The 72,089-nt window shown below is 44.5% G+C and overlaps 3 protein-coding genes across 3 annotated transcripts; 2 read left to right on the forward strand and 1 right to left on the reverse strand.

Annotated features, from left to right (window-relative positions):
- Positions 7,082 to 11,658, reverse strand: LOC110433531. Its single transcript, XM_021455864.1, has 2 exons — positions 11,180 to 11,658; positions 7,082 to 7,276 (listed from the first exon to the last, which is right to left on the reverse strand). The coding sequence occupies exons 1-2, from the start codon at positions 11,568 to 11,570 to the stop codon at positions 7,257 to 7,259; spliced, it is 411 nt and encodes a 136-aa protein (XP_021311539.1). The 5' UTR covers positions 11,571 to 11,658; the 3' UTR covers positions 7,082 to 7,256.
- On the forward strand, positions 16,680 to 17,580 carry LOC8059445 (glycine-rich cell wall structural protein 2). The gene has a single exon (XM_002464547.2). It carries the CDS (start codon positions 16,691 to 16,693, stop codon positions 17,393 to 17,395), a length of 705 nt encoding a protein of 234 aa, XP_002464592.1. The 5' UTR covers positions 16,680 to 16,690; the 3' UTR covers positions 17,396 to 17,580.
- Positions 38,146 to 39,056, forward strand: LOC8064888 (glycine-rich cell wall structural protein 2). The gene has a single exon (XM_002464549.2). The coding sequence runs from the start codon at positions 38,178 to 38,180 to the stop codon at positions 38,880 to 38,882; it is 705 nt and encodes a 234-aa protein (XP_002464594.1). The 5' UTR covers positions 38,146 to 38,177; the 3' UTR covers positions 38,883 to 39,056.

Consider the following 72,089-nt stretch of genomic DNA (forward strand, 5'->3'; position numbering starts at 1 on the left):
CAAAGAATTTTTCAACCCTGTGTCTCTTACTCCTTTTAGGAGCTACAACATTGTTATCTTCTTCAATACCAACTGGGTCTATAATTGGCTCTATTGAGGGTGTGGGCTCAGGAATAAATTCATTAGACGAACTCGGTAAAGAATAAGCAATATTCATTAGGAAAATATTCTCAAAGAAAGTAACATCCCGTGACTCCAAAAGTGTATCTACTAAAACATCAGGCGCTTCAGATTTTATCACTAAGAACTTATAAGCCGTGCTATGATACGCATAACCCAAAAAGATACAATCAATGGTCTTTGGTCCAAGCTTGCACTTCTTATTAACTGGTACGCTGACTATGGCCAAACAGCCCCACCTACACAAGTAATGGAGTGATGGTTTCCTCCCTTTCCATCCTTCATACGGAGTAACTTTACTATTCTTAGTTGGAATTCTATTTAGAACATGACATGCTATTAAAACAGCCTCCCCCACCATGCTTTAGCCATATCGGATGTTCCTAACATGGCATTCACCAAGTCCATTAACGCCGGGTTCTTTCTTTCGGCAACCCCATTAGATTTGGGTGAATATGGTGGTGCCCGTTCATGAATTATTTCATTCTCCACACAGAAAAGATCGATCTCATTGGAAAAATACTCTCCACCATGACCAGACCTAACACGCTTGATTTTCTTTTCTAATTGGTTCTCTACCTCAGCCTTATAAGTCTTAAAACATTCAAACGCCTCATCTTTAGTTTTTAGAAGAAACACATAGCAATATTTAGTTGCATCATCAATTAAAGTCATGAAGTATCTTTTTCCTCCGTTTGTCAACACACCATTTATTTCACAAATATCAGAATGTATGAGCTCTAGTAATGTCGTGCACCTCTCGTCTACAGCCTTGTGAGGCTTACGAGGTTGCTTCGCTTGCACACATGCTTGATATTTAGAGCCTTTGACAATACAAAAGTTCAGAATTAAACTCATACTAGATAAACGCGTCATACAACCAAAATTAATGTGACACAAACATGAATGTCATATATCTGCCACTGAATTGTTTGAATCACACACATGGTTCACAACTTTATTACAGAAATCGGAGAGTGAAAAGCGAAACAAGCCTCCGCTCTCGTAACCTTTGCCAATGAATTGGCCATACCTCAAGATGACTACTTTATTTGACTCAAACACCAGCTTGAACTCATCTCGACACAAGAGGGATCCACTAATGAGGTTCTTCTTTATTGAGGGCGCATGCTGCATGTTCTTGAGCCACACGATCTTTCCCGAAGTGAACTTCAGATCGACCGAACCAACACCAAGAACAGAAGCATGCGAGCCGTTCCCCATCATGACGGTTGAACCTCGTGCGATCTGGTAAGATGAAAACATAGAGATATCAGTACAAACATGAATATTGGCTCCTGTATCAATCCACCAATCATTAGATTGAAATATAGAAAATACACTAGGTAAATAATTACCGTACCCAGATCCGCTAGGATCGCCAATAGTCACATTGGTAGATTTTTGCCCTTGCTGATTCTTCTTGCCTTTGTGGTTCTTGCACTTCTTGGCAAAGTGTCAATTCTCACTGCAAATGAAGCATATAACCTCATCCATGTTCATCTTCTTCTTCTTGAACTGAGTAGTCTGAATAGCCTTCTGCTTGTTCTTGCTAGCATGCTGCATCACATTGGCACTGGAGTGTTCTAGGGCTTTTGGTGGAGCATCCTTTGCCCGAGCCTTCTCTTCAACATCAAGACCAGCCAACAGATCCTCAACTGAGATCTTCTGTCTTTTATATTTTAGAGCTGTGGCAAAGTTTCTCCATGACGGAGGCAACTTGGCAATCATATCACCAGCCACAAACTTGTCGGGCAAGACGCGTCCGAGTTGTTCAAGTTCTCTCAAAATAAGTTGGAACTCATGAGCCTGTTCCACGACTGAACGGTTTTCAACCATTTTGAAGTCAGGGTACTTCTCCATCACATACAACTCGTGCCCAGCGTCTGCAGCACCGAACTTATGTTCAAGTGCCTCCCACAGTTCAACAGCACTTTTGATGTTTATGTAAACATCACACAACTGGTCAGAGAGAATGCTAAGAACACATCATACGAAAATCGTCATAGCCGTAGTAAACTCCTACACCTCTTTCTCAGATTTGAGAGGTCAGTGCGGGAGGATTACCCACGACCCAAAACACGCCCATAGCCGTAAGCCACATCTGAGCCCTCGTTTGCCATCTCTTAAAATTCACACTAGTGAACTTCTCCAGTTTCATCGCATCAGTATATCCCTTAGTCATAGCTAAATGCCTATCAAGTTTTTGGATTGTTGGAAATAAAAGCAATTTAGCGATGCATAGATTAATTCCGACAATAAAAATAAGACTAACGACATGTATTATAGATATATGAATCAAAACTAGCACTCCGATTTGAATCAAGTTCACGGGATCTAGTGCTAGCAATAGAAATGATATAAAACTGAACAACAGAGAGAGGATAGACATTCTTATAGTGGGGTTGTCGGCGCGAAGAAAGAAGAGGAAGAAGACGAAGACCGTCGATGGAGATCGACGAACACCGGGCGTAGTGGGAAGAAGACGTCCAGCGAGCAGTCGTGACGACGCTTCCCAAAAACCTCATACGCCCCCTGCCCTATGCAGGGACGCGAGGAGACATAGGCTCCGGAGCCTGCTCTCCCAACACCGATGGCACGTAGACGACGGGATGGGGAAGACGGCGGCAACACAGTAATGTGGCGATGAAGAGATGAATCTCTCCGTACAAAGGACGACGTCTCGCCCCATATTTATACACACGTCGCACGCAACAAATAGGTAAGCAATCAATCACAGTATTATGGAAATATTATCTGCCGTTTACGCACTTGCCATAATACGAGAATAATTGCTTACCAAATAGGCCATCACAATCTCCTCCATGTATGCAAAGGTTCCAAGTAGCAAAAAGAAACTGCGCACCCGCAAGGGTCGAAGTGGGAAATCAGCGGACCATTCACGCGCATGTCGTGCATATGCGCCCACTGGCCCCGCCCTGCCTGGCAAGGCAAGCGAGCGAGTGCGCGCGTGTGGTTCTTCCTTTACCTCTCCCCAATTGCTTCAACAAGATGAAGATAGCTCAACTTTTTAAGTTGGTCTCACTCCACTTGAAGTAGCAAGGTGGTACTAAAGTCCTCCACCTTTCCATATATGTATGCATGTATGAGTGGGCCTTTGAGATTTATTTGGAATTGCTTGGCTCATGGCCCAAAACATCTAACAATTAATGACTGTCCACGACTAATTTCCGTACTATGACTACTTCCATTATATATCGACCACTTTGACATAGGCGATCCATGAAGTGAAGCTCTCAAGATATCAAGGCCATGCGAAGGGTCAAGTTGCCAAAAGTGAAATAGTCGAGGCTTCAGCGAAGAGCTACCAAAGATCAATTGAAAACAAAAGCATCCCTAATCGATCTTTGTATATACAAAGTCATTTGCATGTGCTTTTCTCCATACCCTTTTTCGCACAAGATTTTAACATAACCTCCATGCATATTTTTCATATGACACCACTATAATTAAACTTAAAATAGTTGTAAACCATATAAATAGACCGTATTCAGTTTCACGATTTAAGACAACAGAAATTTAAATCTTTGCAAACATAAAATTCATATAGGCATATAGAAGTTTTCTATCACACTGCATAGCAATAAATTATGATAAAACTACAATGGATCATAAAAACTAGTGCCATGAAACACACACAAATGATCCACAAGATCATCTTTGTGGGCATGAAAGTGATCAGCAATCCTTTTCCATTAAGCCTTTCTTGGCTCCTCATTGGTAGTGATAAAATATGTGCTAATGCTCTTCCATAAGATGTACGATAGAATATCCTCCATATAAGTGCAGTTTTCTGCCCTCTTGAATTTCTTTGCACTACAAGGTTCTGCATTAGGTTAGGTGCCAAAGGTTTCATAAAGATGTGGAGATGGAGGGCTATAGATGGCGATGTGGCGGGAGGGAGTGGGAGCAGGGGTGTGGGAAAAAAGAATGGTGTGGGAAGGGGTTGCCCATAAAAAAACTATAGAGTATTGAGCTTCGATACATCCCTAGGAATGGGGATGAAAGGGAGATTTGAGGGCCTCCATAAAGTACAGACTCGAGTTGAGACCCTGTTGGACTAAGTTTCTTTATTTAGCCCTAAAAATTAGATTAGGGGTCATGTTTAAAGTCCTTGTTGGAGATGCTCCAATACACAATTGCATGGGTTTGTGTGTCAGCAAATAAAAATAATCTCAACATACATGTGTCGGGCATCTGCACTTGACAAAGTTTAACCCTCGATGATTTATAGAGTATGATCAATTTGTCATATACGGGCGACCTTAATCAGCATGTGGGTGCTGGTAATAAGTATAAACACATGAATTTCTCTTCCTCATTTTCCTTTATTGTTTAGTAGTACCGCACTACCCATCGACCGTCGACACACCCAACCTCTGTTGCTGCCGACGGCCATGCCACACTACCAACCTTGCCACTCTAGATCACCCATCCTCTAAACCCACAAAGAGGAAAGCTCGGCCCATCATCCCTGCCACCGATTTCAGCATTATCTCCCGCCATCCATTCCACGTCACCCCACCGTCTTGCTCACTACCCCTTCAACCGCCACCATCACCGGACCGACTACAATTCGAGGCTTCATCGCCTTCTAAGATTGCAAGCCATTAGAAACTTCTTCAAAGACCCCACTCTAATCCCTAGTGGCATAGACAGGGGCGTAGGGGGCTAGGCATCCCTAACATTTCATGCTCCCCATTAATACATCCATTAATTAGCTACTTAATGTTCAAATTAGTTAGTTAATAATGTAATTTGTATTCAATTTTCTTCTCTAAAAACATCTTATATATTTAAAATTTGGCTTATTTATTATTTTTCCATCTCTTTTGTTCCTTTTATTTACTATTTTTTTTTCTAAAAAACATCTTAGTTCATCCTCACAGTAGACTCAATAATTAGTTTGTTAAATATAATTAATTCTTTTATTTTATAGATTTCTTTTGTATCGTAACACAATATTTGATTTTTATGTATACTCGGATGTGGCTAAACCACCGCTTAATGACCTCGGGCAGCCGTCTGGGCTCATCAGCGAAGCGCAAAGGGAATTTTTAAGCAAAGTGCAAAGGGATTTTTTATTTGTATAAAAGATAATACTATTAAAAAATATTTCTAACAACGCCTTTTTTATGGTCGGCTCAATCTAAAACCGCATCTACAAATGGTTCCCAAATGAGCCACTTTTAGAAATGCTTTCATAGGGGTGGTTGTATTTTTATCCGCCTCTACAAATGCCCTTATTTATAGGGGTGGTTCTAGATCCAACTGTCCTTACAAATTGATTTGTGAGCTGCCCCTACAAATGGGCGCCGAACAACAGAATTACATATTAAATTGAATTTTTTAAACAACCTCGGATGGAGGTATGACCAAAATAAAAGTTGTAGATCTCAAAAGTTATAGAACGTTGTGGTTGAGACAATTTTTCTTTTAAAATTATCTATCCAAGAAAAATTACATTTGAATTTCTCAAATTTGAAATTCAAAATTTTCAAATAACTTTAGATGGAGAAATGATCAAAACAAAAGTTATAGATATTAAAAAGTTATATAATTTTATAGTTGACAAATTTTGTATTTGAAATCATGTATTCAAGGAAATTGTGTTTGAATTTTCTCATATATGAAATTCGATTTTTTCAAACGACATCGTTTGGAGAAACGATCGAAACAAATGTAGATCTCAAAAAGTTAGAAACCTTTGTAGTAAAAAACTTTTTTTATTTAAAATCATCTATCTGTGAAAAATTAAGTTTAAATTTCTAAAATTTAAAATTCAAATTCTTCAAAGGAGATTGAATGGAGAAATGATCAAACCCAAAGTTGTAGATCTAAAAAATCTATAAAAAATTATATTTGTCAATTTTTTTTGAATTTGATTAAAGTCCCAAATACTTATTTTAAAATTGGATGAAGATAAAATGAGAGGAGCGGATATCCTATTATATATAATATATGGCGGCCTGTGGTGGCATGGGTTTGCAGTTGAGCTAGCGGGTCTCGATCTCTGAATTATTTTTTTTTCTATTTTCTGAGGCTAATTTATGATTTCTGAAAAATGATTTGTAGAGACGGTTCGTTTTTTAGCCGTCTCTAAAATATCCAGCCACCCCTAAATTTGTGATACATGGAACACTAACATGTAAAAATTTCTATCTCAACAGTTTTTGGTTGTGTATGTATCTCATCACATATGATCGTTTTTGGTTGTGGTTTAAACGGCGCCTCTATATGTCTAAATACTGGCTCCGCCCTTGTAACCCCTAATCCCCATTGTCCTTCCACCGGCAGCGTCGTCGCTGCTTCGCCATCTCCATCCCCTAACATGATCGGAGCAGATGAAGCCGAGGCACATGCGTGTGGAGAGGAGGAAGATAAGGTGTGCGCACGTATGGGGTTGCTCTGTCCAACTATTGTATGTCGACAGGGCGTACTATGCACACTGATTAGAAAACTGTGGTCAAATACACTGCCCTGTCTTAGCCAGCTCGATGAGCTCGGTGCTATCCCCAAGTTTGCGTTCACGTAGTTGTCCGTTAGCAGACAGGCAGACACGCCGGCCGATAATAGTCACTCATCCATATACCCTGAACAGAGCAGGAGCATATCACGGTCGCAGAGTGCCGAACAACAGCTAATGTGGATTACGCGTTCACGCACGGACAAACATGCATTCGTCGGCTCGTCGCAGAGTCCCCACGTACGACGCCGCTTTGGTCAGTCAGATACAAGCCGCGGCACAACGGAGTAAATTCTGCATATCTAACCTGGAGTATATATATATATGCAGCATGATTGTCGGCACAAATGACAAGCATCTCTCATTCTCCCTCTGTTCGCCATTATTTATTGCTTTTTTTTTTTAAAGGAGGCGAAGCCTCTGCTTTTAAGAAAGCATAGCATACAGAGTTTGAAGTTTGAACAACCGTCCAAAACCAACAGAACTACTGGGAACACCAGTTACTCAGCAACACAAAGAGGTAAGCAAAAGCTAAACCAGCCACTAGATTTCAACGACATCAGTAGAGCTGAACACCGTGGGCTTGAAATCTCCAATCCATAGCATGATGTCGTCTTTCACTTGCTTGACTCGAGCCCAATCATCTTCCTTAAGCAGAATACTCCATTTCTGCATAAATGTTACAGCAGAGTATATGATGTCAGAGGGATACTTTGGAAACTCATGCTGAATAGCCATCCTGTTTCTGTTGATCCAGATGGCCCAAGCGAAACCTGCAAAGACAAACAAAATGAACCTAGTAGGTAAAGGCCCCTTGCCTTGAGTCCAAGATTCAGAAAAATCTTTAAGAGAGGTCGGGTAATTATTCCACTTAAAGATTTCCTGGAGAAAACCCCAGACCATCCTGGCCACGCAGCACCCAAAGAAGATATGGTTCACAGATTCACTCCCATCCCCTAGACAGCAAGAATCACCCCCTCTCCAACCCCTTTTAACCAAGCTGACAGCACATTGTAATTTGTTATTGAAAATTTGCCACAAAAAGAATTTTATCTTCATCGGGACCCTACACTTCCAAATATATCCCGCCACCCTACTAGGCATACCTCCATCAGTTAAAAACCTATAAAGGGACTTGGTAGAAAAGCCGCCCTTGCCTTCCAGGGCCCATGTAACGATATCTGAATTGTCCTCCTCTAAGGTGATCTTATTAAGCTCTTCCTTGAGTTCAGACCACCTTTCAAAATCCTTAACAGATAAAGTTCTTTTAAAATCCACCCACCAATCATTATCTGCCCAGCAATCAGCAACTATTACTTCAGGATCCCTAGCCAGTATGAAAAGATCCTCATACGCAACTTTTAGAGGCACATCCAATAACCAGCAATCCTGCCAAAACCTACAATTTAGACCATTTCTTACTTTGAAAATTGCCCCCCACTTGAAAAGATTTTTAACTTTGTGAAGCCCCTGCCAAAATTGTGAACTTCCCTTCCTTGGGGCAGAGAAAAAATTACAACCATCAAGGTATTTGGCTTTAATGAGTTTAAACCATAGCTCATCAGGTTCCTGCAGGATTTTCCAAATCCATTTTACCAGTAAACAATCATTCATTATTCTAGTATTGATTATCCCTAGACCACCTTGGTCTTTAGGTCTGCTAATCATTTCCCACTTAGCCATGTGGTACTTAAATTTTCCATCCGCACCTTGCCAAAGGAAAGACGCTCTAATGCCATCCATCTTTTTGTGAGCTCCATCCACCAACCAGTAAAAACCCATGCAGTAAAGAGGAATACTACTAAGACAAGAGTTGGTGAGAATCTGTCTCCCTCCTGAAGTAAGATGTTTGCCTTTCCAAGGATCTAATCTCTTGAGCATCTTCTGGAAAACAGGTTCAAAGGCCCCCATGCCTAGGTGATGATCACTAATTGGGATACCAAGATATTTGAGAGGAAGGTCCCCTAAAGCGCAGTTTAACATATTCGCAATCCTTTCTTTTTCCAGTTGTGGATAACCAAAAACGAAAACTTCACTTTTGTGATAGTTTATCTTAAGACCAGTCAGCCATTCAAAGCAATATAGAATAAGCTTAAGGTTTGTAACAGACTGGTCTGACCCATCAATCATGATGACAGTATCATCAGCATATTGGATATGGGAAATCCCCCCTGGGATAAGATATTCTAGGACACCTTTAATATGGCCTTTACTCACAGCTTTATTAAGCATAACCCCCAGAACATCAGCTACCAGGTTGAAAAGAAGAGGGGAAAGGGGATCTCCTTGTCTTAACCCTCTATAGGTCCTAAAATAATTGCTTCTCTCACCATTCACATTGATGCACACTTTCCCACCTCGAACAGTATCCATAATCCAAGCAACCCACTTAGGATGGAAATTCCTTCCCACCATCACTTGCTCCAAAAAATCCCACCGCACACGGTCATAAGCTTTTTCAAAATCAATTTTGAGAATCACCCCTTGGGCCTTGGATTTCCTTAAATCGTGTAAAACTTCATGCAGAATTACTACCCCTTCAAGAATATTTCTACCTTTAACAAAGCCCGTTTGGTTGGGGTTAATAATATGTTTGGCAATAGGGACTAGTCTGTTAGTCAAAGCTTTGGTAATCCATTTATAATCCACATTAAGCAAGCAGATGGGTCTATACTGTTTTATAGTGTTGGCCTCCTTGACCTTAGGCACTAGAGTAATTACTCCATAGTTTAGTCTCTTAATGTCTAAGCGCCGCTTATGTAGATCATCAAATAAGGCACAGATTTCTTTTTTAAGAGATTCCCAGAAACTCCTAAAGAAAGAAACTCCAAAGCCATTAGGTCCAGGAGCCGAATTAATTCTCATCTCCATGATGACATCTTTAATCTCCTCTATTTCAAAATTCCTCACCATATAAGTGCTATCAACCTCAGATAGAACATAACGATGTGGCCAAAAGTTGGAGTTCAGCTTCATCTGACATGGCTGACTATTGCCAAACAGATTTTTATAATATTGTACTATATGATCTGTGATCTCCTTCTGTCCCCTGATCTCTCCTTGATCAGAGTCCAAAGAAACAATAGTATTTTTCCTTCTCCTACCATTAGCAAATTGATGAAAGAAGTTAGTATTAGCATCCCCTTCCAGAACCCATTTCTGGCCTGATCTTTGTTTCCAATAAATTTCCTCTAGTCTGATGAAACTATCCAGTTCATCTTCTAGCCTTATTCTTTCATTCCATTCCTCCATAGAAAGAAGTCTATCCTCAGCAACAATGTCCAGCTCTTGTATCCTCTTAGTAATACAATCTTTATTGGCCCTTTGAGCACCTTTCCATTTCAGGTTCCATCCTCTAAGAAATTGTCTAAGTTTAAGCAGGCACCCATGCCAAATATCCAAAGAATAGTCTGAATATAAATAAGCACCCCTGATCCACCTCCATCTATCTTGAACCATCTCACCAAAACCCTCTTGCAGCAGCCATTGCTCATTGAAGGAAAAATAGGACGCTCTAGTATTGCCAACTTCCCCAGAATCAAGAATCAAGGGACAATGGTCAGAGCCAACCCTGGCTTTTGACCAAGCCCGACAATTAGGAAACTTAAACTCCCAGCTATCAGAGACTAAAATACGATCTAATTTGATTAGAGTCGGATCCTTTTGTTTGTTAGACCACGTGAATTTAGAACCGGCCACAAAAATTTCTCTCAGGTGAAATCTCCCAATAAAATTGTTGAAAACATCCATCAATCTTTGGTCACCTTGACCTTTATTTCTCTCATTATTATTCCTAATGAGGTTAAAGTCCCCACCCAACACCACAGGTAGGTTCTCCCTATCACAATTATCAGATAATTCCAGAATAAAATCCTCAGAACGGTCGTGTTGAGCTGGACCATATATGTCTACCACCCAAAATCTAAAATTACTCAACCTGTTTCTAATAAGAATCCACAAGCTGTATTGTAGATATTTAGTATCTTCAATTTCACAAATGTCAGAATTAACACCTACAGCCAAACCTCCAGAGTGGCCTTTGGCAGGAATCCAATGCCACACCATGGCTTTGTTCCCTGCCATTTCCTTCAACTCCCCATCAGCAAAATCCTGTTTAATAGTTTCCTGGAGAGCTACAACATCTAGGTCCTCCTGTGTAATATGGTTAGCAACTAGTTTCCTCCTATGAGATTTCCCAACCCCCCTAGCATTCCAAAATAGAATCTTCATTTTGTTTTGTTGAAGTAATCACATCTTGATCATCTGTAGGATTGCCTAACAGTTCTCCTCCCTTGGAGAGAAAGTCAGAACACTCCCTGTTTTGATTAGAAATAACCTCCATGGTTAGATCCTCAAAATCACCCCCCTGTGGGACATCCTTAGCTTTCTGTGATTCTAGAAAGGTTTTATATCTAGCCTCTGCTATAGCCGCTCTAGCCAATTCTTCTAATTTAAAAACATCTAGTTGTTCATCCACATTCCCTATATCTATATCCAAGTCACTAATAACAGAAGCTAAAGCCGCATTTGCAGTGTTATTTAGAACAGTAAAAGGATTTTTAGAAGTTATACCTGAAATGTTGTTCCTCTCCATAGCTCTCCTTGAGGCCTTCTCAGCAATAGGAATCCCATCCCTTGAAATCCTGCTGCTAGTCCTCGAAGCAACCACAACTCGATTCTTCATATGCTTTTTTGGTTTTTTGGACTTGGAAGGCTGCCACCCCTGGCTGTTCTCCTCCAAATCAGAATCTTTACTTTGGCATGAAATCACATCCATCAGATCCTCCCCTTCCATTTCACCCCCACCTTTCCTTATAGCTTGGGGGGACTTATGTTCCACAAAAGATTCATTGTTAAGTCCACACTCTGGGGAAAAAACATTTTCTTGAGTTAAAGATTCCATTGGAGACTCTTCATGTTGTACCTCAGTTATCTTCAGATTCGGCCAATTTGATTTCTCCATCAAAAAAGGACCGTCAGTACCAACAATAAACTGAGAATCTAAGGGTACTGGAACAACTACAGTGTCTTTCCTCTGGTCTTCAAGCACAAATCCAGACCCGAATTTGTCCCCTTGTTTCTCCAATGTGACAGGGTAGCTTTCTGCTCCTTCCTTAATTCTGGGCTGATTGTTATCAATCTGCAGTAATCCAATATCAGGGTGAAAAGCTGCTAAAGGAACACCCCTGTCTTCTGTACTCTGAGTATTAGTGACTCCCAAAAACTCTGGTTCAACTAACTCCTCCATGGAGTCATCTTGATAAGTGTCTCCCTCTTTATCAATCTTCCCCATCCTATCAAACTTACTGCTCGATTTCCGACCTTTGTCTCCCTTGTGGTGGTTATCAGGATCTTTGTCATGAAAGTCACTAGGTTTACTCCGACCAGGTGGTCTAGGAGGTCCACCTTTTCCTCCTTTTGTCCCCCCTTGGGAATCCTCCACCTCAAATTTCAGATTAATACCTTCTCCATTGAAGAAATACTCAATATATCCTTTTACAGCTGATGGGTTCCTACATCTCCCCTTCACCCTCACCGGTTCGTCTCTAATCAGACTCAACTCATCTACCACCAGTGGTTCAAGTGATTTCCTTAACTGTTTCCACATCTCTAGCAAATCCTGGAACATTGTGTATCTTGATCCATACTGTTTGCAGAATAGAGGAAACCGCTGGATTAATAGAAGATTTCTCAATTTTACTTTTCAGGCCAAATAGAGACATTTCCAAGCAGGTGAGTCTAGAAAATGTTTCCAATGATTTGTTGTCAGGAAAGGTAACTAAATACTCTTGAAGGTCCATTTTCCTGACTTTAAAATCCCAGTCTCCTTGAACCAAGTGTTTTAATTCTCTGTCAAGCTTTTCTTCAGAAGCATCCCCTTCTAAGATAGTGATAATACCAGTAGCAGCAGCCTCCTTGGCTTTAGTTTCAGGAATGTTAAAAGAATAAAAACCCTGCCCTGGAATACCAAAACCAAACATCTGTAGCTTCTTGCCACCAAAAGCATTACAATCCACTGCCATGTGTCCCCTAAGCTTACATTTGTAACAAACTGGCTCTTCATTACACTCAGACTGATGGTGACCCGAGCCCAGACATCTAAAGCACTTAATCTCAGTAGGTTTGTTAGATTTCATACCTTCAGCCTGCCTAGCTCCTTTGTCCCGGGGGCCATCACTTCCCAGATCACTTTTGGACCATCTCTCTCCACGATTCCAGCTTCCATGTTGGTTCTGGTGACGAATATTGTGTGTATTGCTCCAAGTGTGTTGAGGGAAACCACCCCAGCTCCCTTGCTGGTTAGGAATTCTTGTAGCTTCTCCTCGTCCAAAGTAGGAAGGGGTCTGGTTTTGAATCTCCCTAAATCTCTCCTTATCTCTATCACCTTGATATCTATTCTGACCACCAAATATCTCCATTCTCCGGCCTTTGAAACCCCCCCTTTCTGAAGCTCCCGCTCCCCTACCTCCAGTCCTCATCAATTGGTGGCGCAGATCTTGTTCCCCCAAGTCCTCACCCAGCAGGTCATCCTCCTCCATCCACTCATCCTGCCTACGTTTACCAGAGTTCCTGGTAAGATTCATACCAGTCCCAGAAACAGCTTGAGCAAAGGTGAGGGGAAGAGTATGCGGCGGTGGTAGAACCCTAACTCTGCGAGAATTGTGTCTATCTCTATCTCCTGGACGAGCTGGATAAAGCACATCAAGTGTAAGTCTTCCTTTGGGAATCCAATATAGCCCCGGCCCAGGCCCATCAGGGGTCCAAGAGTGGTCGAAGCGATAATCCCAGCCCAACTCCATATTCTGATCCCCAGTTATTCTCCCACATTTTTCTGCCTCCTCCCGCTCTGTGCAGGCAAAACCCGACGCCATTGCTGCAACAGGGAGCTTCGCATGTTCCTGAACTTTTGGATATCCAAGAGCCGACATCCTGTCAATGGAAACCTCCAACCTATCACAAGCCTGGGCCAAGTCCTTAAGCTCAGACTCTGCATCCCGAGAACTGAACAAATTGCACTTGATATCATTAGCTATCTGTGAACGAGCCAAATGCCTGCCTCCTTTCGTAGATGGACAGTACCCAGAATCATCCTGAATCCACTTCGAAATTTGTCCAGGCACCATGGTTAATCTGCGATGGGCGCCCTTGCCCACCCGATTCCCCTGTTCAATTGTAGGCCAGTGCTCCTGTTCAGAGAATAGGCAAGCACTGTGAGGTGAAATTGGCTCCCCATTCTTCACCAATCTCCCATGATTAGTTGAGGAATCAGCAATGTTCTGTAACCGCCAAACATCCCGGCGGCGACAGGCCTCCGCCGTGGAGGGTCTCTCGCTGTCAGACCCCACAGTCACCATCCCCAGCCCCGCGAGAGAAGGAAAACAGAGAGGAAGGGAGGGGGAAACGACGCGAAATCTAGGGGAAAGGACTCACCGGAGATATCCGATCAGATTCTCCTACTTTTTATCCGGCGAAATCCACCGGAGAGCCCCCACCAGCCGTCGAGCGCCGCCGTTCCTCCCAGCCCGCCCCCGCTCTTTCTTCGTTAGCCCGTAGAAGCTGCGTGATTGTATGTTTTCTTCGTTCATGGATCTCGCCATTATTTATTGCTCATGCAGTCATATGCAACTGATGAACCCACCATGGTTTATTTCATCTATTTTTTCTTTTTTCAATCACTCACAGTACGGTACATCAGTTTGTTGAACCGGGCAGTTAAACTTTTGTTCGGATCTTGATGTTAGGCCGGTTAACGAAATTTCATTAATTTTAGGAGATCGATATTAAAGGCTTTGGATAAATTTCAACAGTCTATTCGCTTGAGCTTATCAGCCGAGTCAGTAAGTCATTTATCAATGTTTTTCTCTTACAATAAATTAGTCAATACCTACCATAGCTTATCAGCCAAACGAACAAGGCGTGTAGGGAGCAGTTACTAACAATTACTCGCTCAGTTGGATTTCTGGATACATAGATGATAATACGTATCTGGATATATATACTATGCCTAGATGCATGTTAAAAACTATCATCTAAAAAAGACAAAAAGATTTACAATTTGGAATGGAGGAGTAGCAAACCTTGAAAGCAAGAACGATATAGCTAGGCCTCATTTAAATTTTATTTGCTGACAGTGAGATTACCTTATTTAGCTTGCGACTTATTGCGTCATCAATATATATAATCTACTGCATGCCTCCTGATCTTAGTAAGGGGTAGGGATGAAAACGGATCGGATCGGTGCGGGTAATGCCTTTTCCATATCCTAATCCGCTTTTCTTTGTCGGATTCGGTGCGGAGCGGATAATACACGGATGCGGATGTGGATACAGTTTTTTTCGGTAGTCGGAACTGGTACGGATATGGAGCGGAAACGGATCGGAGACGGATTTTAATAGTCGAGTAACATGTGCATACATAGAGAATTATATGCTTGTCAAGAATTTATTTAGTACAGAACAAGAATAGGCAATAGATAATAATCGTGCATTGCATTCCATGTTGCTGCTTTCACACTAATAATTAACACTTTACATGATATCTCCACTAAAAAATAATAAGTTATTAGCCAATAAATAATAGCATCTAGCAAATTTCTTAATTTAAAAATTAGAACATTAAACAACAACATCAAAAAATAAAAGTCCTCAGCTAACAAACTTTTTAAAATCCTAAATTCTGTAGTTTTGGAAGAGAAATCTTCGGATATCCTATTTTGAACATCGGATAATCCGCATAAAATTTGCGGATAATCCATATCCGCCGGATTTTACCTATTCCATATCCTACCCCGTATCCGCAGACAATCGGATTCGGATTATCCGTATCCGCACGGATGTTAAAAGTTCTTTTCCATATCCTCAAAATTCGGATTCGGATCGGATCGGTTCGGAGAATTATCCGCACCACTTTCACCCCTAGTAAGGGGTTCCCCTTTCATCTTTTTTTTTGAGTTTTGGTCCACCATTTTGCATAATAAACTAGACATCATACAAAATTTTTGGCAAAAAGTTGGTTGTTCTCTATTTTGGATTTTTAGCCTCAAGAGGCAAAAAAAAATCCCAAAAAACTCAAGAGGCCATAATGAGGGTAATAAATTCTATATTTTAGATGGAACTAAATATCATCCTAAAAAATTTGGTATTTTGCATTTCACATACCAAAGTAGCTGTTATTTTGCATTTTGCATTCTTTGGGAACTAAACACACCCTAAGGCCTTGTTTGGATGTTGTCGGATTCACCTCAATCCACATGTGTTGGAGTGGATTGGGGTAGAATTTAGTTAAATTTCCACTCCAATCCACCCCAACACATGTGGATTGATGCGAATCCGACTACATCCAAACAAGGCCTAAGGGATATGGTAGCCTACATGCATGGTGCACACATCCTGCACTATTTTTTCTTTTACATATTTGGTTGGACTAAGGGGGTGTTTAGTTCCTCTTTTATCTCAAAAAATTTTAGGTTTTGATCCATCATTTTGCATAATATAACTAAAGACCATGCAAAATTTTTGGCAAAAGGTGACTATCCTCCATTTTGAATTTTGGCCTCAAGAGGCTCTAATAAGGACAATAAATTCTGCATTTTAGGTGGAACTAAACATAATTCTGAAAATTTTAGCATTTTGTATTTCATCATTCCAAAGTAGTCTGCATTTTGCATTATATGGAAAACTAAACACACTTAAGTATGTACACTTCATTACAAGTCCAAAGCTTTAATCTACAGATCATCAGTGCGCACAGAGACCAACACGCTAGGAATCGATGGTCAAATACCTGGGCCGCAGAACGCAGCATTCAAAATTCGTTGACCTCGCCCACCGGCCGCGCGCGCTCCGTATTTTTCACACGTAAAGTCAGGCCCATTGAGAAAATAGATCCATCTGTCTGCAAGTCACGCTGTACCTACCATGCATGGCGTTATCTTTTCCATGATGGTGGACACCAACTAGTAGCGAGCAAGTGTGTTATTCTGCACTGCCGTTTTGCATAGTCACCAGCACTCTATAAATACCCATGCTGTCTTCACCTCCTACTCATTCGATCCCTGAGGTTTATTAGAGTTCGCTACTACCAATGGCTACAACCAAGTTGGCAGCCCTTTGCTTCATTGTCCTCCTTGGCATTGGAGTGGCAAATGCTGCAAGGGTAGCAAGATATGTTAGCGCCGGGGGTGGTGGTGGTGGTGGAGGGGGAGGAGGTGGTGGTGGGCAAGGTGGTGGGTCAGGATATGGTTCTGGTTCCGGTTCTGGTTACGGTGAAGCTAGTGGGTACGGGTCTAATGGCGAAGCATATGCTCAGGGAGGCGGTCAGGGTGGAGGTGGCGGAGGAGGACAATATGGGGGCTCTGGATCCGGTTATGGTTCAGGTTCTGGGTATGGTCAAGCCGGTGGGTCTGGATCCAATGGTGGAGCGTATGCTCAGGGAGGTGGCCTAGGTGGAGGGGGAGGTGGAGGACAATATGGTGGGTCTGGGTCTGGTTATGGCTCAGGTTCTGGATATGGACAAGCTAGTGGGTATGGTCCTTATGGAGGAGGTTATGCTCAGGGAGGTGGTCAGGGTGGAGGTGGCGGCGGCGGACAAAATGGTGGGTCTGGACAAGGTTCTGGCTCTGGCTCTGGATATGGTCAGGCTGGTGGATATGGGCCTTATGGTGGCGGATATGCTCAGGCAGGTGGCCAAGGTGGTGGTGGTGGAGGCGGGCAAAGTGGTCAAAATGGTAGTGGATATGGAAGTGGCTCGGGGAGTGGCTCTGGAAGTGCTGGCAGTGGTTATCCATAGGCCTTCTACATGGATTTGCATGTCCAATATGCACCTTTACTAATATTTGAATATTTCGTTAATGAAGAATAAAAGGGCTTTATGTGCCCATTGTATTAAAATTAGCTGTGTTGCATACAAAATGTGCTACTATCAATAATGCAAGTGTGCTTGGCTTCTTGTGTGTATCAAACAAATCTTACATTGAGTGCAAATGTTTGTGAATGTTGCTAGTATGATGCATGATAAGCCTTTTTCAACCTTTAGTCACTATGTGCACGATATGGCGATATGAGTTGGATTATACATGAAGGAAGAAAGTTATGGGCTGCCAGCAAAGTTTCTTCATCCTTATGGAGGAGACTGTGCTCGTGAAATGAGACTCAAGTCCCTATCATATTTCTTCTTCAACACACAATATGAAGATCATTGGAGAAGTATACAAACTCTAGAGATAAAATCCATTTCCACTAGTGGTTTTATTAAGATAAAAACCTCTCACTTGTATATTTTCCAATTTAAAGACCTCAAAGCAATGTTCGCTAAAAGGTAGAAGAATGATATTAACACAAAATCTCTTTCATATTTTTCATTAAATAAACACTAAATCTATTTCATATATAAGTACATAGTGGATAATTAAATAGTGGATAATTATATTAAATTGAGAAATGAAAACACAAACTACATAATTTTAGAAACATACAAATTGAAAAATGTAGATAAAAACTACAAAATTTAACAAAGATAACAACTATTTCTCTCTCCACTTAGATACACAAGAACACACAATTCATGGAAATACTATAACACCCCAAAATTCCTATTTTGGATTGTTATTATAAAAAACTAAATAAAATGAATGGTTTTTAATATGTGGATAAAAATTTTCAACATTAGTTTAGGTTTCTATTTAGGAATTTTTTTAAAAAAAATAATTGTGTCGACTTTTGTTGATGTGATGCTTGTCTATTACTTGGTTTTGTTTTTTTGTGTGTGCTAAGATTTTAAAAACACATTTAGACACCGTCCGATCCTTGCCGAGAATTTTCTAGATTTTTTCTGACTTTTTTTCCATTTTTTCTAGAGCAAAAATCTAATTTTTGGATGCTCTAAAATTCTTTTTTATGGACGCCAATAACTTTATTTGCATTGATCAACTCTCCGTACATCTCAAGAAGTTTTTATTTCATTTTTGGAATTTTATAATATTTTTTGGGATTTAAAACGATTTCACGTTTTTCTAGAATTACTTTTTTTTTACTAAAAGTGAATTTCTGAAAATCCTAAAAAAATATAAAAATACCTCATTTTTTCTCGACCTCAAACCCTGCATATAAATATATGCCGCCGTTCTCCTTCTCTCGCTGATCGCAAAAGTACAAACGAGCCGCCACTCTGTTTGCCCTATATCTAATGCCGAAATTTGGCCGGCGAACTTTTCCGGCGAACCTTCAGCAAGGTTTTTCGACCATCTGCGGTATCCTTTGCGACAAACGTCACCCCTTCGAGATTCGTCTCGATCTCCTCTACACCGGCACGCTATTATTTTTTGAATCTGTGCTCGTTCATCGTTTCCCTAATCTCAATCTCTTCTCTTTTCCGACGATGTCATCCATCGACGAGCTCGTTCTTCATCTTCATCGACCGGCCACGATACCCTTTAGTCAGCGGCGCCAAGCCTCGTGCTTCCTCTCTGCTAGCCACCTCTCCGCGCAACCTACGTCGCCTGGCCCTGCGCGTGGCTGCAGGCCGAGGGCAGCAACATGCTGTGCTCACGCACCGGCCGTGCGTGGCCTAGCACCGCGGGCGCAGCCCAGCTTGGGCGCGTGCGAGCCCTTCTTCTGGCCGGCCAGCAGGCCAAGGCCCCACGGCCGAGCTTCTGTGCCCCTGCACAAGCCCCTCGACGAGAGCAGCAGCAGGCAGCCATGGATGCATACGTGAATAGGGAAAGGCAAGGTAGAAGATGATGGCATTTACGGTTTTGCCATCCAGTTGTTAATTTCCGCCACTTAGTCGTTTTAACTCCGATTCGAGTGGTTCGAGTAATGTTAGATTTATGTTGACGCGCTCTATGTAGTAGTATAAACCTTTGTTATGCAACTCATTTATAAATTTATTGATTTAAATGCAATTCGTTTAATATTTATGTAATAGGTTTCTAATTAAAACCAACATAGGTTGTAATTCTGTTTTTATTGCTCTGTCATCGTGATGACATACTCCTAAGTGACATGTTAGCAAATGCTATTTTCCATGTCCCATATTTATGAATGTAATTATTTTGATTAATCTTTTCTTAAGTGTCATTTTTAATTAATTAAAAAACAATTTAGATTTATACTTCGGTCTTTTTATAATCATATATTAACTTGATTAATATTAACTTAAGTGTTTCTTAGTTATAGCTTGTTTAGTTAAATATAAAGCATATAATTAATTTAGCTAATATTTATCGAATGCCTTTTGGATAAAAGCAACTTAGTTATATACTTTAATCTTTAATAAAGAATACTAATATAATTAATATCAACATAAATGAATTTTTTGTTATGTCTTGTTTAACCTTGAAATATATAGTGAATCGATTAGTTGCTCTTGCATGTTTTATGCTTTCTTAAATTATAAATGCTTAAATGACTTTAGTACGCTAAATTATTATAAAGGTAAATCCTGCTTCTGTAATTTAATCGGTTAACTCAACTTTAGTACATTTCTCTAAAAAGTCCATCATCTTGTTTCATTAAATAAAATACATCATACTTGTCTTCTCTCTTATGTTGCGAGTCTCGATAGAACAATAGCTCCGTTCTTAGCCGTTTTGCGCTCTCATGACCTCAGCATCGATCCGTGTCATTTAGTGACTCTTTTCAAGCTTTTCTTTTTGCGATGTGTTATTCTTAGTCGTGTTGGTTTGTTCTCTATTTGCTTGGTTGTTGCGAGTAGAGGAAGCGTGGTTTGTTAGCGCCGAAAACTAGGAGCAAAGGACCAACAATCAAAGCAGAAGTTGGAGACCAGAAGACGGTAGACTTTTGAGCAGTTAAACTCTAGGAAAAAGGCAAGTGCAGACACCACTTGATCATTTTAATCCTATACATTTAATATCATTTACTTTCATTGCATGTGTCTAATAAATGCAAACCTAAGGGCCTGACTAGTTTTACTTATCATTCCTTAAACACCAGAGGTTATGTATATTTGTAGACTAGGGTATATTAGTTATGCTTAGCTGCTCTACTCACCTTATACACAAGTTTTAATAAAGAATAATCTCTACTTAACTTGATGCTTAATACATACTGAATAACAGTCACCGAGGTGATGGAGATGTTGGATGCTTGCGAGCATCGTGATAATGGTTGTGACAGGAGGAGCGGGTACTGGTGGTTGGCCTGGTTGCTGGGCGTACGTGTCTCTGCCCTCCGTAAGGACTTAGTCATGGAGCGGCCACCTGGGACATATAGTGTAGCTCCAAGCTATATGGCTCTGGCTTGACTAATTATCAGGACCTCCACTAGTAGGGTGTTACTTTTTAGGTAGGCGTAAGGAAGTAACTTGGGTAATGGATATTAAGTTGTCGGTTGATCAGTGCGCCATGGCTATGGGCACGACTGCCGAGTGCCCCGGCCAAAACTTACGAGTGGCATCCTATTAGTTGGACCCTGTGAAAGGTCTCATAGTGAAATCCTACCTGCTCACCTTGGTAGTGTTTTGGGGAGTAATGACCCCAGGCAAATAGGAATCAAAACTTGGAGTGAAAGTGCACACCTCTGTAGAGTGTAAAACTGATATATCACCCGTGCTCATGGTCACGAGCGGCCTAGACTCTCATACGATGAGAAAATTGGATTCACATGGAACTTGGAGAAGGATACTTGGTTGAGTTGGTTACCTCGTGTTTGGCAGGATTGCTATCTTATGTTCTTAATTGGGATTGCTATCCCATGGTAATGGGGTTGCTACCCCGAGTTACTATCTGAGGTTGCTACCTCGGTAATAATAACAATGATGATGATTAATAATATTGTTAATTTACTTCCATCTAATTAATGGTTGGAATGTTTCACTCATAATTAGTAATAGGTTGTTTTAACAAAAGAGTTGTAATAAAAGTTTATCAATTTAAAAGCTCATCCGCAGTTAAACAGTGTCAACTTTCCCTTTGATTAAGCCTTACATGTCATTATACTTTCTGTCTGTACTTGTTGAGTTCGACATGAACTCACCTTTGCTATTTCCCCCACACCCCTTAGTGTGTAGTAAAGTGTTGCTTAGAAGAAGGACAAAAATGTCATGGAGTTTTCTAGAAGCCTATCAGAAGTGCTTGACATACGGGGCTTCTAGTCAGCCGTCCCTGAGAAGAATGGAGCCTGAGAAGAAGTTTAGCAACCCATTACATGATACTCTGATAGTTGTAAGTGTTATTATAAATATATTTTCCCGCTATATATATAACATTGTTTCTGATATTTTTATTCTTTTGTTGTATGTGTGGACTTTCTAGGCACACATATGACGACTCTGGTTTTCTTTTAAAAACCAAAGTGTTATAAATACCTATATTAATCTTAGATAAAATAAAGTTAAAAGCAAAATTGAAAAGGGAAAGAGAGGAGAGACATCATCTAACCATCTTAAGAAATCTCATTTGAGCAAATAAAGATATTAACATAGCTACTCTTCTCTCTAATAGATGATGAAACCCTAGATCCAAAAAGTGGCTCAAATTGAGCTACAATAAAAAAAGAGGCAAGAGAGACATAAACTAACCTTTCTTAGCAACCTCCTTTCAAAAAATGAAGATCAAAACATCTCCCCTTGTATTTAGTAAAAACTAGACCTCCAAAATGGCCTCTTATGGAAGGTGGCTGCGAGAAACAGCTCTGCTCGGGGAGGAAGAAGGTATTTATAACAAAGATTTCACTGGCGGCTCACATAATATAACCGCCAGTGTAAATGACTTATTTCCACTGACGGTGTAGCTAAGTCGACCGCCAGTGTAAATCTATTTCCACAGGCAGTTCTCTTAACTGAACCGTCAATGGAAATTTTTTATTTTCACTGACGGTTTTATTAAAAAAACTAACTGTAATAATTGGTTTACACAGGTGGTTTATGAGTCGGGCCTGACATTTTCTTTGCACTGGCGCGTGACAACAGAAACCGCCTGTACAAATTAGACACAATCATCGCCGTTGAGCTTTTTTTACTAGTGAAACCATCGTTTAACAACCTCAGGTAGGCATCCAGGCTCATCAGCAAATAAAGTACAACGGGCCATTTTTATTTATTTTGGTTGAGTATATATCTTCTGACATATGATTGTTGCTTGTCGGTTTGAACGGCGCCTCTATATTACTACTACAAAAAATTTTTTGGAGACACTTTAGTTTGGGCCATAGAGGCGGACAGGCTGGCGGCCCGCCTCGGATAATGTGGGCTAGGCTGCCAGCCCGGCAACCGCCACGGATAATCAGTTAACCGTGGCGGTCACTATAACAAAACCACCATTGTTAATTTTCTATTAACCGTGATGGTTGACCTAAGTAAACCGCCATGGTTAATACATTAACCGTGGCGATTGTATTACAGTGACCATCACAGTTAATTGTTTAACAATGGCAGTTGCATTAGGGCAGCCATCTTGGTTAAGTTTTAACCGTGACGGTGTGGGGGTATGAACCCCTATACTCTTACGGCTAGACTTGGGCCAGGAGGCTTGGCCCATTACGAGACAAGTTCGAGGCTTGATCCGGCCGCTCGGAGTTTCGCACAAGGAAACAAGACGTGGAGATCAAGCAGGATTTTAGTCGGTTAGAATAGGAATTGATATCGAACTATCCATGGCAATTGTAACCGACTAGGATTAGTTTCCAGATCTGTAGCCCTACCCTCCGGACTATATAAGGAGAGGCAAGGGACCCCCCTAGGACACATTATTCTCTCAATCCAATACAATCAGACGCAGGACGTAGGTATTACGCCCACACGGCGGACGAACCTGGATAAAAACCTTATCTGTCTTGCGTCACCATCAAGTTCGTAGCTTGCGCACCGTCTACCAATAAACTACTACCGTGGGTATACCCCAAGGTAGACTGCCGACTAGCTTTCGTCGACAGTGGCGCGCCAGGTAGGGGGTGTGCGTACAGCTTTTTCGGCGAACAAGATGGTCATCGTTCCAGCTTCCGCGGCCGTGCGTGAAGGCCTCACGTTCACCGTCGGCCAGATTACGTGGACAACTCGCGGCGGTGGCCCCACGTCCACAGTTTCGGAAGGAACCCAGATCCAATCTGGGATGACGGCGGCATCGGCTCCGACCACGCAGACTCTGGCACCGAGCACCCGGCCACCGCTTCCGCGCTACAAGGGAAAGAAGATCGATGGCTCGGACCTTTTCCGAGCCCTCGATCGCGCCGATCTCAAGCTTCTCTAAGCCTCCAGACTAGTAGATGGGATCTCGCGCCAGCTTGATCAAGCCGCGCCAACGGATTTTTTCAACACCTACCGGCCAACTCGTGTTGTCACACACGAACGGCTAGGAATGTCTCTGACGATAACCTCCACCCCTCAGGACGGTCCGTCAAGCTCAAGGCTGATCCAGGTCAAGGTTATCCTTACGGGCTGAACAACTCGACCGTTCTCTATTCGCGGCACATCCAATCCCTTTTCAGCGAGGCTGGTTGGTTGCCAAAACAGAGCGGTCGGCCAGCTCGTCACTACGTCAACATGGTGACGATCAGAGAACTACGGGACGGCCAGCCTTCCAGCACAAACTCCAGCACTGGATCCATTCCCACCGAAGTCATAAACTCCGAGGACGAAGACTACGACCTGGATTTACCACCGTATCCTCCGGGTTTCTCTCGCTTCCCGGTCTTTCCACCACGGTGAGGAGATCTCGTCTTCAATGTCAGCGCCGATGAGCCGGTCGTTGACGGAGAGACAGTCGAGCAGAGGCAGCTCCGCGAGCAGCGCAATGCCGACCGCGCCCGACGACGCGCGGACGAGGAACGACAACTCCCGCCACATAACCTCACCGACGCTTTTGACATGGTGGGGGATCAGCAAGTCTACAAGACACCAAGCGCTAACGTGGCTGTCGCCATGGCTAACTTAGATTGACTCCCTGACACTCGCGAGTGCCAGGGTGTCCGATCCAGCGTACGCGCGCATCTGATCACCGCGATGGGACAGACAGCCACTCTGCTCAAAAGAGTCCAAGCTGTCTCCTATGCAGAGGTCTCCTCCGACCAGACCCATCGCAGCCGGACCTCACCACAACCCAGCGAGCACCACCGCAGCCGTTCCCCCAACAATCGTCGAAAAGATTCACGACGTGACGATGGCGGTCGGGATGCCGGCGGCTACCGCGAGCAGAATCACGGGCGTGGTCAGGAAGTAAACCAGCACAGGGATCTTCGATACAATATCCCTCCCAAAGACGCCCGGGACCGCATCAACATGCACGCCACGGAGAGAGCAGTTCACGAAAACCTACGGCGCATTGAGTACGATGCAACGCACGGCCCCCCGGGCGTGAGACAGTTCTCCTCACACCTCCGCCAGGTCATGTGGCCTCGCAATTTCAAGCTCGAGAAACTCAAAAAATACGACGACAAGGAAAACCCAGAGAACTGGATCACTCTCTACGAGATCGCCGTCCGTTCAGCAGCAGGAGATGAGCACGTCATGGCCAACTACTTCCCAGTCATCCTCGACCAGGCTGGTCACCAGTGGCTCCTAGGCCTGCCCAAGGACTCTTTCGACTCCTAGGAGGAACTACGCCAAGCATTCATCGACAATTTCATCGCTACCTGCGAGCAATCTGGGAACAAGTACGACCTCGAAAGGATAAGGGACAGGAAAAACGAGCCTCTGCGCGATTACATCCGACGGTTCTCGGATATGCGCCTTAAGATCTCGAAAATCTCCCACGACGAGGCCATATCTGCTTTCATCAAGGGGCTGCGCTTTCACGAAGCACTGAGGAACAAGCTGCTGCGCAAAAGGCCAACAACGCTGACACCGACGACGCGGAAAAACTCATCCGGGACGATGCGAGAGGTCCCGAACAGCCTCCTCGACGAGACGATAGTCGAGGTCGTTTCGACAACAGGAACCATCGTCGCCCCGACCACCGGGACCACAGAGAAGGCTGGGACAGGCGGCGTGACAATCGCGATGACTTCAGAGGCAAGCGCCCTCGCGACCACGACCACGAGGTGAATACGGTCAAGCGTCCCAATGGGCGGCGAGACTACCAGGAAGACTACGACAAGATGTTGAAGGGGCCATGCCAACTGCACCCAAAATCCAACCACACGATGGAGGAATGTCGTGTCCTCAAAAACATCTACACGCGGCGGGATGCTCAAGCCGACCCCGCCAAGATAACCGGGAAACAGGACGGGCGCGATCATGAAGACGAGGACGAAGACTAGGATAGGGACCCACGACACCAGTATGTCAGTCCTACCGACGTGGTCCACTCCATCTTCGGGGGCAAGGTCTCCATCGAGTCTAAGCGAGAAAGAAAGCTCTTAAAAAGAGCCTGCCTCAACATAGACAGCACGGATGGCCTGATCGCCGATCCAAAATTCCCCCCCAGGTCGCACAGGGAGATCTCGTTCAGCAAGAAGGATCAGTGGGCCGCCATTCCGGAGCCAGGACGTTTCCCTCTAATACTGGATCCTTGCATCAACAGCATCAGATTCGAGTGCGTGCTCGTCGACGGGGGAAGCTCCATCGACATCCTCTTTCGCAATAGCTTGCCTGCTCTCAAGATAACCCCGGCACAGCTAAAGCCCTACGACGCTCAATTATGGGGAGTCCTACCAGGTCAAAGTTCAGTACCCCTCGGACAGATAACACTGCCTGTCCAGTTCGGAACATCCGACCACTTTCGAACAGAGTTCGTCAACTTTGTGGTCGCTAACTTTGATGGAACTTACCACGCTATACTAGGCCGACTATCGCCGACAAAGTTCATGGCGGTTCCGCATTACTCATACCTGGTCCTCAAAATGCCTACAGAAAAGGGCGTCTTAACTGCTCGAGGCAATGTCTACACCGCATACACTTGCGAGGAGGAAAGCTTCAAGATCACCGAAGCAATCGATCTCTCAATCCGCATGGCAGAAACAACAACCCAAGCTGCACAGCTTCCTCTTGACCAGCTCCGACTACCCGAGCAGGAGACCGCTAGGAAGAATTCAAAGTCCAAGGAATACAAGGAAGTACAGCTGGTCGACGGCAGCCCCGAGAAGACGGCCCTCATCGGGGCCAATCTCGACCCTAAATAGGAAGACGCGCTCGTCAGGTTTCTAAGGGACAACGTGAGCGTTTTCGCATGGAAACCCGCAGACATGCCCGGCGTCCCACGAAACCTGATCGAGCACTCCTTAAATTTCTCGAAGACCGCAAGACCCGTCAAGCAAAAGCTGCGACGGTTCGCTCGTGACAAAAAGGAGGCTATTAGGACAGAAATAACACGGCTTCTAGCAGCCGGATTTATAAAAGAAGTGTATCATCCCGATTGGCTCGCCAATCCGGTTCTTGTACGCAAAAAGAATAATGAATGGAGAATGTGCGTTGATTACACTGATCTCAATAAACACTGTCCTAAAGATCCTTTTGGTCTCCCTCGCATCGACGAGGTGGTCGACTCAACGGCAGGATGCGAACTCCTCTCTTTTCTAGACTGCAACTCTGGTTATCACCAGATCTCGCTAAAGGGAGATGATCAGATCAAAACGTCTTTCATTACTCCTTTCGGCGCATACTGCTACACGACCATGTCCTTTGGACTCAAAAACGCCGGAGCCACCTATCAACGGGCCATCCAGCAATGCCTCCACGACGAGATTCATGATGACCTCGTCGAGGCTTATGTAGATGACGTCGTCGTCAAAACAAGAGATGCAAGCACCCTAATCGACAACTTAGACCGAACCTTTAAGGCACTAAACAAATATAAGTGGAAGCTTAACCCCAAAAAATGCATCTTCGGGGTCCCTTCTGGTCTACTACTCGGCAACGTCGTCAGCCGCGACGGCATACGACCGAATCCTTCAAAAGTAAAAGCAGTGCTCGACATGCGACCACCTAAGAGTGTCAAGGATATTCAGAAGCTCACCGGATGTATGGCCGCTCTCAGCCGCTTCATCTCAAGACTAGGAGAAAAAGGCCTCCCTTTCTTCAAACTCTTGAAGGCGTCGGAGAAATTCTCCTGGACAGAGGAAGCCGACGTTGCGTTCACCCAGCTCAAGACCTTCCTCACCTCACCGCCTGTTCTCACAGCACCTCAGCCCAATGAAGACCTACTCCTTTACATTGCAGCAACCGACAGGGTCATCTCCACGGCAATAGTGGTCGAGCGAGACGAGCCAGGCCACGTCTACAAGGTCCAGAGACCCGTTTATTTCATAAACGAAGTCTTAAACGAGTCCAAGGCCAGATACCCACAAATACAAAAGCTCATATACGCCATCCTAATAACGTCGAGGAAGCTAAAGCACTACTTCGACGGCCAACGGGTCTTGGTAACCACCAGCTTCCCTCTGGGGGACATTCTGCGCAATAAAGATACCAACGGTAGAATTGTAAAATGGGCAATGGAATTATGCCCATTCTCCTTGGATTTCCAGAGCCGCACCACAGTCAAGTCTCAGGCCCTGGTCGATTTTATCACAGAATGGACGGACCTCAACGAACCTCCCGTTTCCGATGTCTCCGACCACTGGTCAATGTTCTTCGACGGGTCCTTGAACATCAACGGTGCCGGCGCTGGGATACTTTTCGTGTCGCCTAACAAGGACAAACTACGTTACGTCCTTAGAATCCTCTTTCTGGCGTCAAACAACGTCGCCGAGTACGAAGGATGCCTACACGGCATACGACTAGCCATCGAACTGGGAGTCAAACGCCTCTACGTCCACAGTGACTCCGCTTTAGTTATCAACCAGCTCAACAAGGAATGGGACGCAACCCACGAGAAAATGGACCTCTACTACAAAGAAATCCACAAATGGGAAACCAACTTCTATGGCATAAAGTACATCCATGTGGTCCAAGATAAGAACCAGGCAGCAGATGCGCTGTCAAAGTTAGGGTCATCTTGGGCCTAGATCCCGCGAGGTATTTTCGTTCAAGACATCCATGCGCCAAGTGTGGGCACGGACCTGGTCGAAAAGCAACCTAATGAGGCAATGCTCATAGACGACGCTACTCCGACAACCACAGGCCGTGACTAGCGCACCCCTTTCATCAGGTATATATCGGACGGGTTGGGCTTTCAGGATAAAACGGAGAACGAGCGCCTCATTCGACGATCCACGAATTACATACTGGTGGACGGCAAACTTATGCGAAAGAACGCAAGTTCCGAAGTGCTGCTCAAATGCATATCCCAAGAGGACGGCATCAGGCTCTTGGATGACATACACGCCGGATCCTGTGGCAACCACGCGGCCTCAAGAACACTGGTCGGGAAGGCCTTCCGAGCAGGTTTTTACTGGCCAACCGCGGTTGCCGACGCCGAGAAACTGGTCTGACATTGTGAAGGATGCCAGTTCTTCGCTAAGAGGACCCACGTACCGGCTCACGAGATTCAAACTATCCCCTCGTCCTGGCCTTTCGCCTGCTGGGGCCTCGATATGATCGGACCATTTAAGCCGGCTCCTGGCAACTTCAAATTCGTCTTCGTGCTAATCGACAAGTTCTCGAAGTGGATCGAATACATGCCACTGGTCAAAGCAACCTTCGAGAAAGCTGTGGAGTTCCTCAATCAAATCATACACAGATTCAGGATCCCAATAGCATAATCACCGACCTGGGCACTCAGTTCACTGGCACTACGTTCTGGGACTTCTGCGATGACAGAGGCATAGTCATAAAATATGTGTCAGTAGCTCACCCACGAGCAAACGGGCAAGTAGAACGCGCGAACGTGATGATTATTGATGCCCTAAAGAAAAGGTTGTACACAAAGAACGACAGAGCGCCTGGTCGATGGATGAAAGAGTTACCGGCCGTGGTCTGGGGTCTCCGAACACAGGCCAGACGCAATACAGGCGTGTCACCCTACTTCATGATTTATGGCTCCGAGGCAGTCCTCCCATTTGATGTAACCTTCGGGTCTCCACAGGTTGAAAACTTCGACCAGTCAACGGCTGACGGCACAAGGGAGCTCGAAATCAACTGCATGGAGGAAAAGCATCTAGTCTCATGTCTTCGAACAGCAAAGTATCTCGAAGCCATCAGACGATACCACAGCAGGAATGCCAAAGACCGTTCCTTCGTGGTCGGTGATCTGGTGCTCAAGTGGAAAACAAGCCAAGAAGGAATGCACAAGTTATCCACACCTTGGGAAGGTCCCTTCATGGTCACCGAAGTCACACGCCCTACATCCTACAGACTGGCATACCCAGACGGAACACGCGTGCCTAACTCTTGGCACATAGACAAACTGCGCCGTTTCTATCCATAAGTTCTAGTACCTTCTGTTTGTAAGTTTCTTATAATTAGCAATAATAAAAGTTTTCTTTTTTCGCTATATATTGTTTACACGCAGAGCCTTCGACGGGCACAACAATTTTCCTCTGCGGCAAAGATTCTTAACAATTGTTAATCAAACACAGTGATACATCACTCAGATAACATTGCAACGCTCAAAATCATGGTCATGACAAAATCAAACTTTATTACAAACTTTACATACAGAGTTTACAATAAACACCCCACTGGGCGATTCCTAGTCTACTTCTACAGACTATCCTATAGGCTTACTCCTCGGGCTGATCACCCGCTCGGCCTTGCTGCCCAGACGAAGGGGTCGGGGCCACCGGCGCCTGGCTGGTCGAGACCGCAGGCGTCGACCGCCCATCTTCGGCAATGGACGCTCCCAACAACTCCCTGGCCGACCTATCTGATCCCGACTGGTCGGGGGGAGTGGTTGTCCCGCAAAGGTTGATGTCGCCGATCACTGTCGACGACAAGTCAAGCAGGCCAGCACGAAGGTCGTCTGCCTCCTGCGGACCAACCTCCTTGGGGTACCCCCTCTCCAGCCTGGTCAGGTCGACCAGAGGATAGTGGGCGCGCACCATGCTGAGGACGTGCGTGCCGGCGAACTCCCCGGCATCCTTGACGAACTGCTAGAGCCAGTCCCACGCCCGTTGCGCCTTCTCGACTGGCGTCAGTCTCGGCGCGCGCGGCTGGTCTTCAGGAAGCTCGGGCTGATCAAGTCAAGTACCGGGGCCACTCCTTTTCAAAGCTTGATGCAGTTGGACTTCCAGGAGTCTCGGTCCTTGATCAGCTCGTCTAAATGCTTCTTGGTATTCACCTTGAGCACTACAAACCAAGCAGGAGGTCAGTTCGCAAATAAAGAAAGGAACATTGGCAACCAAACAAAATAGAGGTGGCACGGTTATTACCAGACAGCTCCCGATTCCTGTTGCTTAGCTCCTCGCCAGCTCGGCGCCCAATCTCCAACGCCCCGGCAAGCTCCTGGCCGAGCTGCTCTTTCTCTTGCGGGAGGCACGCAACCTCCTCCAAGTCTACAGGAACAATCCCTTGGTCAACAAAACTAACCACGCGGCTACAGACAGCTGAGCGGAATACGCGACTGACCTGTCCTTTGCCGATACTGGTTGGCTAAACACCGAGTGAGGTCGAGACGGCGCTCTTCCTGAGCACTCATCTCGGCCACCTTCTCCCCAACTTCCGACCGAAGCCGATCCACCTCCGCGGACTGGGCCTTGTTCTCGGCCATAATACCCTCAATTTGGTCGAAGCACCTCTTCCGATACTTCGCCGTTTTCATTGCGCCCTGCAAAGTAGAACACATGTCGAACCCAGGAACATACCACATAAGTGTCGAGCAGCACAAAGGACCACTTACCTTAACCTTGTCCACGAGACGCTTTGCAGCACGCTCCACCCTAGCGGCCTCTTCCGTCTTCGTGAGCTCCTCGTGTCTGATGAAGTGGTCCCCGCGCTGGCGCCACACGTAGACGTGCTGGCGGCCATCACGGGGACGACCTTCAGTCTCCTCCACGTCATCGTCAGAGGCCGCCTGGGTCTCCTCGTTCGCCGCACTACCACCGACTGTGGTCGCAGGCATCACTGGTCCCTGGTCCAGGCCATGGGAGCCTGCGGGCGAAGAGGCCCCTGCCCGGGGCGGTGTTGGGACTCCCCTCCCTTTGGCTGATGGAGGAGTCGGGGCCCTGTCTTCCTCCTCCACGACGTTACTCGGGGGAGACGTCCTCGTATCCTCCTCGTCTCTCGTCGGGGTGCTCGCCATGGCCTTTGCTGATGCCGGATGCTCCTCGGCGCTCTCTGCCGCGGATGTTGCCGCGGGCTGCTCCGTGGTCTGTGGCACGGCGTCCCCAGAAGGCAGCAACGTGGCCAGGATCGACGTCCAACGCCGTGCTAACAAGACGACATTTAAACAATGTCAAAACGAAGCAACAAAATGCAAAACATCGCAGCACGAAAGTAAGAATGAAAACTTACAGGTCAGAGCACCGGTGTGTTGCGGTGAACCTCCTCCTGGTTCTACCAGTCGGTACCTGCGCCCCCGTCTCTACGACGCGCGTCGGCTCGACGTGCGGTGCAGGCGGGTCACTGGTCGCCCGACCAGTGGTGGCCGGTGCAACGTCCGGACGACTGCGCGGCCTCCGGACCAACGACGGCGCAGCTTCCTCCTCGTCGTCGTCATCGGCGATCCGGACGAGCCGACGGCGCTTTGGCGCCTGGCTGCTATCTGCCGGCAGCGTTGCCGCAGGAGAGGGTTCCGCCGCCAGTGGCCTTTTTCCCGCCACTCTGTCCTCGGTGGTCGGGGCGGGATGGTTCTGCTCCTCCTCACTGCTGGTGTACCGAGTACACCGAGTAGCGTCGTCTTCTGGCGGGTCTTCACCCACGGGATTCTCCATGCCAGGTGCCAGTGATACGTACACTATGCACCGGTCAACGTCTCCGATCTGCAATAACAACAAAGTCAAGTCAACAACTAGGAAGAACAAGTACTCAGAAAGCAAAATCAGTTCGCAACGTTACCTTGGGAGCTGGTCGCCCCAGCTTGAAGGCCTGCACCCGATCACCACTACGGACGAAGCTGCTGTCTGCAAAGTTGAACAGTTCGTTCAACAGCTGTTGCACTTCCGCCTTCTCCAAAACCTCAGGGCTCATCCTGGTCGGATCCTGGCTCCCAGCGTACTCGTACGCTGAGTGTACCCTCTTCTGGCAGGGCATCACCCAACGACACACGAAGTTGCCGACCACTCCTAGCCCGTCTAAACGCGACCAGCCGATCAGCTTCATCAGGTCTTCTACCTGACCGGCGAACTCTGGGCGGTCTGTCCAACTGACCCTCTTCTCGGGAATGTACCCCACGTCGCAGAACGTGGAGCTGCCCGGCTCTTCCCTGACGTAGAACCACTTCTTGTACCATTCGGTGAGAGAAGTGTTCCACGGGCAGTTGAGATACCGGTTCTTCATCCCGTCATGAAGATTGAGGTATACTCCACCTGCAACAATGGAGCCTCCAACCGCTCCCTTCTTCCTCAAACAGAAAAGGTAGCGGAAAAGATCGAAGTGCGGCTCTATCCCAACATAGGCCTCGCACAGATGGATAAAAGTGGAAATAAGAAGAATCGAGTTCGGGTGCAGATTGCAGATCCCGATCTCATAGTAAAGAAGAAGCCCCTGGAGAAAAGGATGGACAGGAACCCCAAAACCCCTCTTAAAAAATCTTCGAAAACCACGATCTCACCGGCACGGGGGTCGGGGTAGCTCTCCCCCTCTGGCGCCCTCCACCCGCCGAGCTCTTGGCTGTGCAGTAGCCCCATACCAACGAGGTCGTTGAGGGACCTCACGCTGCTCCGAGACTTTTTCCACTCCTTGGCCATCAGTTCGGCCCTCTTTTTGGAGTCGCTCTTCGCCATTGACGCTGCAGGAATGGATGCAAGATGGGCGGACTGATGGTGATTGCAGAAGGCAAGAGTGGAAAGCTTGAAGGCAATGGCAGGGTAAGCAATACGGGGGCAATGTCAAGCTTTTATAATCAACAACTCCACCCCTCCCACTTCCCGCATTATTGGGAAGTGAGCGGGCCCAACAGCGGACGCGGCGTTTCGGTCTTCAACAATTACCGACAGTTAATAAGGCAGCCTTTTCGTATAATTGATGGTTTCCTTTTCTCGAACCGCACAAAGAGCGGCTGCACAGTTACCAGGCACACCTTTTCACGCAACCATCTGACAATGCGTCAGGAGGTCTCATCACGTCACTCATTTATGTGGTAATATGCTTTTTTTTCAAAATAACAGACAAAAATGGGTGGAGGATCAACGTTCCTGGGGACTGCACCGACCACCGAGCTGTGTACGCTCGGGGACTAGTCGACCGGTCTGCCCGTTTGGAGATCTGGGGACTGCACCGATCACCGAGCAGTGTATGCTCGGGGACTGGTCGACCAGTCTGCCAGTTTGGAGATCTGGGGACTGCACCGATCACCGAGCAGTGTATGCTCGGGGACTGGTCGACCAGTCTGCCAGTTTGGAGATCTGGGTGCTGCACCAACCACCGAGCATTACACGCTTGGGGACTGGTTGATAAGTCTATCCGATGGCAAGCGAACATGAGATGCTCGGGGACTGGATAATTCTAATTTTTTAGACCTTGCTACAAGGTTCATACTTCACGTTCCAGCAAGCTCGGGGACTACATCGGTACGATGCATCTGGCGATGCATCTCAGTTTCAGAACTTCTCTGAGGTTTTTTCTTCTGACCCTGGCACCACGTGCCTACGTCACCTACTACCAGGCTCGGGGACTAAGTGGGCACACTTCACCTTGCGGTGAATATGTTTGCTTTTTCAACATCCATACTTTTCAGAAAAGTAAAGTGGGCACACTTCATCAGGAAAGAAATCTTTTTTAATTTAGAGCACCATGCATTCTTCGAACAACCTGCTTCTTCAATATCAATGTTGATCAACTGTCTTTCAAGTTGGTTAAAATATCGTTGCAACTGTTTGGGCGACTTTCCTGCTTATCGAAGACATCAAGCCTCACTGGTCGAAGAAGCCCAAGACGGCGTGCTACTTCACAATACATGGTACTCGGGGACTAGCTGTGGGGGTATGAACCCCTATACCCTTACGGCTAGACTTGGGCCAGGAGGCTTGGCCCATTACGAGACAAGTTCGAGGCTTGATCCGGCTGCTCGGAGTTTCGCGCAAGGAAACAAGACGTGGAGATCAAGCAGGATTCTAGTCGGTTAGAATAGGAATTGATATCGAACTATCCATGGCAATTGTAACCGACTAGGATTAGTTTCCAGATCTGTAGCCCTGCCCTCCGGACTATATAAGGAGAGGCAAGGGACCCCCTAGGACACATTATTCTCTCAATCCAATACAATCAGACGCAGGACGTAGGTATTACGCCCACACGGCGGCCGAACCTAGATAAAAACCTTGTCTGTGTCTTGCGTCACCATCAAGTTCGTAGCTTGTGCACCGTCTACCGATAAACTACTACCGTGGGTATACCCCAAGGTAGACTGCCGACTAGCTTTCGTCGACAGACGGTTGCTCTAACAACAACCGCCACGGTTAATAACTGATTAACCATGGTGGTTTCTTTAATGTGCCCGCCACGGTTAAGGCTGTGCCTATAAAAGTAGCAGCAAGCCCTTCTTCTTCCCTATGGCTCCTTCTCCATTTATTAGGTTTTGACCTCACAATGTTACTATTTGATATCTTAAAGGGGAGAACATTTTGCCCTTTTATTTGGTGAAGGGGGGCCACAAGACGTGGATTTCTTACTCTCTAACTCTCATTTTCTCTCTTTTGCATTATTTAGGTGGTTTTGAGGTAGATCTAGATCTAGATCCAAATGGAGGAGAGAGAAAACTAGATCTAAGGGTACTCACATGTTTTCATATGGCTTTATTTATTTTTCTCCTTTGTGTGTGCAAGGTGGTCACGGTCATTATGGTTAGGGAAGAGTGGATGTATAAGATACCGAGGGTTAGCAATGATTTAGCTTTTTTAGGACATGTGAGAAAGTTTGTTGCTGCTGTGAAAAAGCACATGTGCATTTGGGTCGAGAGCGCATCATTTGTCCGTGCAATAGCTGCAAGAACAACCTTCTCTAGGAAGATAACGTGGTGCAGTCTCACTTGATCCGACATGGCTTCGTCAAGGACTACACCGTTTGGAAGTATCACGGTGAAGAAGCAGATGCAAGTGCAACCTGTGCATCTGGCGGAGGTAACTCGTCAACGTTGAATGATGGGGGACGACAACCATCTGCAGCGGCAGGCGGTGATAGTGTGAACCGTGATTACATCAGGCTCCATGATCTGATTGGAGACTATGGCGATGATGATGATGAGCAGGGTGATGTTGTCTCCCGAAGATGTGGAGATTTTTTTTAAAATGTTGCTAACCATATGTATCAAGATGACAATCTGTTTGGAAATCCGAAGTGGTTGGAGAATTTCAAAGAGATGAAGCAGGCAGCAATTAATCCCCTGTATGAGGGTTGTCCGAAGCATTTGACGGTGTTGTGTTTTAACCTCTAGATGCTCATGCTGATGCCTCACCATGGGTGGTCCGACATGAGCTTCAATTACCTATTAGAGAGGCTTGCTAACTCATACCTAGAGGGTAACAAGGTGCCTACCAATACCTACCGAGGAAAGAAGATGATCTGGCCAGTGGCGATGACGCTTAAAAAGTTCCATGCATGCCCTAACCATTGTATTCTATATCGGGGTAATTATGAAAACTTGCAGAGCTGTCCGCACTGCGGCGCGAGCCGATACAAGAGGAATGCTGGTTGTCGTGCAAACATGGATGATGAGGGACCAACAAAGAGAGGGAAGAAGAAGGCGAAGATCCAGACGGCCAAGAAGCAGATCCCATCTCGTGAGGATGAGGAAGAAGAGGGTTGCATGCAGAGGAAAAGCCCTGCACTGTCAATGTGGTACCTACCAGTGATCGATCGCCTACATGCGCTATTCGGGAACCCAGAGGATGCCCAGCTGATGTCCTGACATGCATCAGCGGAACGAATGAAGGATGACGGCAAGCTGCGACACCCCTCTGATGGCAAGCAGTGCAAGCGATGGATCAAAGGGCCATCAAGCAAATAGTAGCTGGCATTTATAAGTTTATCACGGACCAATGTTGTTATGTTGACAGACAATTCTTCTACATCAGGAGTGAGCTAGCGAGAGACGAGAAGTTTTTTAAGTGTATATATCTAAATAAATCCTGTCTCTGCCCCCTATAAGCTCTAATCGGTGCAGATGAAGCCGAGGCACATGCGTGTGGAGCGGAGGAAGACAAGGTGTGCGCACGTATGGGGTCGCTCCTGTCCAAGCGTTGGGAGTTGGGACATGTCGCAGCGTATGCACACTGATTAAAGATTGTGGTCAAATACCGCCCTTGTAATCTTGTCTTACCCAGCTCGCTGATCGAGCTTTGTGCAATCCAGAGGTGGTGGTGGACTGGTGGTAGAGTGTACTAGTTGTGGTAGCGTAGTACGTACTAGCTGTCTCGCTTATCCTCATATCCTGGCCCCAAGCCCCCAAGTCTCTGCGTTCACATAGTTGGCCGTTAGCAGACACTGGCCGATTAGTCACTTAGCCATATCCTTGAACACAACAGGAGCAATGCATCACCATCGCAGAGTGCCGAACAGCTTATGTCGATTTCACGCCCGGACAAACATTCATTTGTCTATTGGTTCGTCGCAGAGTCCCCACGACGCCAGTTTGGTCAGTCAGGCACAAGCCGCGGCACAACGCACGAAATTCTGCATATGCATGCTTGTCGGTAGAAATGACAAGCATCTCTCATTCTCTCTCTATAGTAGTTCGCCATTCTCAATTGCTCATACAAGTGATGAACCCACCATGGTTTATTTCATTTAACTTTCATTTTCTAGAGTACATGAATTGTTGTCAGGCCAGCTAACGAAATTTTATCAATTTTAGGAGAGCGATCTTAATGCTATTGATAAATTTTGAATTGTAGGGGGAAGTTAACAATTATTCACTCAGATGGATTTTCTGCATACATAGAATCTAAATATATACTATGTCTAGATGCACGGTAAAAATTATTAACTAGAAAAGACAAAAAGACTTACAAATTTGGAACGGAGGAGTAGCAAACCTTGAAAGCAAGAATGATATATATTGGTAGGTCTCATTTAAATTTTATTTGCTGAGAGTGAGAGATTACCTTGTTTAGCTTGCGACTTGTCTGCTCAATATACATAATGTACTGCATGCATCCTGATCGATCGATGTGGTAATAACGTGCATGCATGCTGCACACACCGATTATTGCTAATTTTCCTTTTATATATTTGGTTGGACCCAAAGACTGTTGACTATATGTACACTTCATTACAAAGTCCAAGCAGATCAATGCTGCATTGTAATCTACAGATCATTAGTACAGAGACCAACACGCTAGGAATCGCTGGTCAAATACCTGGGCCGCAGAATACGTAGCATTCCAAATTTGTTGACCTCGCCCACCGGCCGCGCGCTCAGGTATTTTTCACACGTAAATTCAGGCCAATTGAGAAAAGAGTTTCCATCAGTTCGCCTGATGAAAGTCAAGCTGTACCTACCATGTCGTTATCTTTTCCCTGATGACAAACACCAACTAGCGAGCAAGACTGCCGTTTTGCATGGTGACCAGCACTATAAATACCCATGGGGTCTTCACCTCCTACTCATCCCATCCTTCAAGTTCAACATAGTTTGCTACTACCAATGGCTACAACCAAGTTGGCAGCTCTTTGCTTCATTGTCCTCCTTGGCATTGGAGTGGCAAATGCTGCAAGGGTAGCAAGATATGTTAGTGCCGGGGGTGGTGGTGGTGGTGGAGGGGGAGGTGGCGGTGGTGGGCAAGACGGTGGGTCAGGATATGGTTCTGGTTCTGGTTCTGGATACGGTGAAGCTGGTGGGTCTGGGTCTAATGGCGGGGCATATGCTCAGGGAGGCGGTCAAGGTGGAGGTGGCGGTGGAGGACAATATGGGGGTTCTGGATCTGGTTATGGTTCGGGTTCTGGATACGGTCAAGCCGGTGGGTATGGGTCCAATGGTGGGGCATATGCTCAGGGAGGCGGCCAGGGTGGAGGTGGCGGAGGAGGACAATATGGAGGGTCTGGGTCTGGTTCCGGCTCAGGTTCTGGGTATGGTCAGGCTAGTAGGAATGGTCCTTATGGAGGAGGCTATGCTCAGGGAGGTGGTCAGGGTGGAGGTGGCGGTGGCGGACAAAATGGTGGGTCTGGACAAGGTTCTGGCTCTGGCTCTGGATATGGTCAAGCTGGCGGATATGGGCCTTATGATGGCGGATATGTTCAGGCAGGTGGCCAAGGTGGTGGTGGTGGAGGCGGCCAAAGTGGTCAAAATGGTAGTGGATATGGAAGTGGCTCAGGGAGTGGCTCTGGAAGTGCTGGCAGTGGTAATCCATAGGCCTTCTATATGGATTTGGATATCTAATATACACCTTTACTAATATTGAGTATTTCGGTAACGATGAATAAAAGGGCTTTATGTGCCCTTGTATTAAAATTAGTCATGTTGCATACAAAATGTGCTACTATCAATAATGCAAGTGTGCTTGGCTTTTTGTGTGTATCAAATGAATCTTACATTGAGTACATATGTTTGAGGGTGTTTCTAGTATGATGCATGATAAGCCTTTTATACGTGTAGTCACTATGTGCACAATATGGCGATATGGGTTAGATTATACAGGAAGGAAAAAAGTTATAGGCTGCCAGCAAATTTTCTTCATCCTTAAGGAAGAGGCTATGCTCGGGAAATGAGACTCAAGTCCCTATCATATTTCTTCTTCGACACACGATATGGGAAAATATAATTAGGACTTGTATGAAATTTTTTCACTCCAAGTCTCTCCCATATACACATATACATTTACCCTGGTATAATAATACAATATGAGAATACCTTAATATAGCTCAATTGGTTTTCTGGTTCCTTGTTGTGGAGCCTACATACCAGAGTTAAAGTTCTCGATTTAACACGGGTACTCCTATTTTCCTCATAGGGGTCTCCTAATTTCCCTTGTAGCAGCGGTATGACGTGAGTTCCTTTGAATTCACTGTATCTAGTTTTTTCCACACTCTTTTATACTTGTCTAAAAAGCATGATAAGGTGCAAAACACATCACACATATATAAATTAGTGAAAGTGCACATGCGACACGCACGTGTCTATATTGTAATTTCTCATGTACTGTGCTGATGAAATTTCGGCACCAGCAGTGACACATTAACTAGGTAAAAAACCATCTTAACCATTTTGGACTTATTCCTTTATAAGGCATTTATCCTAGCATATCTCAACAATTAGCATATATATTATTGGACCATAGTGAAATACATAAGCAGTTGATTACGTATAGTAGATAGTCTCTGATGTACAATAATGGGACAATATTTTTCAAGCAAACTATACAAATCCATCACTATTTTAATAGGGCTCCACCGGTACTCAAGCAATCTCAAGTAGGTTTTCTATGCTGTGGTCTTTGTTTCAGATAACCGTTAATTTGTTTTTGTTGCTAAACAATGTTAAACACTTCAGGTAGCCTAAACTGATGTAAACCATTGCCGTGACATGAGTTAAAAGCAGGTTTCAAATTATAATTCCTTAGTTTCAGCCATCTCCAGACAATGGTGAATCAACCATCAGAAATTAGGTAAAAGTGGCACACACCAAATACAATAGGAGTAGAAAACAATTTTATATATATATATATATATATATATATATATATATATAGTGTATTTTTTATATTCCCAGGAGTAGTTACTCCCTTCATAATATGCCACTCGATTCTATCCATATGAGCTAACCGGGTTTGTGCAGAGTAGGATCCGTTAAGTAACGTCTTGCATCGGATGTGCCTCCGTGGATAACTTTGTATATTCTAATATAAAATAAGTTATTTAATTATTTGGAGTATGTATACATACGTAGTATCATTTTCTATTTAATTATTTGGAAGTATATATACATATGTAATATCATTTGGGAGTATGTATATGTACGTAGTAAATTATTTAATTATTTCGAAGTATGTATACATATGCTGAAAATTGTTTAATTATTTAGGACAAACTTTGTTTAAAATAATGTAGAACAATGTATTGCCACTACTATAATCTAAAAACGTATCCAGTGATACAACCATATTCAAGGGTCGGATATGATACTCTTCTTTCAAAAAGTATCTAAACATTCTCTTCTGTGACAAAGTATCTAATCATACACTTCTTTAGAAAAGTATCTAAACATAATCTTCTTAGAAACATATCCAAAAATACTGGAATCAACCAGATCTGCAATCTGGAATGTTAAGCCTCCTATTCAGATCTACAATCTACAAGGATATTAAATTGAAATAAATAAATTAAACACAACAAGAAGGATTAGTAAATTTAGATGGAAACAAGCAACACGGTGCCTACAGATTGACATCAAATTAAATGAGAAACACATGAATTGATGGATGGTACTGTAATCCAAATTCAGATTTTAGAGGAGGTATGCACTTATACCCTGTTCATTGTTGACTCAGCGTACGAGAACAGAGTTGTCGCTTGAGTTGGATAAGCCCGCCCGCCAGGCGGAGGCGGCACACACGGCCTAGAGCGATCCATTTGGCAGATACACGTGGGCCTGGCAGTGCCAACGTCACCGAGGCCACCGAGCGAGCTGGCCTGGCTGCACCGCCGTCGAGGGCCGTAGAGCACGCTGGAGGGGAAGAAGGTCCACCGACGTGCTAGAAATCAATATGGCAACGGGTACGTACCCGATGGGTACTGGCCACCCGCACCCGCACCCGCCAGGTTAAAATCTTACCCGCACCCGCACCCGTACCCGCCCTCGGGTAAGGAATTCATTCCATACCCACACCCGCGCGGGTATTTCTTACCCGACGGGTAACCGACACCCGAAAATAGACCCGAGATTAGCCTCCACAAGCACAGATATAACAACGTTTGATATATGGCATCATTGCAACAAGCCAACAGAAATTAATACAGAATATTAATCTAATAGCAATATATCCAGGTCGAGCAGCAAGGTAGTAGAAATTAATAGTAGCACTAGCCAATAACACACCATCCATCCAGGCTTCCAGCCTTCCCACATTCCAAGTTCAGCCATCCAGTTCCAACAGTTGCCAGACAAGACTAAAATATTACAAGTTCACATGGCTTCATCCACCATGAATTAAACAGACCACACAGGTTACAAGTTCAGAAATGCAATTTAACATAAAGGCATCAAAGGAAGCATTCTTGCATCATGTCTTGTTCCCGTGACCAAAGGGGCGCCATGATGCCATTTCATGGCAACTTCATCTGTCCTCATATTGTAAGTTCCTAGGATAAATAAACAGGTCACAACTTAGCTATCCATTATCACATTCACAAAGAAGCTGAAAATGAACACATCTCAAGAGTGCCAAATTACCTGAAGGCCTTCTTGTATGTCTTGAAGACATGACCAGAAGGTTGCTTGCTGCTTGTTTTTGTCATCAACTACAAAATAAAAGTGACAAAATGAGTTAGCTTGCATAAATATCAGTAATTATTTGCAGAAATTAACAGCAAGCTAATAGACATGGGAGCACTGTTACATATACCTTTATACTTGTTTCTCAGCCAGTCCTGGGAGCACATTAGGGCCTCTATCATCTTGGTAGTCAACCTGCTACGATGCTCACTTAAAACCCTACCTCCAGTGCTAAAAGCTGATTCTGAAGCTAGCTACAGTTGTAACAGGAATAGCAAATATGTCCCTTAAAATTTTCCTCAAAGTTGGGAACCGAGTTCCAGCCACCTTCCACCAATCTAAAACCTTAAAGTTCTTAGTTTGCATGTCCAATAACTCTTCATCCAAGTAGCGATCTAACTCAGTCCTAAATCCCATTGTCACTGGCCTTCTACTAGCAACACGAGCCATCATGGAAGATAAGAAATCATCACTATGTCCTGCTGTACTTGCTGCAGGGACACTAGTTCCCACATCATCTTCCCCATGGTACTCAAGCATCAAATCAGCTAACAAATTCTTCACCTCCAAAACCCTATCCTCTCACTCTCCACCAGTTGTACCAAGCAAATCCTCAAAACAAATCAGCAGTACTGTGGTTTTAAATCTAGGATCAAGAATAGTTACAATGCCCATAAACCCTTGAATATCAGTCCAATACTTGTCAAATTTGGCTACCATATTGGCTGACATGGCTTCCACAAGCTAACCACTCCCTAATCTCCTTTCTAACCTCAGCAATTCTAGTGAAATATAAGTTAGCTGTCACATAATCTGTCCCAGAGAACATTGTAGTTATGTCATTGAACAACTTAAGCCTCCCTACAACATCCTCAGCAAAGTTCCACTCATCCTCAGATGGCAAGCAAGTGTACAGCCTATCTACATGACTTGCCCTAATGAAAGCAGACTTGTATGGTAAAGCATGACTAAGCATGTTGAAAGTTGAGTTCTGTTGACGGTTCTTAAGTATCAATTTTAATTATCAAATAAACAAGGGAAATGACCAATATGCAACCAACACCAAGAATTAGGGTTTGATCTGATAGAATTCCACGAGTTTTGTTGTTTATCTATTTCTGTAGGGGGTTATCAGGAAATAAGGAAGAAAGGCCCACATGTCGGGATTACTTAGAGATATCAACGCACCGCACGATTTTCTACCATCTAGAAGACTCCAGAAGCCACGGGAAGAAAGCAGAGCCGAAAGGGGCCAGGCCCAGGGCGCCCGCCCTGGTGACCTGGGCGCCCGCCCCCTGTTGGATGCCAATCGGGACTCTCTTCTCACGGGATGTTCCACCGACCTATTGGATCAAGGAAAACATAGTACCACCTCGCCTACCGACCCAAAAACGCATAGAGGAGGAGGACTATATAAGGAGACCCCCCTGGCCCCTGGAGAAGACAAGAAATTATCATAGAAATTGAGGGGCGCCCTCGAAGGAAAACCTCTTCTCTAATTAATATTTCTTTTTAGGCTTAGCAACCAATGTAAAGTAGAAATAGATCTTCTAGTTTCTACTAGATTGAGAGAGATAGAGTGGAGGTGTAGATTGGAGGAAGCCCGGCCTGTCGGTGTCTACTCCAAGCTTGTACCTGCGGGATCAAGTTCTCCTAACCTGAAGCTTGCTCCTAGGATTCTTCAGTATTTCGACTTCTAAATTCTAGTAAGTTCTTGTTTTATTGTTCTTCTGGTTTATGAGTTTACTTTAATCTCTTCGCGTAGAGTTTAGAGTAATCATTGCTGGCGTAAACGTGGTGTTTAGGCTAGGGTACTCATAGATATTCCCTGACTAGCTGGACCGTGGTAGTAGTGAGGAACGTGACAATTCCAAGTTACCTTTACAGACCATATCTCGTTAGCAGGAAGGATAGGGTTTATAGGTGCAGGTTGAACATCCTTTGTGGTGTCTAGATTCCGTTAGCCTCCCCAATAGAACAGTAGATCATCCTTACCAAGGTTAGAAGGAGACTACGGTTGCAGTCTTCTTTATTTATCACTCACATCGAGAGACATTCTTTGTTGCCTAAAGGGTTAGTAGTAATAGATCGGTTAGTCAGATGCACTCTTTCTCCTAGTGGTAAAAAAATAAATACGATACTCTGGATAACCTCCCGGGTGAAGTGCTCACCGATATCCGTGCGCTTGCGGATCAATTCCTTATTGCGTTCCCAAATATCAACAAGCATTTCTGGCGCCGTTGCCGGGGAGAAAGACGGTTGCTGAGATAACCTTGAGTCTTACTACTAGCTTGTATCTATACTTTTATCTTTTCTTATCTTTTATATTCTTTATTTATTTTCTTTATTCTTACCTTATGGAAAACCAAAATTCTAAATCGATCCATGAGTCTACAATCCCTTCAGTAACTGACCTTTTACCATGGGAGTCATCATAGCCTATCCAAACATCCCAGTATAAGTTAAGTTCTAGGTTGATTGCCATGATTCAAAACCTATCTTTTTCGAGAAAGGAAGACGAAAACCCTTACCTTCATATTAGAGATTTTGAGCAAACATGTGATTGTCTTCGCATTGAAGGCATTTATGATAAAACTTTACGTTGGAAGCTTTTTCCTTTTTCTTTAAGGGGAGAAGCTAGACAATGGTACAGTCAGAAGGTAAGTCAACAACAAGGTGAATGGGGAGTTTTACGAGCCAACTTTTGTCTAGATTTCTATTCCCTTGACCGTATAGCCGACCTTAGACTCGAAGTCCTATCTTTTAAACAAAAAGATAATGAAACTTTGGGAAAATCCTAGAAACGTTTTTCTGATCTTTTAGAATCTGGTCCAAACCTTAATCTTGAAGACCCTGTTCTTTTATTCCACTTTTTTCGAGGTCTTCAGAAAAATCACAAACAAATGCTACACACAATGTCTAGAGGTTCTTTCTTTCGAATCCCTACTGATGAAGCTAGAGTGATCCTAGATAGAATCCTAGAAGCTGAGATGGATAATACCCTTCATGATGAAACCTACGAAGCCGAAGTAGACACTCTGCCAAATTCTTCATCTACTTTAGCTATCCCAAGTTCTAAGCCACAAGAGGAAGAAATTCCACCACCGGACTTCATGCTAGATATAGAATCCGATCTTTTTGCCGATTTTGGAAACATTTCAAACTACCATTCTATTGACAAACCCCAAGACGGCCAGTTTAGCATTTATTTGGCAAGTGAATATCAATTAAGAGAGCTTATCTCAGTCATAAGTAGCGAATGGTTGGAGGAATCAGAGCTTTCCTCTGATGTGATCCGTTTGGACACACCCTCTATAACTATACGCTGTGCTTATAATTCTGATCGATTTAATGCTCTTTATAATCCTGTTGTGGGGATCAACATCATGTCTGAATCTTTTGCACTTAAACTATTTAAAAATCTTGTCTTAACCCCCACAACAAAGGACATAAAGGAATCTTCGGGACGATTAGTCCCCAGTCTTGGAATTATTAATGTCCTACCTCTTACGGTAGAAGACTCCTTTATGAAGGTCATACTGGAAAGCTACACATTTTTTTGGAAAAACCTTTAAATTCCCAATAACAATTTCACACTCCTTAAACAATAAGGCCAAATCATATCTTTTGCCTGATCCTATGGAGGAGGTAAAGGCTGCATCTCTAGAACTTTTAGAAGAACCAGACTTAGAAGACGAAACTCCTTTCTTCATAGAAGAAGAAGCCGAACCTTCTGAACCTGAACCCTTAGATGAGTTTGCAGAAACACCTAGACCCCCCATAGAGCTTAAAACTTTACCACCCGGTCTCACATATGCTTTCCTAAACAATAATCCAGAGTTCCCTGTAATCATTAGCGATAAACTCACTCAGGATCAAACGCTGCGATTAATGACCATTCTTGAGAAACATCACTCAGTGTTCGGCTACTCACTCCAAGATCTTACGGGAATCAGTCCTATGATTTGTACCCATCGTATTCCAACAGATCCTTCTGTTTCACCCTCTCGAGAATCCCAATGTAGACTTAACAACACTATGAGAGAGTTAGTTAAAAAGAAAGTTATAAAGTTGCTGCATGCAGCGATTATATATCCTGTGCCGCACAGTGAGTGGGTAAGCCCAGTACAAGTTGTGCCTAAAAAGGGAGGCATGACTGTTATTATGAATGAAAAGAACGAGCTAATTCCGCAACGCACCGTCACAGGTTGGCGGATGTGCATAGACTATAGAAAACTAAACAAAGCCACGAGAAAGGATCACTTTCCTTTACCTTTCATAGATGAGATGCTAGAGCGATTAGCGAACCATTCGTTCTTCTGTTTCTTAGATGGATATTCAGGGTATCATCAGATCCCGATCCATCCCGATGATCAAAGCAAAACCACTTTTACATGCCCATATGGAACTTATGCTTACCGTAGAATGTCTTTTGGGTTATGTAATGCACCAGCTTCTTTTCAAAGATGCATGATGTCTATATTTTCTGATATGATTGAAGAGGTTATGGAAGTTTTCATGGATGATTTCTCTGTTTATGGAAAAACTTTTGATAGTTGTCTTGAAAACTTAGACAAGGTTTTGCAAAGATGTGAAGAAAAGCACTTAGTCCTTAATTGGGAAAAATGTCATTTTATGGTTAGAGAAGGAATAGTGCTGGGACACTTAGTGTCTGAAAGAGGTATTGAGGTAGACAAAGCTAAAATTGAAGTAATTGAACAACTACCTCCAACTGTGAATATAAAAGGAATTCGAAGCTTTCTTGGCCATGCTGGTTTTTATCGTAGATTCATAAAAGATTTTTCATTCATTGCTAGACCACTTACTCTTTTGCTTGCCAAGGATGCTCCTTTCGAATTTGATGATGCATGTCTAACATATTTTAATTTATTAAAGAAAGCACTCATCTCTGCACCAATCATTCAACCCCCTGATTGGTCGTTGCCTTTTGAAATTATGTGTGATGCCAGTGATTATGCTGTGGGGGCAGTTTTGGGACAAACTAAAAATAAGAAGCATCATGCAATTGCTTATGCCAGTAAAACTTTGACAGGAGCTCAACTTAATTATGCAACCACTGAAAAAGAGCTTCTGGCTGTTGTCTTTGCCATTGATAAATTTAGATCTTATTTAGTTGGAGCTAAAATAATTGTTTACACTGATCATGCTGCACTAAAATATTTGCTCACTAAAAAAGATGCTAAACCTTGCCTGATTAGATGGATCTTATTACTCTAAGAATTTGACTTAGAAATAAAAGATAAAAAGGGAGTAGAAAATTCTGTTGCTGATCACTTGTCTAGAATGTATTTTAAGAGTCCACAGGAAACCCCCATCAATGATTCACTCCGGGATGACATGCTCTACGGGATTAACAGGTCTGACCCCTGGTATGCAGATATTGTTAATTTTATGGTTTCAGGGTATGTACCACCAGGAGCAAATAAGAAGAAGCTTATTCAAGAAAGTCGTTCACATATATGGGATGAGCCATACCTCTTCTGAGTATGCTCTGATGGCTTACTTAGGAGATGTGTGACCACTGAGGAAGGATGGAAGATCATCGACAGATGTCAATCATCACCATATGGAGGTCACTATGGAGCATTCCGGACACATTCAAAGATATGGCAGTGTGGATTCTACTGGTCTACAATGTATGAAGACACGAAGCAATATATCAGAAGATGTGGGCCATGTCAAAGGCACGGGAACATAAATACAAGGGATGCAATGCCACTCATCAACAACCTTCAGATTGAGCTCTTTGATGTCTGGGGAATAGACTACATGGGTCCATTTCCTCCATCAAAGAAGTGTGAGTACATCTTGGTGGCGGTTGACTATGTCTCCAAGTGGGTAGAGGCATTACCTTGCAAGCATGCCGACAACGTCAGTTCAAAGAGGATGTTTGAAGAAATTATATTTCCAAGATTTGGAGTCCCCAGAGTAGTGATAAGTGATGGAGGAGCACACTTCATCGACAAACGCTTCAAGCAATATCTATCAAAACATGGAATCCGTCACAACGTCGCTACCCCCTATCATCCTCAGACAAGTGGCCAAGCAGAGACTTCCAACAAGCAAATTAAGAATATTCTTCAGAAGACAGTAAATGAAATGGGAACGGCGTGGAAAGACAAGTTACCCGATGCACTCTGGGCATACCAGACAGCATACAAGACCCCGATTGGAATGTCTCCATACCAATTGGTGTACGGGAAGACTTGCCATCTACCTGTTGAACTAGAGTTCAAAGCACACTGGGCCATAAAGAGATGGAATATGGACCTAGATGTTGCTGGAGATTATAGAAGAATGCAACTATCAGAATTAGAAGAATGGCGAGAGAAAGCATATCACAACTCAAAGATCTACAAAGAAAGAGTCAAAAGGTGGCATGACAAGAGAATCAAGAAGAAGGAGTTCACACCCGGAGATAAGGTAATACTTTTTAATTCCAGGGTGAAGCTTTTCGGGCATGGAAAACTCCGGAGCAAATGGGAAGGACCATTCAAGGTAATTAATTCATCATCCCACAGAGCTATCACACTTCAAAATGACGAAGGTACGTTCTTCAAGGTAAATGGTCAACGTCTTAAATTATTTTTAGAGCCCAATAAAGAATTAGAAGAAATAGACGTAGTCCATTTTTACCTTCCCATGGAGAATTAGAGTTCAACACTTTTAATCTGACGTTTTTGGGTCATACATATATTTTCCTAAATAGTTTTGCATCTAGAAACACGCTCGAGGAAGTGGGCCCACAGAGGGGCCAGAGAGAGGGCGGGCGCCCAGATCAGGTGGGCGGGCGCCCAGCTCCTGTTCCCCCTCGGCCCCAACTTTCTCTGTTAAAATGCACTTAAGGAAATCCGAATAATCTCTCAGATGGATAGTTTCGCACGGACATCGACGGGAGCAACCCGAACAACCCCTAGAGGCACTTTTTGACCCCTACATAAACAAGACCCCTGACCTCAGTTTTCAAACACCAAGCCACAAAGCCTTCTCTCCTTCAATTAGAGCTTGATTAGTTCCTTGCTGCTCCAATGGCCGAGAAGCACCATGATGATTGGGAAGTCGTCCCCTTCAACCTCAACATGGAGCCTGTGGAAGACCCCGATGCCCGTGCTCTCGTCCCGGCCAACACAGAGCGACAGCTAGAAGCCATGCCATTACGCCAACACAGCTCCGCCCAATCTTACCATGCTCAACCAGTTCTCACCGCACCACCACAACGCCTACTTCTCAAGGGATCATCATCCAAGACAAAGACCACTATCAAGGTGCCAATCGGCACAAGGATCCTTCCACCTAGACCCAATGAGAGGGTCGTTGGAGTCAAGACCAACCGGAGCGGCGAGATCAGCAGTATTCGCTACACTACGGAGGTGGAAAGGCCTTACTTTGAAGGGATTAGAGCACCGTTTCATCCCTCCAAAGGCAGCCCCGAAGCACGCTCTCAATGCTTTTGAGACACCTCCCAAGCATCGCAAGACTATAATGGATATTGATGAGGACGTTCGCAGACTAGACAGAGTTATCATAGACCTTCAGTCCTCGATTAATTCCCTCACTAGGCAGCTCTCTAACCACAACACTATTATACTAGGCCTTAGGCAGGATCTTGCCAGTGCCAACAAGAAGGAATTAGAGCGCCGCTAAGTTATCTAGATTAGACCTTGAGGCAATGCATCTTAGTCATTTATCTTTAAATTCGGTTTAGGTTTACTATTATCATCAGTTTGCTACTATCGTCAGTTTGCTACTAGTCTTTTGTAATAAATGCCTCAAGATTAATAAAGAGTATTATTATTATTATTATTATTATGTCTTGTGTGTCTCTACTTTATTTTTGTGCAAGAAAGCAGAAAACAAGTATGGGGGAGATCCCTCGACATGCTAAACACACTCCGACCACACCACTCCACGATTCAGGTACACACTCTGCACACTTTACTTTACACATACATATATTTTGGATTATGCAGAATACTGTTTCCGACATGATAAAATAAAAAGATTAAAATATTTCTAATCATGATTAATCTCAATCTGTGATATTTCCTGAAAACTTGCAATTATTATAAAATCATTTTAAAACCCTGTGTTACTTAAGTCAATATGGAATATGTGATGGTAGAATATGAGTTTCTTATTCTTGATATCATTGCTACTTGGAGAATTTATTTCAAAATATTCAAAATTCTAGCTACCATCCTCAGTGTTTTATATGCCTGATAAAATTGAAAATATTAATTATGATTATAAAAGCTATCTACTTTGTATTGAGTTTGTTCAAAATGAGTTAGACCCTTGTTGAGAGATTTATCATGCTCCTAAGATCAAGACATTTATTCAGAAAGATTCACTCTTCCGAAGTATTATTGCATTAGAGGCATGGGCTATGCAAAAATAAAGATATTTCGAGGAAATAAAAAGGAGCAAGTGCTCAACAACCTCGCAGAAAAAAACGGACAAGTGTCCAGCAGTAGAATTAGAGATACCTCGGTATCCACTTAAAAAAAAAGAAGAAGAAAAAGAGAAAATGACAGCCCATGGTCCCTCTAATAAGCAATATGCCAGCAAGAGTTGACAAAGATTTTAATTTCCAAAGTCTTTGATCTAAGAGTATGACATTCCCCTCCTCGGATCTCGTTTTGATCAGGCAATAAATGCAAAGTAAGTATGCTTGAGAATTTTTGCAAATTAAAACAACCTCAGTGAGATATATAAAAGATAATTAGTGATCTGAGAAGAACCTATGAGGATAAAAAGGTATGCTAACTTTCTTTCAAAAATATACAAAAACTCCAAGTGACAGGATTGAGAAGAAAGGATCTTTACTCTTAACCATATACTTCACTGACTATGGTACACAGTAGATTTTTAACACCCTGCAATTATAAAAAGAATGCTTTAAAATGTTTTACCCCAAATATTGTTCTTAACCATCCTTTTCTCGAGGACGAGTAAAAGCCTAAGTATGGGGGTATTTGTTGACGGTTCTTAAGTATCAATTTTAATTATCAAATAAACAAGGGAAAGGACCAATATGCAACCAACACCAAGAATTAGGGTTTGATCTGACAGAATTCCACGAGTTTTGTTGTTTATCTATTTCTGCAGGGGGTTATCAGAAAATAAGGAAGAAAGGCCCACATGTCGGGATTACATAGAGATATCAACGCACCGCACGATTTTCTACCATCTAGAAGACTCCAGAAGCCACGGAAAGAAAGCAGAGGCCGAAAGGGGCCAGGCCCAGGGCGCCCGCCCTGGTGACCTGGGCGCCCGCCCCCTGTTGGATGCCAATCGGGACTCTCTTCTCACGGGATGTTCCACCGACCTATTGGATCAAGGAAAACATAGTACCACCTCGCCTACCGACCCAAAAACGCATAGAGGAGGAGGACTGTATAAGGAGACCCCCCTGGCCCCTGGAGAAGACAAGAAATTATCATAGAGATTGAGGGGTGCCCTCGAAGGAAAACCTCTTCTCTAATTAATATTTCTTTTTAGGCTTAGCAACCAATGTAAAGTAGAAATAGATCTTCTAGTTTCTACTAGATTGAGAGAGATAGAGTGGAGGTGTAGATTGGAGGAAGCCCGGCCTGTCGGTGTCTACTCCAAGCTTGTACCTGCGGGATCAAGTTCTCCTAACCCGAAGCTTGCTCCTAGGATTCTTCAGTATTTCGACTTCTAAATTCTAGTAAGTTCTTGTTTTATTGTTCTTCTGGTTTATGAGTTTACTTTAATCTCTTCGTGTAGAGTTTAGAGTAATCATTGTTGGCGTAAATGTGGTGTTTAGGCTGGGGTACTCATAGATATTCCCTGACTAGCTGGACCGTGGTAGTAGTGAGGAACGTGACAATTCCGACTTACCTTTGCAGACCATATCTCGTTAGCAGGAAGGATAGGGTTTATAGGTGCGGGTTGAACATCCTTTGTGGTGTCTAGATTTCGTTAGCCTCCCCAATAGAATAGTAGATCATCCTTACCAAGGTTAGAAGGAGACTACGGTTGCAGTCTTCTTTATTTATCACTCACATCGAGAGACATTCTTTGTTGCCTAAAGGGTTAGTAGTAATAGATCGGTTAGTCAGATGCACTCTTTCTCCTAGTGGTAAAAAAATAAATACGATACTCTGGATAACCTCCCGGGTGAAGTGCTCACCGATATCCGTGTGCTTGTGGATCAATTCGTTATTGCGTTCTCAAATATCAACAAGTTCCACCTAGTCTTACAATCAAGGACTATCTTAGTTGTGGCTTCCACTTTAACAAATTTAGCTATCTCCTCAAACTTTTCAACCCTTTTCGGTGTAGCTGTCCAATATGCTACACTATCACGGATATTTTCTATTGCATCTTTCGACACCTCTAACCCATCCTTTACTATCAGATTGAGAATATGAGCAGCACATCGCATATGCAACAACTTACCATCATTCAAGAGCTTGTGTCTTCCAATATTCCTCATAAGCAAAGGGATTACTGCATCATTAGTAGTGCAATTGTCAAGAGTAATTGCTGATATCTTCTCATCAAGATTCCACTGAACCAAGCTGTCATATAATTCTTCACCAATGATTTCAGCAGTGTGAGGAGCAGGGACATAAATGAACCTATCATTAAATAGTTGCAAAACCAATAAGATTCCAAGAGTGTTGAGTAACATGATTTAAAGGCATGCTATGCAACCAGATCTAAGAAATAATTTAGTACCTCATGAGAATATTTCTAAGATTCCAAGATTCATCAATAAAATATGCCGTGATGGCCATGTAACCTCTCTTTTGGTTGTCAGCTGTCCACAAATCAGTAGTGATGGCCACTCTTGACTGAATCCCAGCCATATATGCAATGGCTTTTTTCTTCTCCATCTCATATTGTACCATAATATCAGATCTGAAAAAAAATGTAAATGTTACGAACTTAATATGGGCGCATAGAAATGGCAGAAAAGATGTGGGCTCATAGACCGTATACCTTATTGTGTTTCTTGTCCCAATTTTGAATAGTGGCTGCAGTGCGCCGACAAATCTACGGAAGCCAACATAATCACCCATGCTTAAAGGGTACTCATGAAGAACTATCATGGCACCAAGTTCTTTCCTAGCTATGTCTTGGTCAAAGGTGTAGTTCTCCACTAAGATTGTCCCTGCATCTGTCCTATCAAATCTCAAACCAGATTGTACCATTGTCTGCCCATTAAGCTTGATCCTCTTTAGCACACAAGACTTCAAATGGCACTTCAAATGATTAGTCCCATTTTTTGACAACCCAGAAAGTTTCTTCGAGCAATGGTTACATTTTGCATATTCACTACTCCCAATCTTCACTTTGGTGAACTCATTCCAAACCGCCGACTTGAGCTTCCTCTTCGAACCAACCATGATGTCTTCCTCTTCTTCTTCATCTACATCACTTGGTTGTGAATCATTGATCGATTCAAGTTGAGGTGATCCGGAGATTGGAACTGAATCTGATTGAACTTGAGATGCTTCTGATCCACAATGCGGGTTGCTGCTCCCATCACTGCCAGACATCTTGTTCGGTCTGTAGAAGCAAAATGGGCAATTAGGTACAAAATAGGCTCTATCAAATCTGAATATTTATTAAATGACAAGAAATAAGCTAGAAAACAAGCTAGCAGATCACAGTCACAGCTATACCAAATCTGAATATTTATTTATGACAACAAACAAGCATCATATTTATTTACAAGGAATAAGCTCCCATCAAATAAGCTAGCACAGCCTGGTAATGAATTGTCCATCAAATAAACTAGCATTGCATTGTTTCTGTTTTCAATATCACAGGCAATTACAGATCACACATAAATCTTGCTACATACATCTCAGAACATACAATCTTGCACAGATCTACAAGGAACTTGAAAGTCATCATCTTTGCTTACCCAAGGGAACGCTTCAGGTGCTGGTTTCGCACTTTTTGGGCAGCCGCGGCTGCAGTACTCGTTGGAGACAAAGGAGGCCGACCACCCTGAGCTGGAAGAGCTTTCTTCCTTTGCTTGTTGATGCGTGGTGTGGCCGGAGCACCCACTGCCTTCTTGGCCGCCGCACCAACAGGGAAGCCCTTCGGCTTAGCAGCAGCAACTCCGGCACTTGCTCGCACGGAAGGTGGCAAGAGGAGCGGGGCAGGCGTAAGTGCCGGTGGTGCGACGTCCTTCCTTGTCTCCTCGGGTTCCGGCGGTCGGACGACGGCGTCCCTTCGGGACGACGTGGGGTTAGAATAGGGCAAACAGGCTAGATGAAGAAGAGCTGCAACAATGGATTACAAGATTATTAGGGATGAGTAAGAGCATCACCGACTATCATCTTGTCCTATCCCGGAGTTCTCCACCATGGCTACCGGCGAAGACGAGCAGACTCGCGGTGCGCGTTGCCAGTGCGCGGTCGCGGACTCGTGAAGTCGTGGTCGTGCGTGGTGCCGGTGAGCGGTCGCGTACTCGCGCACGGTCCCGGACTCCCGGTGTGCGGCGCGGTGCGGTGTGCCGTGTGCGGCGTGGACGCGCGGTGCGGACGTGAGGTGTGCGGCGCGTCCCGGACCTCCCGGTGTGCGGCGGCGGGGGCTGGGAATGGGACTGGGTAGGAGCTGGTGGCTGAATTAGGGTTGAGGAAGGCTTATATACTACAAGGGTTTAGCTGGAATTGGGCCAAATTTATATGGGCTAAATGGGCCAAAATGAGCAGGTGGCTAGCTTCTTTTGCGGGTCTTTTTTACCCACGGGTAGGCGGGTATGGGTAGCATACACCCACACCCGTACCCGCCATACCCGATGGGTACAGAAATTTGCCCAATAACGTACCCACGGGTATAAAATTCATTCCAGACCCATCTCCTTAGCGGGTAAAACCCATCGGGTTCTCGGGTTTCGGGTACCCGTTGCCATCTTGAGCTAGAAGGAAGATCTAGTATGCACCAGCTCGTCGCCGATCAGAGGTGGAGAGCGGATTAGTATATGTGAAGACGGACTGGTTAGATGAGCACGAAAATGCAGTCAGCCATCATTTATATCTATGTATGTACTCAGACCCACTGTCTCCAGATCCGCTTTCCACGATAATTATCTGAATACCTGATCGTATGCTGATTTTTTTTAAATTCATGTGACGTCCGGTGCCAGCAACACTTCTGGACGCTGAGCCCTCCGCCTGCGTCACACAGAGAAAAAGAAAAAAAAATAAAAAAAGAACCTCATCCCCTCCTAACCAACTCGTGCCTGTCCCACTCGTTCCACACGGAAGACCGTCCTTTGTCCACTCTCTCCCAACCAACTCGCCTCTGCCCCACTCGTCCCACACGGAGGACCATTCTTTGTCTGCTCCCCATGCAAGGAGCTCGACCCCACCCCCACAAGCATGGGATTTGCCACGCCCCTCGCCTTGCTGGCCTCTAGCAGATCTGTCTACTGCTAACTCGTCCTCACAGCCTGTCCCCGTATACTTGACGCTACACCACAATGTGCATGATAGTGCAATGACACCAAACATACTGCTACAACAATAGGTTGAAGTAGCTGAGACACCATAAACATAGTATTACAACAAACAATGAACCATTGCTGCAACATCATGCAAACAACTATTACAACATATAGATTGAAGTATTGGATGGAGCAGCTGAAACACCATGAACATAGTATTACAACAACAATGAACGGCTACTGCAACAACATGTAACAACTAAATACAACACCATAGATTGAAGAATTGGATGAAGCAACCGAAACACGGTAGACATAATATTACAACAACACCGAACAGTTGTTGCAACAACTGGAACACTATGGACATAGTACTAGCTACAACAACACCGAACAACTGTTGTAACAAAATGAAACAAACTACAACAACATGTAGATTGAAGCAACTGAAACAATATCTCTAAACACAGTACTGCAACGACTGAAACCTACTGCAATGTCTAGAGAGAACCATTGTAACAATGACAAGATCGGAACCCGAGAGCTCGCCGAAACCCTATCCTACTGCAACATCACTTGAAAACATACTGTAAACAATCAGAGAACACCAATGCAACACGCGCGAGCACTGAATCCCAAAGAGCTCGCTGGAACTCTAACAACCACAACATCCCATAGATCTAGACCCAGGGAAAGAGGAGGAGGAGCAAGACCTAGAGGAGATGGAGGAGGAGCGAGGAGGGCTCAAATCTAGATCCATAGGAGGAGGAAGGGGAAAGGGAGAAGGAGGCCTCAGATCCAAATCCCTCCCCACCTACTTCGTCGGAGCCGCGCCATCGTCTTCATCTCCAGATGCATGGAGGTCGCGAGAGTGAGGGAGAGAGAGCAGGAAGGAAGGGAGGCGCGCCGCTCACTGAAAGCTGCTGTCGTCTGTTGGGTATTTTAAACGCAAAAAGAAAAATCCACAAGCGCACGGATACCGATGTAGCTTTCACCCTGGAGTATTCCAGAGTATCAATTTTCCACAGGGAACGTGAGTGTACTAATTAAGATTCAAGATCGCATTGGGACAAGATTCAAGATCAAGATCAACATGTCGATCTCTGACTTTGATCAGGAGAACGTCATCCCCGTGACAGAAGCCAATCTCAAGGATGAGCAGAAACAAGCTATTGCCCAAGCTATGGAGGAATACAAGCTGCAATGCTTGAAGGCCTTCAGCATAAACCGGAGTGGTGAGGTGATCCAGAAGGATGCGCTGCCGGCACCACGGCAGGTTACTTTCGAAGCCAATCCGGGCAAGCTTCAAGATATGGTTGACAGTGCTATCAACCGTGCTTTGATCAACCAAGCTGGGGTACTCTCCAATACGGTTTTCAATGCCGTAGCAAGAACTTTCAAGGAAGGACAAATCCCTCCAGATTATGTGGGCCCTACTCATCATCAACCAACAGCACCAGAGGTTACGGCTCCATCAGCTGCTATGACCGCTGCGGGTTCACAATCTACCGTCCCTCCAAGCACATTGGGAGCTACTGGCGCGCAATCTGTGCCAATGACAACCAACCCTCAGACTTCAAGTGGGCAGAATAAACTGACTACACATATGTTGGCATCGGCAATGTCAGGGTTGACTCCTCCTCCCAACTGGTGGGGTTACGGTATGCCTCCAGAATTAACACCGGGTACATCACAGATAACTGACATGAGGGGCAAGACTCCTATGGCATCGGCGCCTCCCAATGCGCCGTGGAACCAAAGTCCTCGATATACCACAACTACTACTACAAGACCTCAACAAGGAAAGCCCTTCAGATTGTATTTGTCTACCGATGGGACGGTTATCGGTTCAGCTTTAGTTCAAGAATTTGAAGGGAAAGAGAGGGTAATTTATTACTTGAGTAGAAGGTTGATTGATGCTGAAACCAGGTATTCGGCCATTGAAAAACTATGCCTATGCTTATATTTTTCATGTATCAAACTGAGGCATTACCTGCTATCGGCCGAATGCACTGTTGTTTGCAAAGATGACGTGGTCCGGTACATGCTATCTCTGCCGATTATGAGTGGCAGGTTCGGTAAATGGATTTTAGCGCTGTCGGAGTTCGATCTGCGTTACGAATCGGCCAAGGCAGTCAAAGGGTAGATTATGGCCGATTTTGTGACTCAGCATTGCGGTGTAGTGGAAGTCTTGGAAATTGTACCCTGGACGCTTTTCTTTGATGGGTCTACCTGTGACCGGGGGGCAGGAATTGGCATTGTATTAGTTTCCCCTAAGGGGAGGAAGTATGAGTTTTCCTTGCCGATTGTTGCTACATCAACGAATAATCAGGCTGAGTATCAGGCTCTGATCAAGGGATTGAAGTTGTTAAGAGAAGTTCGTGCTGACGCTGTTGAAATCTTCGGGGATTCTATGTTGGTTATAAATCAATTGGTCGGGAGCTATGAATGCCGAAGTGAGGTTCTCATAACTCATTTCGAGAAAAGCATGCAACTGTTAAAGGAATTCAAGGATTTCCGATTAGAACATGTTCCCCCATTGCATAATGAAGACGCCAGTCGGTTAGCTCAGCATGCCTCGGGATATCAGCCTATGATTAATGCGATATCGGCGATCGGTGCCGATGATTGGAGGAAAGAAATTATTAATTATCTAAAAGATCCATCCAAGAAAGTTGAAAGACGAGTTCGGTTTCAAGCAACCAAATATGTGCTCCTCGAAGATGAATTGTATTATCGAACTGTTGATGGAATTCTTCTCCAGTGTTTAGGTGATGATGAAGCTAGAAGTTTGATGGGAGAAATCCATGAAGGAGTGTGTGGAGCACATCAGTCAGCTTTTAAGATGAAGTGGATGATTCGAAGGAATGGATATTTTTGGCCGACCATACTCGAGGATTGCTTTAAGTATTTCAAGGGGTGTCAAGGTTGTCAAAAGTTTGGTAACATTCAAAAAGCACCCGCATCGGCTATGAATCCTATCATAAAGCCTTGGCCGTTCCGGGGATGGGCTATTGATCTGATCGGCCAGATTTATCCACCATCTAGTAAGGGGCATAAGTTTATTTTGGTTGCTACTGATTATTTCACTAAATGGGTTGAAGCTATTCCTTTGAAGAAGGTCACCTCGGCCAATATGATTGATTTTGTGAAGGAGCACATTATTTACCGATTTGGGATTCCTCAGACAATTACTACCGATCAAGGCACTATGTTCACATCGGGGGAGTTTGATGAATTCGCAATCGGTATGGGGATTAAAGTATTGAATTCTTCTCCTTATTATGCTCAAGCCAATGGGCAGGCCGAGGCATCTAATAAAGGAATTATCAAGCTTATTAAACGAAAGATTGAAGAAAATCCTAAGCGGTGGCATACATTGTTAAATGAAGCACTGTGGTCTTATCGGATGGCTTGTAATGGATCAACCAAGGTGTCACCCAATCAATTGGTGTATGGGCATGATGCAGTGTTGCCTTGGGAAATTAAGGCCGGATCTAGGCGATTATCTTTTCAAGATCAGTTGACTACCGATGATTATACCACTTTGATGACCGATGAGTTGGATGATCTAGCAGGGCATCGGTTAAAAGCTTTAATAAGTATAGAAGAAAATAAGAAGAGAGTTGCTAGATGGTATGATAAGAAGGTGAAGACTAAGGAGTTTACCGATGGGGATTTAGTATGGAAATTAATTTTGCCAGTCGGAACTAAAAATTCGAAGTTTGGAAAGTGGTCTCCTAATTGGGAAGGTCCTTATCGGATAAGTCGATCGGCTCCTGGTAATGCCTATATTCTAGAAACTCTCGAAGGAGTTGAATTTCCCAGAGCATTAAATGGCAAATATTTAAAGAAGTACTACCCTAGCATATGGGTCGATGCATAGAAGTTTAAATGCCGATAACACTCCTATCGGCTGGATTAAAGTGTATCTAGGGATGGACTTAATGTTTCAAAAGATGCCGATAACAGTCCTATCGGCTAGACTAAAGAAAGCTGAAATGCAAAAGAGCGAAGGCGTGTTGCCGATGAAAGCTTCAAATGTTCAGCAGCGCTTGGATTGCCGATATGGCACGTAGCCAGATCTGATTGGCTGTTTCTATTTCTTTGGTATCATCATCGGCAGAACCTTCTATCGGCTTCAGCTTCTTCTTCAACTGCAGCGCTTTACGACCGTGGGCATTTCGTTCTTGCTCGAGGTGCTTGATGGTCTCCGGTAGTTGGCTCTCTTCTTGCTGGGCCTGAGACAGGGCATCCTCTACTTCTTTGAGTTCGGCCAGCAGGGCTTCTCTTTTGGCCGATAGATCAGAGATTTTCTGCTTCAATGCATCACCAGAGGACTTTAAGGTGCCGATGTTCTTATGCTTCTCATCGGTTAAGAGTTTTTCTTTCATCATCTCCTCAGAAAGCTGGATTTGAGCAGCTCTATCGGCAAGGCGCCGAGTGGCTCTCTGGTACTGCAGCTAGCGGCTTTCTAGATGTGCAGCCTGGAAGAGGATTTCTTCAGCATCGGTAGGAATTTGGCCTCTAAGGGTCTTGAACAGGGCCTTGGCTGGATCAGAATCGTTGACCAGTTGAGCTGTGTCTTGATGAAGTATGGCCGATAGCTCTTCCAGTTTAGCCCTGGTTTCTGCCGATACAGTCCCGACTGCCCGGGAGGAGCTTGCTTCCTCACCTTCTTCTTCGGAAATATCAATGGCGAAGGAGAATAAGCTGTCGGGAGAATCTTGTTCCTGAAAGTGAAGATGAAATAAGTCATTTTTTTGGTCAAAGCTTCGACAGATGATACTGGTGGAAAGTTGGATAACTTACTTGCTTCAAGGCGATTTCTAGCCTTTGACTGGGAGGTCCTGATGGAACTGCAGGTTGATCGGTCAAAGATACCGATGGAGCTACAGGCTGGTCGGCAAGGGTTGCCGATGGAACGACGTCAGCTGAAAGTTAACAGAAAAGGTTATAAGATCGAAAAGAAGAAGCTCATCGACAATGATGTGATGGGGAAGGAGTACCCGAGAAGGAACTATTTATAGGATAAAATGGGCAAGGGCAAATCTGACTTATCTCTTTGCCGCCTCCGAGAAATCCGAGGGTACTCAGGTAGATATGGTAACTGTTCGCACGGTAATCAAGGGATTGCGCAGGCGATTTGACGGGAAGCGGTCATTATCTGAAGATATTTTACTGTGCGAGATCTCCTGGTCGGTCCATTAGCAGCGTTCTATAACGGTCATATTGCCGATGGGCGAATAAAGGGGAGGTAGCCGTTTGTACAAACGTCCTGGTCAGTATATCGGCAGATCTTTGTAACGGTATTATTGCCGATGTACGGTTGAGAGAGAAATACCCGTTTAGGAGGTCGGGGATTTCGAGGAATCTGCGGGAGAATAGGATCAGAGTTGTTCAGATTGAGGTTGTCGGTTACCAGATTAGGAGCATTAATTGCGAGAAAAAGGCATCATTACTGCAGAGAATTTCGGAGCATTAATAGTTTTATACTCCGAAATTGGGGGGCATGTGTTGACACCGTTTTTTGGGCACGTGTCCAGCATGGCAGGATAAGGTGGCAGTATGCTATTTACAAGATGAATTGCCGATGAGGATGGTTGCCGATGAAGGAGAGGTCGGATGTGACTAAGTCTGTAGGCAGTGATGTGTTTATGCCGATGGCTATAATGGGGAAGTCTGCCGATGACCATGGCAAGAAGTCCGCCGATGACCATGGCAAGGAGTCTGCCGATGATACGGAGGGGGAGTCCGGAAACTACTGATCGGTTTAATGGAAGAATTTTAGTTCGTCACGGGGGATAGCTTTGTTATTTCCTTATTTATTTAAGTCGTTTTGTATACGGATTCCGTGTAATTTGGAATTCGAATTCTAGTCGTGTTTAGTTGTAGCTCTTTGAACAGGGTATAAATATGAACCCTAGGGCCTTGTAATGAGACATCTATCAATCAATCAAACACACGTTTTTACTCATATTCCAGCGTCTTCGACGACTTCGTCATACTTTTTCTCTTTTACTACGAGTTCTTAGGAATTCGTCGACTTAAGCTCGGCGTATTCTCGAGTTCCGCGTGAGTACCTCTTAGCCGTGACATCCGGGCGCATCGCTGTTGTCAGGACTAAACTACTAATACCCGATTTAAACGTTAAGGCGTGCCAGCCGATTTGACCTTACTATCGGCAAAGGTGATAACTCGAATACTTTAGTCCTGACAACAGCGATGCGCCCGGATGTCACGGCTAAGAGGTACTCACGCGGAACTCGAGAATACGCCGAGCTTAAGTCGACGAATTCCTAAGAACTCGTAGTAAAAGAGAAAAAGTATGACGAAGTCGTCGAAAAGTAGACGCTGGAATATGAGTAAAAACGTGTGTTTAATTGATTGATAGATGTCTCATTACAAGGCCCTAGGGTTCATATTTATACCCTGTTCAAAGAGCTACAACTAAACACGACTAGAATTCGAATTCTAAATTACACGGAATCCGTATACAAAACGACTTAAATAAATAAGGAAATAACAAAGCTATGCCCCGTGACGAACTAAAATTCTTCCATTAAACCGATCAGTAGTTTCCGGACTCCCCCTCCGTATCATCGGCAGACTCCTTGCCATGGTCATCGGCGGACTTCTTGCCATGGTTATCGGCAGACTTCCCCATTATAGCCATCGGCATAAACACATCACTGCCTACAGACTTAGTCACATCCGATCTCTCCTTCATCGGCGACCATCCTCATCGGCAATTCATCTTGTAAATAGCATACTGCCACCTTATCCTGCCATCCTGGACACGTGCCCAAAAAACGGTGTCAACACATGCCCCCCAATTTCGGAGTATAAAACTATTAATGCTCCGAAATTCTCTGCAGTAATGATGCCTTTTTCTCGCAATTAATGCTCCTAATCTGGTAACCGACAACCTCAATCTGAACAACTCTGATCCTATTCTCCCGCAGATTCCTCGAAATCCCTGACCTCCTAAACGGGTATTTCTCTCTCAACCGTACATCGGCAATAATACCGTTACAAAGATCTACCGATATACTGACCAGGACGTTTGTACAAACGGCTACCTCCCCTTTATTCGCCCATCGGCAATATGACCGTTATAGAACGCTGCTAATGGACCGACCAGGAGATCTCGCACAGTAAAATATCTTCAGATAATGACCGCTTCCCGTCAAATCGCCTGCGCAATCCCTTGATTACCGTGCGAACAGTTACCATATCTACCTGAGTACCCTCGGATTTCTCGGAGGCGGCAAAGAGATAAGTCAGATTTGCCCTTGCCCATTTTATCCTATAAATACTTCCTTCTCGGGTACTCCTTCCCCATCACATCATTGTCGATGAGCTTCTTCTTTTCGATCTTATAACCTTTTCTGTTAACTTTCAGCTGACGTCGTTCCATCGACAACCCTTGCCGACCAGCCTGTAGCTCCATCGGTATCTTTGACCGATCAACCTGCAGTTCCATCAGGACCTCCCAGTCAAAGGCAAGAAATCGCCTTGAAGCAAGTAAGTTATCCAACTTTCCACTAGTATCATCTGTCGAAGCTTTGACCATAAAAATGACTTATTTCATCTTCACTTTCAGGAACAAGATTCTCCCGATAGCTTATTCTCCTTCGCCATTGATATTTCCGAAGAAGAAGGTGAGGAAGCATGCTCCTCCCGGGCAGTCGGGACTGTATCGGCAGAAACCAGGGCTAAACTGGGAGAGCTATCGGCCATACTTCATCAAGACACAGCTCAACTGGTCAACGATGCTGATCCAGCCAAGGCCCTGTTCAAGACCCTTAGAGGCCAGATTCCTGCCGATGCTGAAGAAACCCTCTTCCAGGCTGCACATCTAGAAAGCCGCCAGCTGCAGTACCAGAGAGCCACTCGGCGCCTTGCCGATAGAGCTGCTCAAATCCAGCTTTCTGAGGAGATGATGAAAGAAAAACTCTTAACCGATGAGAAGCATAAGAACATCGGCACCTTAAAGTCCTCTGGTGATGCATTGAAGCAGAAAATCTCTGATCTATCGGCCAAAAGAGAAGCCCTGCTGGCCGAACTCAAAGAAGTAAAGGATGCCCTGTCTCAGGCCCAGCAAGAAGAGAGCCAACTACCGGAGACCATCAAGCACCTCGAGCAAGAACGAAATGCCCACGGTCGTAAAGCGCTGCAGTTGAAGAAGAAGCTGAAGCCGATAGAAGGTTCTGCCGATGATGATACCAAAGAAATAGAAACAGCCAATCAGATCCGGCTACGCGCCATATCGGCAATCCAAGCGCTGCTGAACATCTGAAGCTTTCATCGGCAACACGCCTTCGCTCTTTTGCATTTTAGCTTTCTTTAGTCTAGCTGATAGGACTGTTATCGTCATCTTTTGAAACATTAAGTCCATCCCTAGATACACTTTAATCCAGCCGATAGGAGTGTTATCGGCATTTAAACTTCTATGCATCGACCCATATGCTAGGGTAGTACTTCTTTAAATATTTGCCATTTAATGCTCTGGGAAATTCAACTCCTTCGAGAGTTTCTAGAATATAGGCATTACCAGGAGCCGATCGACTTATCCGATAAGGACCTTCCCAATTAGGAGACCACTTTCCAAACTTCGAATTTTTAGTTCCGACTGGCAAAATTAATTTCCATACTAAATCCCCATCGGTAAACTCCTTAGTCTTCAACTTCTTATCATACCATCTAGCAACTCTCTTCTTATTTTCTTCTATACTTATTAAAGCTTTTAACCGATGCCCTGCTAGATCATCCAACTCATCAGTCATCAAAGTGGTATAATCATTGGCAGTCAACTGATCTTGAAAAGATAATCGCCTAGATCCGGGCTTAATTTCCCAAGGCAACACTGCATCATGCCCATACACCAATTGATAGGGTGACACCTTGGTTGATCCATGACAAGCCATCCGATAAGACCACAGTGCTTCATTTAACAATGTATGCCACCGCTTAGGATTTTCTTCAATCTTTCGTTTAATAAGCTTGATAATTCCTTTATTAGATGCCTCGGCCTGCCCATTGTCTTGAGCATAATAAGGAGAAGAATTCAATACTTTAATCCCCATACCGATTGCGAATTCATCAAACTCCCCCGATGTGAACATAGTGCCTTGATCGGTAGTAATTGTCTGAGGAATCCCAAATCGGTAAATAATGTGCTCCTTCACAAAATTAATCATTTTGGCCGAGGTGACCTTCTTCAAAGGAATAGCTTCAACCCATTTAGTGAAATAATCAGTAGCAACCAAAATAAACTTATGCCCCTTACTAGATGGTGGATAAATCTGGCCGATCAGATCAATAGCCCATCCCCGGAACGGCCAAGGCTTTATGATAGGATTCATAGCCGATGCGGGTGCTTTTTGAATGTTACCAAACTTTTGACAACCTTGACACCCCTTGAAATACTTAAAGCAATCCTCGAGTATGGTCGGCCAAAAATATCCATTCCTTCGAATCATCCACTTCATCTTAAAAGCTGACTGATGTGCTCCACACACTCCTTCATGGATTTCTCCCATCAAACTTCTAGCTTCATCATCACCTAAACACTGGAGAAGAATTCCATCAACAGTTCGATAATACAATTCATCTTCGAGGAGCAGATATTTGGTTGCTTGAAACCGAACTCGTCTTTCAACTTTCTTGGATGGATCTTTTAGATAATTAATAATTTCTTTCCTCCAATCATCGGCACCGATCGCCGATATCGCATTAATCATAGGCTGATATCCCGAGGCATGCTGAGCTAACCGATTGGCATCTTCATTATGCAATCGGGGAACATGTTCTAATCGGAAATCCTTGAATTCCTTTAACAGTTGCATGCTTTTCTCGAAATAAGTTATGAGAACATCACTTCGGCATTCATAGCTCCCGACCAATTGATTTATAACCAACATAGAATCCCCGAAGATTTCAACAATGTCAGCACGAACTTCTCTTAACAACTCCAATCCCTTGATCAGAGCCTGATACTCAGCCTGATTATTCGTTGATGTAGCAACAATCGGCAAGGAAAACTCATACTTCCTCCCCTTAGGGGAAACTAATACAATGCCGATTCCTGCCCCCCGGTCACAGGTAGACCCATCAAAGAAAAGCGTCCAGGGTACAATTTCCAAGACTTCCACTACACCGCAATGCTGAGTCACAAAATCGGCCATAATCTGCCCTTTGACTGCCTTGGCCGATTCGTAACGCAGATCGAACTCCGACAGCGCTAAAATCCATTTACCGATCCTGCCACTCATAATCCGCAGAGATAGCATGTACCGGACCACGTCATCTTTGCAAACAACAGTGCATTCGGCCGATAGCAGGTAATGCCTCAGTTTGATACATGAAAAATATAAGCATAGGCATAGTTTTTCAATGGCCGAATACCTGGTTTCAGCATCAATCAACCTTCTACTCAAGTAATAAATTACCCTCTCTTTCCCTTCAAATTCTTGAACTAAAGCTGAACCGATAACCGTCCCATCGGTAGACAAATACAATCTGAAGGGCTTTCCTTGTTGAGGTGGAACTAGAACTGGAGGATTCACTAGATACTTCTTGATTTCATCCAGAGCCAACTGCTGTTTTTCTCCCCAAATAAATTCTTGATCGGCTTTCAATTTAAGAAGAGGACTGAAAGCACGAATCTTACCAGACAGATTAGATATAAATCTCCTAATGAAATTTACCTTGCCGATCAAGGATTGGAGCTCAGTCTTGTTGGTAGGGGCCACTATCTTATTGATGGCATCAATAGATCTTCGACTAATTTCAATCCCCCTTTGATGTACCATGAAACCAAGAAACTGCCTACCACATCATCAATATAGATCTCAACCAGCTTGCCGATGAACTCATGAAATATAAAATTCATGGCTCTTTGATAAGTGGCGCCAGCATTCTTCAACCCAAAGGTCATGACTATCCATTCAAATAACCCAACATGACCAGGACACCTGAATGCGGTTTTTGGAATATCTTCCTCTGCCATGAATATTTGATTGTATCCCGCATTACCATCCATAAAGCTAATGATCCGATGACAGCCGCAGCGTCAACCAGCAGATCGGCAACAGGCATAGGGTATCCATCCATCGGCGTAGCTTTATTGAGATTCCTGAAATCAATGCACACCCGAAGCTTCCCGTTTTTCTTGTAAACCGGAACAACATTGGAAATCCACTCGGCATACCGGCACTGCCGAATAAACTTAGCTTCAATGAGTTTGGTGATTTCGGCCTTAATATCAGGTAGAATGTTGGGATTACATCGGCGAGCTGGTTGCTGATGTGGCCGAAATCCAGACTTGATGGGTAACCGATGTTCAACAATTGATCGGTCTAAACCAGGCATCTCGGTATAATCCCAAGCAAAGCAATCTTTATATTCCTTTAACAAATTAGTTAATTGTTGCTTACACTCAGGATCTAATTTAGCACTAATAAAAGTAGGTCTAGGCTTATCACCACTACCTATATCTACTTCTACCAAATCATCGGCCGATGTGAATCCCTGGCCTAATTTTCCATCATCGGCGAACCTATCCATTAAAAACCTTCGTCAGAACCGACTGCTTGGATCGGTGGAATCTCGTAATCGGCAACCTTGAGAAAATCTTTCTCCCAAATTTCTCCTGAAATGCACCTAGTCCTCTCATAGGTATCCGCTTCTGCCGACGCAATGACGTAGGAAGAATCTCCCGGGACAATCTCAATCTTGTCACCTACCCACTGAACCAAGCATTGGTGCATTGTAGATGGGATGCAACAATTGGCATGAATCCAATCTCTCCCCAACAATAAGTTGTAAGCACCCTTTCCACTGATCACGAAGAAAGTTGTCGGCAAGGTTTTGCTGCCGATGGTCAACTCCACACATATTGCCCCCTTGACTGGAGACACGTTTCCTTCAAAATCCTTGAGCATCATATCGGTCTTGGTCAAATCCTGATCCCCTTTCCCAAGCTTCCGATATACTGCATACGGCATAATATTAATAGCAGCCCCACCATCAACTAGGATCTTGGTCATTGGCTGCCCATCAACCCTTCCTTTGATGAACAGAGCTTTGAGATGCTGTCTTTCATCATCGGCAGGTTTCTCAAAGATAGCTGTCATAGGATCCAGAGCCAGCTGAGCTATCTGATCAGAAAACTCTAACTCATCATCACTGGATGGTGCAAGAAACTCCATCGGCAACATAAAGACCATGTTAACTCCTGCCGATGGACCTTCCCTCTTAGTGTCTGATGGCTGCTGACTTCCAGAGTTCTCGCCTTTACTTAGCCCTTCTTGTCTTTCACGTTGCAATCTCCTTTTCTGTGTCTTGGTTAACACTTCAGGACACCAAGGAGGGAGTGGCTCTTGCCTTGCTGCCGGGCGTCGGTTCTCCCTTGACTCCATACGATGCGTGTTAGCATCCCTGCAAAATATAAACTCGTCGGGAACTCGTGCATTAGCCATCTCTTCGAGTTCTTCCTGGTTTTTAGGAAAATATTGGACACGATCACCAAGCCTATCGTGCACACTGAGCCTGCCCCCCAACCGATCATGAACTGATGCTCTTCCTCTGATCGGCCCATTAAATCGCCGATTGTCATCATGGTAACGCCGATCGGTCCTGTCGTACCGATCATAACCGTTGCACTCAGGGCAGTCTCTGACAGTGGGAAGCTTGATATTTTCCTCCCAACAATGGATGAAGAACGGACAATTCCAATGATCTCTATGCCGATTCCACTCTTGTCGGCATCTTTCCTCTTCCCATCTGTAATCTTCTTGCTGGCGCCGATACCGATCTTCCCGTTGCTGCCAGTTCTCTCGAGGCCTTCTATGAGTTATAACGATGCCAGACCGAGGAGGCCTACCCGAATTGGTTCCTTCCTGAACCAAGCCTTTACCTTTTGCATCGGGAGTAGTAATCTGATTCTGAGGATCTACCGATGCACTTTTCTCAGCTGCTTCTGATGTTAGAACCTTGGCTTTCCCCTTTGCATCCAACATGTTTGTCGGGAAAGGATGTTGGTCTATCTTCATCGGCTTCTGAGTCTCGGAACTGTCAAATTTAATTCTCCCAGACTCTATGGCCGATTGCAGCTGCTGTCTGAAAACTTTGCATTCATTGGTGCCATGAGAAGTTGCATTATGCCACTTGCAATATTTCATCCTCTTCAACTCCTCTACCGATGGGATCACGTGATTGGGAGACAGCTTAATCTGACCCTCCTGGAGTAGAAAATCAAATATTTTATCGGCTTTAGCGGTGTCAAAAGCGAACTTCTCTGGTTCCTTCTGCCCAAAAGGGCAAGACATCGGCTTCTTGTTCTTTACCCACTCTGCCAAGCCGATGACTGGTTCCTCGTCAGAATCTGAGCTTGTTGCCTCATCAACAAATGATACCTTCTTGTTCCATGCTCTTTTGGGCTCGAAAGGCTTGAGGTCTTGATCAGAAATCCTCTGCACCAAATGACTTAAGCTTTCAAACTCCTGAGAGGCATACTTATCCCTGATATGTGGCAATAAACCCTGGAAAGCCAAATCGGCTAGCTGCCGATCATCCAAAACCAGATTGTAACATTTATTTTTGACCTCCCGTATCCTCTGCACAAAGCCTTCAACCGATTCATCATTGCGTTGTCTCAATTTGACCAAATCGGTGATCTTCTTCTCATGAACTCCAGAAAAGAAGTACTTGTGGAATTGTTTCTCTAGATCGGCCCAAGTAATCACTGAATTAGGAGGTAATGATTTGAACCAGGTAAAGGCCGATCCAGACAATGACGATGAAAATAGACGAACCCTCAATTCGTCCCTGTTACCAGCTTCTCCGCATTGGATGATGAATCTGTTGACATGCTCCATGGTTGACGTGTCGTCTTGCCCGGAAAACTTGGTAAAGTCTGGTACTTTGTACCGATGTGGAAGCGGGATCAAATCATATGCGGGAGGATACGGTGTCCGATAAGAGTAAGTGTTGACTTCGGGTTTTATCCCAAATTGTTCTCTCATTACTTCGGCAATCTTATTGGCCCAATATGCATCGGCATCCTGCCGATGAGGCGGCTGCGGATCTGGCGCCTGGTGGCGAGCCTCCACGTGTCTGTTTGGGGCATGATCTGCACGGAACATTGGGTTGATCGTCTGCCCTCCAATCTGCGGACCACCAAACTCCTGTCCACCGATTTGCTGCCCCCCGAGTTGCTGTCCGATATTCATTGGCTGGCTGGGGATCCCCTGACCTTGGAATCTGGGATAGATCTGTCCTTGCTGGAACCCTGTAGCCTGGTAACTCTGTTGGGGCGATTGTGGAAAGACTTGCTGTCCAAGCCATCCATTATTAGCGTTCATCGGCATAGACGCTGCCGTTGATTGGTAATTGGGTACCATCATTGCATTGACATACCCAGACTGGGCCATAGACCTCTGTTGCATCAGCACTGAATCAGCCGATGCATTAGGCATCTGGAACATTGAATCTTGAGGATTCCCAGTGTGAGGCCTTGCAGTAGTAGTTGTGGTATATCGAGGACTTTGGTTCCACGGCGCATTGGGAGGCGCCGATGCCATAGGAGTCTTGCCCCTCATGTCAGTTATCTGTGATGTACCCGGTGTTAATTCTGAAGGCATACCGTAACCCCACCAGTTGGGAGGAGGAGTCAACCCTGACATTGCCGATGCCAACATATCTGTAGTCAGTTTATTCTGCCCACTTGAAGTCTGAGGGTTGGTTGTCATCGGCACAGATTGCGCGCCAGTAGCTCCCAATGTGCTTGGAGGGACGGTAGATTGTGAACCCGCAGCGGTCATAGCAGCTGATGGAGCCGTAACCTCTGGTGCTGTTGGTTGATGATGAGTAGAGCCCACATAATCTGGAGGGATTTGTCCTTCCTTGAAAGTTCTTGCTACGGCATTGAAAACCGTATTGGAGAGTACCCCAGCTTGGTTGATCAAAGCACGGTTGATAGCACTGTCAACCATATCTTGAAGCTTGCCCGGATTGGCTTCGAAAGTAACCTGCCGTGGTGCCGGCAGCGCATCCTTCTGGATCACCTCACCACTCCGGTTTATGCTGAAGGCCTTCAAGCATTGCAGCTTGTATTCCTCCATAGCTTGGGCAATAGCTTGTTTCTGCTCATCCTTGAGATTGGCTTCTGTCACGGGGATGACGTTCTCCTGATCAAAGTCAGAGATCGACATGTTGATCTTGATCTTGAATCTTGTCCCACCGGGCGTGCCAAAAGATGTGTTGATGCAGAAACTGATCTGCAAACACAAAGGGCTAATACCCGATTTAAACGCTAAGGCGTGCCAGCCGATTTGACCTTACTATCGGCAAAGGTGATAACTCGAATACTTTAGTCCTGACAACAGCGATGCGTCCGGGTGTCACGGCTAAGAGGTACTCACGCGGAACTCGAGAATACGCCGAGCTTAAGTCAACGAATTCCTAAGAACTCATAGTAAAAGAGAAAAAGTATGACGAAGTCGTCGAAAAGTAGACACTGGAATATGAGTAAAAACGTGTGTTTGATTGATTGATAGATGTCTCATTACAAGGCCCTAGGGTTCATATTTATACCCTGCTCAAAGAGCTACAACTAAACACGACTAGAATTTGAATTCCAAATTACACGGAATCCGTATACAAAACGACTTAAATAAATAAGGAAATAACAAAGCTATCCCCCGTGACGAACTAAAATTCTTCCATTAAACCGATCAGTAGTTTCCGGACTCCCCCTCCGTATCATCGGCAGACTCCTTGCCATGGTCATCGGCAGACTTCTTGCCATGGTCATCGACAGACTTCCCCATTATAGCCATCGGCATAAACACATCACTGCCTACAGACTTAGTCACATCCGACCTCTCCTTCATCGGCAACCATCCTCATCGGCAATTCATCTTGAAAATAGCATACTGCCACCTTATCCTGCCATCCTGGACACGTGCCCAAAAAACGGTGTCAACAGATAACTATATAATTATTTTTGGTGGGAAGAGAGGAGTTTCCTGAGAGTTCTCTAGTTGATCTAAGAATCAAGAATTACTTCAAAGATTATCTATTTCGGGACATCAGAACACTAACCATAGAAAGAGATGAGAAGGGGGCTAGTGTTGACGGTCCTTAATGCTCACATTTAACCATCAACTAATCATGGAAAAGGATCTAAATGCAACCAACACCTAGACTTAGGGTTTTATCTGACAGAATTCCACGAGTTTTGGTGTTTGTCTATTTCTGCAGGGGGTTATCAGGAAATACGGAAGAAAGGCCCACACGTCGAGATTACATAGAGATATTAACGTGCCGTGTAATTTTCTACCATCTAGAAGACTCCAGAAGCCACGGGAACAAACGGGAAGGCAATCGGGCTTGGAGGCAGGGCGCCCGCCCTACTCTCCTGGGCGCCCGCCCAGCTACAGTGCCCAATCAGGACTCTCTTTCGGGACAACACTCCACCGACCTAAAGGATCAAGGAAAACCATGCGATTAATGTCGGTTTGATCCAACGGCCCATATTCACTTGAAGGGACTATAAAACCAGACTCCCTGGCCCCTGGAGATCATACCTCTTCTACAGAATCAAAGTTAGGGTTTCAATTCTTCATCCAAGTAGAGAGGACCCCTCTAGTTCTTCTAGTTCTACCTCT

The sequence above is a fragment of the Sorghum bicolor genome, chromosome 1, assembly GCF_000003195.3.
Source record: "Sorghum bicolor cultivar BTx623 chromosome 1, Sorghum_bicolor_NCBIv3, whole genome shotgun sequence".
Taxonomy (NCBI): Eukaryota; Viridiplantae; Streptophyta; class Magnoliopsida; order Poales; family Poaceae; genus Sorghum; species Sorghum bicolor.

Coding starts and splice junctions, on each gene's coding strand:
- LOC110433531 (XM_021455864.1), bottom strand. CDS start 11,570: ATGGAGAAATCAAATTGGCCGAATCTGAAGATAACTGAGGTACAACAT. Junction 7,277..11,179: donor GGAGAGGAACAACATTTCAG/GTATAACTTCTA, acceptor ACATTTATGCAG/AAATGGAGTATTCTGCTTAA.
- LOC8064888 (XM_002464549.2), top strand. CDS start 38,178: ATGGCTACAACCAAGTTGGCAGCTCTTTGCTTCATTGTCCTCCTTGGC.
- LOC8059445 (XM_002464547.2), top strand. CDS start 16,691: ATGGCTACAACCAAGTTGGCAGCCCTTTGCTTCATTGTCCTCCTTGGC.